Below are 72,089 nucleotides of genomic sequence, written 5' to 3' on the forward strand. Positions count from 1 at the left end.
AATTCAACCCAAAAAAAACTGTGGTCCAGTCCAAAAAGGGTAGATTGGTTAGGGGGCCCACAGGCGCAGTGCTTGGTGTTCTGTTCAGCCACCTCTTCGTTTTCACGCTTTAATGAAGCTTTGCAGCCCAGACATGGCAAACCCAACTAGACGTGCAAAACTAATTCGGGATGTGCCTCTCTGGGCAGAGAAAGATACTCATCAAATAATTTACCATTTGATTATAAGGGTTTTTTTTTTTTTTTTTGGCAATGTTTGTGGATTTCACACTAGTTTTTGTTTCAGCTTTATTTCAAATAATTTAAGTTTCAGCCTTTTGAAAATAAGCTAGTTTTTGGCTTTTTTATATTGTGCAAATAAGCTATATAAATAAAATAAGCAATTCTCAATTGAACACATAGGTGTGTTTGGGATTAATTTATAAGTTTTTTTTTTTTTAAGCTTTTATATACTGTTTTTTAAAACTTTTTTTTTCTTACGTTTTTAAAACACATTATACTTTAACATACTTTCAACAAAATATTTCTAATAAAAATCTAAATAAATTGTCCTGAAATTGATGAACAGAAGTGAAATTACTGTGGTATCCTTTGTATTTTGAAAGTTATTTTGGCATTTTTCTATTGGAGCTATTACCATTTTTTCATTGGGAAAGTTATTTTGGCATGTCCTACTGGAGCTATTACCATATTTTCCTAGGTAACACCGGAGGTCTGAGAGAATAGCACATTTGACCCCAACACCATATCCCAATCACATGTATCTATCTGCTCAGTGCTCACCTACACTCAGCATAAATAATTTATTTCCTCATGTTTCCTTAACGTCGCAACTTCTTAAAAAACTATCCTAGCTAGAGAGAGAGAGAGAGAGAGGATAGTGAAACTGTGAAAGTGAAAGAGCTTAGAAACAAAACCTGGTTAGGCTTGAGATGGGTTGGTGGTGGTGGAGACTGTATTGGGGGCTTGTGGTGGTCATAATGATGGATTGTGGTGGCCATGCTGAAGGAGGAGAAGTCACATACGATGGAAGGTCTCTCATCATTGATGGGCAGAGAAAAATGCTCTTTTCGGGTTCAATTCACTATCCTCGTAGCACTCCTCAGGTAATAAAATAAATGACATTCTTCACAATTATTTTGCCTATTCTTCTTGTAGCATTTTCGTTTTGCTTCTAGAGTCCTATTAACAGATATTTTTAGAACATTTGTTAACCCATTATTTTGTCGAAAAAATCAAAAAAAAAAATTTCTAAAAATGTTTAAAATATTTCCTAAATTTAGACATATATTTACTTTCCATTGTATATTTTGTAACTTTTTGTCTTTAGTCTGAGTTTCCGAGACCTTTATGCATCTGTTAATGGCCTTTATCAGGACGTAGCTGGCTAGCTAGAGCCCAGAAGTCCAAGTTCCAGCTGTTTGTTCAGAACCCATTAGCTAACGGACAAAGTTTAGCTACAAAATTAGTTGTAGCCTTAGGTTACAAACTTACTTAATATCTTTTTATTGGATTTGAATTTTGACAAATCCACCATTAGATTACATCTTCTTCTTATATCATTCATGCTTGCAAAATTTCAAGAAAATTAAAGATCAATAGCTATGTCATCAATAAATTTTTTAAATTGCAAGTTTTTATAATTTAAAATTATGAACAAAATATAAACTTATAGATCATGTAGTAAATGATATCCGATTGACACAAAATTTAATATGTGTATTAAGAGTGTAAAGAACATGTAATTCAACGGTTAGATTTTCAAAATATGTTGTAATATTTATTTTATTGAGTGAGTTTGTACCCTTAAACTACAACCAATTTTGTAGCTAAACTTTGTCCTTAACTAACCCAGTTCTACAGCTATTTTTCCTAATAAATAAATGACATTCAACACAATTACACATGCATTCGAGTGCTCATGCTGCGTGCATGAGTAAAATGGTTGACCAAAATACGTTCTTGTCTTTTTAATAAGGAGTATCTAGATTTTGAATCTCCTTCCCTATAAAATATGACTAGGGTAGGTGATATATAATTTTTATTTATATTTAAATTTTAAATTATGGCATGAATATTATAAATCCTAATTATATTATATGTAATGTATACAAAAATATATCAATAAAATAACATTTCAATAATCTTAAAACCATTAAGATAATTGATATGTCAAAAGTTTTATAGGTTAACTAGTGGGTACTATGGGTACTTTTCAATATTTCTAAGCTTAACTGGGTAATATTTCTCTTCTTCTTTTTTTGAGGAAGAACTGGGTAATATTTCTTGATATTATTAATTGAGTATCTTCTTACTTCCAACTATTGAATTTAAAAAATAAAAAAAAGAAAGAAGTGTGACCGTGTATTAAATGAAATCCTATTTAGATTCTATGTAATGCATACAATAATATATTGCTAAAAGAGGATAGTGTGGAGCTTAATTTGTTTCTTACGGAAAAATGGGATCAAGCGATTTTCTTCTTCTCTTTTTCGGTTAAATGATGAGGCCAGCATGAAAAATATGACATGATTTTTTTTGGCCTATATATTTTTTTTTCTTTTAATATTTTCCATTTAAGTTTCCTCGTGCTTGCCACCCAAAAAAAAAAAAACTCTTCCTATAACCAACTTTTTCCCTCTTTCCTAACACTTATTTTTTTCTTGACCAAGCAAAGCTGCTTGGGAAGTGGGAACCATTTTCTCTGTAAAGCACAAAAGATTTTAACCTTATATAGCCCAGCTCAAGAATCACATCATTTAATTTGTTTCCTAGTGGGTATTGCATCACGGGTAGCAGGAGTACTGTCAAATATTTCGATGATATTTCATCTTCCTTTCCACATGTTTGTCCTGTTTATTGAAGTACATCATGTACTCATGTCCGGTAAAAACAAAAACCAGGAGTCATATGCACAGGGGGAGCAGTGTAATCTTTTTATTTTATTATTATTTTTTTTTTAAAAAGGACCACTGTTGGGGAGTGTGAACTTTAAAATAAGATTAAATTGTAAATTACTTTCCTAAAATTTAGGATTATTTTTATTTTTCTCCTTACAGTTTCAAACTTTTGATCTACTCCCATATTGTTTGATTTTGCTCCTATTGTCACTTAATCATGTCTAGCTATCTGTTAAGTGCCAGAGTAAAACACACACACACATATATGTATCTCCAAATTTGAGGGTGCAAAATCAAAACAATCGCAAACATACAGTACATAGGTAAAATCAAAACAAATACAAACATGTATAGGTAAAATCAAAACAAATACAAACATGTATAGGTAAAATCAAAACAAATACAAATGTGGGGCCAGAGAACTTGTGACCCCGGTCCACTTTGCTTTAGGGCCCAAGGCCTGAGCCGAGGAGGGATATTGTCGAGGACATACAGTGAAAGTCCAAATGGCCTATAGATATAGCCGAGGATGATTATGTCCTCGGCATCCCAACATGCTCCTGAAAGAAAGGACAAGTACGGTATATGAACAGTTTAAGAAAAAGTTGAACACCTCCACATTGATGGAGAAAGGACCTCTGGACAATATGGCGACAAAGGACAAAGGAAAGGCTGCCATTACTGCAATTAAATACTCTGCGCTAGACAGAGCAATACTTTTCAACTTTTACAACCACTCCCAACCACTTTGGGTATGGGCTGATGGGACAAGTATTAGTCCTGGAAAGCTGAACTTACATGTGGACGTTGGAGGAAGGGTAAAAGCTAATATAAAAAGAGAAGTAAGCAATCCAGAAAGAGGGCTGGGAAAAAAGGTCAAGAACCAGAGCCTCCCAGGCCATGCCGAGGAGAAAGACTTCTTGAGCAAACATGGTTCACCTCTGTATGAGTACCCTGACCATCCACTGTCCGGTGACTAAGGCCTAGCTTTTCAGCTCACGCTCTACAAATTTTATTATTTGGGCCTTAAACGTGCGAACCCAATACCAGTTTGGGGTCATTACAAATTGAGTCCTTACAACAAAAATGTATCATTGGCATTGATGGAGTTCAAAATAACGTGATTTTGAATGAAAAACAATGCTCTTTTGACCTTAATTGACACTTAATGAATATCTCATCATGGTGTATGATGGAAAAACTTAAGCGCATGAGCATGATGGAAACTTTTAATTCCAAAAATTACGTAACATTAAGGATGTTAATTAAGGGTATGAAATCCAAACTTTACAACTTTAATAGAAAAAATTAAAATACCATAAATGTTAAGGGTGCAAATTGTAATTTAGTCCTAAAATAATAATAAAAACTTTGTCTAATAAATGAAGTCCATGAGGAAATATATATGTGACATCAATGTTAGCCTTACTAATTATGAATTTACAACATACACAAATGCTTTTTAAGAAAAAAAAAATTATGATGACAAACACATATGAGATTGCATCTAAGAAGGGAAATTGTAATTTGGAGTAGATGTGGCCATCTTTGATAGCTAAAGCTAAGGAAGGAGGATTGGACGTCATTCAAACTTATGTGTTTTGGAACCTTCATGAGCCACAACCTGGTCAAGTTAGTCAAACCCCCTTCTCTCTCTCTCTCTCTCTCTCTCTCTCTCTCTCTCTCTCTCTCTCTCTCTCTCTCTCTCTCTCTCATGTGAGGATTTTGTGTTGCGCAGTATGATTTCAATGGAAGATATAATCTAGTGCAATTCATCAAGGAAATCCAAGCACAGGGGTTATATGCTTGCCTTAGGATTGGACCTTTCATTGAGAGTGAATGGAATTATGGATACGTACCTAGATTAATTTTCATTTGTTTCTTTCAAGTTTCAATCCAAGAAAAATATCCTACCGGCATTGGCGCATTGCAAAGATTGTTAGATTATATTATGAAAAATTATTATTTTTCTTTGCTAATTAGATTGTTATTATCATTAACGGTTGCTATTATTAGGACAAAATTTGGCTACAAACTAGTTTGTAATAAATGGTTACAACTATAAAATTTAATATTAATGAACTATAAAAAAAAAAAAAAAAAAAAAAAAAAAAAAAAAAAACCAATCACATGTATTCAATAAAAATCACCGCATGTTCTATATTATTAAAAATTAGAAAAAAAAAATGATCATAAGTAGTATTAAATTTAGGTAATAATTTTAATATGTGACTAATTATAATTACTTTAAAAAAAATCATTAATACTAAGAATTTAATATTAATGAACTATAAAATTTAAAAAAAAAAAAAACCAATCACATATATTCAATAAAAATTGCTATATAACAAAAATCACCGCATGTTCTATCTTATTAAAAATTATAAGAAAAAAAATGATCATAAGTAGTATTAAATTTAGGTAAGAATTTTAATATGTGATTAATTATAATTACTTTAAAAAAAATCATTTGACTAATTATTTATATTTCTATAATATATATATAAATATATATATTAATAGGTAAAACTTAGAGAAAGTTTAATTAGAATTTGAAATTAGAATCCAATTTTGTTCTATGTGTCTAAATTTATGTGGAGATTACACTATAATTATCCACTTAAGTTTGTGCCATGTGTCCACTTAAGTTTTTTAATCTTTGTGCCAAGTGAGTTAATGAGTGTAAAATACTAGGAATATAATATTAATGAATTATAAATTCTATTAAAAAAAAAAAAAAAACCAATCACATGCACTCAATAAAAATCACTACATGTTTTATCTTATTAAAAAAAAAAATCATAAGTAGTATTAAATTTAGGTAAGAATTTTAATATGTGACTAATTATGTATACTTTAAAAATAATAATTTGACTAATTATTTATATTTTTATGATAAAAATTGTGTTTAATTTTAAATGTATCTATATGTATGCATTAATACATGTGTTACATTTTTTTTTAATAATTTGACTAATTATTTATATTTTTACAATAAAAATTATGTTTAATTTTAAATGCATCCATGCATTTGCATGAGTTACATTATAGTTAAGTATAAAAATTGGATTCCAATTAGAGTTTAACTTTGCGCCATGTGTCCTATCTAATCTAAGTTTTTTAATTTTTATACTAAATTAATTAATTTAGTATAAAAAACAAGGAGTCCAATATAAATAAACCATAAAAAATGTAATCATATATTTAACTCTATATATAAAATTAGAGGAATAGAGAGTTTGAATGATTTTATATTGGTGAGCCTTTTTTTTTTGTTTTTGTTATAAGTAAAAACAATTCAAATTTATAAGTCATTTATGTAATATACCATAACTATGTATGGTCCATTACTAATTGGGTAATATATATATATATATAACCAAAGTTTAGAGAAATTTCAATTAGAATCAAAATTGGATTTTTCCTTTGTTGGCTTTCTATACAAATTAAATTGTTTAGATTTTGCTCTAATGAGCATATTTTTTTATACTATTTCTATTCAGATATTTTGTATACAAAAATATTGAATGTAATAAACTATAATTGAGCTGAACGTTCTCATGCACTTATTTTCGTTCAATTTAGGAGATACTATTTAACTAATTTATTATTTAATTTTGTGTTGTATTTAGTAAAATTTCATAGACAATAATGGTGAATTGATGTTGTATGTGTACTATCCAATATTGATTTTCAAAATTATATATGTAATAGCAATATTAATGTAATGAGAAACTTGGTGGAACTAAAATCATGAAAATTGCAAAGAAAAACTATTTTAGTACATCCAAAAGTCCTAGTTGAACTATGTCCTATATGTTTAATAACCCAAACTAATATCAATAGTACCACTATAATTTATCATTCATGTGCGTAAGCACGGGTTACATACTAGTTATAGTTAAAGAGTAAATTTATATTCTTATAGTTTAACTTTAATTTTTTGAAAAGTTGTAGTTTATCGTAAGAGATTAAATTCAATAAGAATGTAGTGTACAATGTCACATTTACACTCTCCAATGTCATTACACCACATCAGATATTAACAAATAAAAGATTAGGCCCAACCACATAGAACTTAGAGGAGGCAAAATTAACTCAAACCCATTTACCCATCCAAACCCGCCCACTTAAATAAGACTCAAACCCACCCAACTATTAATTGGTTTAAATGGGTATTAACCCAATTATACCCAATTAACATTAATGTTAATTGGGTTTTAACTAGGTACCTAATTAGACCCAATTATGACCCAAGTATCATTTCTATAAATCACCCAACTCCAACTCTAAAATACCCCAGAACCACTAAAAAGACCAAAATACTCCCTAAATCTAAAAAATGACATAAATACCCCCCTAAACCTAAAAAAAGACTGAATTACGAAACCTAAAAAATGACCAAAATACCCCCAAAATCTAAAAATGACTGAAATACCCCTGAAACCTAAAAAATGAGTGAAATACCCTGAAACTTAGAAAATGACTGAAATACTCCTGAAACCTAAAATAATGACCGAAATACCTCCGAAACCTACAAAATGACCTAAAATTACCGAAAATAACCTGAAACCTCTAAAATGATCAAAATAGCTCTAAACCTCTAAACTGGCAAAAATACCCCTTAAAATATCTAAAATGACCCAAATACCACTAAACCTATAAGATGAACAAAATACACCCAAAGCCTTTAAAATTAAAAAAAAAAAAAAAAGGTTTGGGGTCTTTTGGATGTTTCAAGGGTATTTTTGTCAAATTAAAGGTTCTAAGAGTATTTCGGTCATTTTGTAGGTTTCGAGGGAATGTTGGTAATTTTTTAGGTTTTAGGGGTATTTTGTTAATTTTTATATTTTTGGGCTATTCCGGTTATTTTCTAGGTTTTGAAGGTATTTCAATCATTTTTTAGATTTCGGGAATATTTTGGTCATTTTCTAGATTTCAGGGTATTTTGGTAATTTTTTAAATTTTGGAGGTATTTCGGTCATTTTTAGGCTTAGGGTGTATTTTTATCATCCTATAGGTTTATGGGGCATTTTTGTTATTTTTTAGGTTTCAAGGGTATTTCGGTCATTTTCTAGGTTTTAGGGGGTATTTCGGTCATTTTTTTAGGTTTATGTGGTATATTGGTTAATTTTTAGGTTTCATAGGTATTTCCATCATTTTTTAGGTTTCAAAGATCAATTTTTAGATTTAGGGGGTATTTTGATCAATTTTTAGGTTTCAGAGGTTTTTTTGGTAATTTTATAGGTTTTGGGGGTATTTTGGTCTTTTTAAAGTTTAAGGGGTATCTTGGTCATTTTCTTTTAGTTTTGGGGGTATTTCAATCATTTTTCAGGTTTTGGGATATTTTGGTCAATTTTTAGGTTTTGGGTATATTTCGGTTATTTTTTAGGTTTCAGTGGTATTTTGGTATTTTTAGTGGTTTTTGAGCATATTTGGTCTTTTTTAGGTTTAAGGGGTACTTTGGTAATTTTAAAGAACTTTAGGAATACTTTGGTCATTTTCAAGTTTTAGGGGCATTTAGGTAATTTTGATTATTAGGTAATTGGGTGGGTTGGGGTTTGCCCATAATAATTAGGTTGGATTTGGGTTAAAAGTAATTAGTTAAATGGATAGTAAATGGGTAAATAAGTTTTATATACCCAACCCAATTATCTATACTCCAAACTCACCAATTTGACATCCCTACATAGAACCAATGAACCATTCTCCCTTTTAACACTATTACACAGAAAATTAAAAGGACTTGGTTTAGGTCCAGTGCATTAGTGTATTAAACCTGGTCAGATGATAACACATGTCCGAAAATAAATACATGTCATCATCTCAACAAGTCCAGTATTACTGGACACTGGATCTAAGTATGACCTAAAATTAAAAACCCAAACATCTTCTCCCTTTTAACACTATTACACAGAAAATTAAAAGCCCAAACTTCTTCTAATACACGCCGTTGAGCCAAGAAGCTACCACCGGAGATGTCGTGCCAAGAAGCATCCAACAACGCCACCAGTGACTGTAAAAGACTCAAAAGGCCTTTACATCAACCTTGAAGATATTTCACAAGAACCTAAAAACATTCTGTGTAGGAAACTACTAGATAATATTGTAACCATGACTAAACACGTTTTTTTATTTTATTTTATTTTATTTTATTTTAATTCCATCAATTTTATAGAAATAATTTTACTTTAACAAGGCCCAGAAATTTGTACCCATTAAATTTAAAGGTGTCAACAGTGTAGAAAAAATGAACTCAAAGTAAGAGAACATCAATATTAGCTCATAGCGTTGACAGTAATGGGGCTGGAGTCATCGCGTCTTCTTTGGCAGAATCTCATTTTAATCAGTATTACTTTTAGTTCCTCATAATGTTGAGGGTGTGATCGTGTGTGCTAGTACTTAACCTTTTATTTGCAAAAGTCTAACATGGCACACTGTTATTAGAGGGTGTAAAACTAACATTTTACTCCACATTCTTATTAAATTTAATCTCTTTTTTCTTCTTCTTCTTCTTCTTCTTCTTCTTCTTGTGTGATTTGAACAAGTGGCATTGAGTTTGAACCCTCCCTCCACTTTGTCTTATAAGAAATATTTACATGAAATTTACTAATAATATGTACCAGTACCAATCCCTTTTGTTTTTTAAATTCTAAATTACCTTTGTTTACCCAATAAGTTTCTAAGATACTCTCAATTTAATTTCTAAAACATTTGTTATTGTTATTGTTATCATCGTCTTGAAATGGATTATATTGTAGGGGGTTTCCGTTTTGGTTGCATGATGTCCCTGGTATTGTTTATAGATCAGACAATGAGCCATTCAAGGTACTGAGCATACCTCTCTCTGTCCTTGAATTTTTTTATTTTTTAAATCTAATGTTTAACATGATAATTTTGAAATCATAAGAAGTCCCACTTTCTATAGTTTTGTAATCGTTTAATTTTACAAAAACTTTTGCGGATGCAACTGTAGGAAATTTTTTTTTGAAAGTTTTACTTTAGATCCCTTATGTCAATTATGCGAATTAATTAACAATTAAAACTCAATACAGTTATTATAGTTTGAATGAAACAACCACGGCCACAATATAAACCAAATCTGAAACATAGATTTTTTTTTTTTTTTTGGATACGATGAATAGACGGATTTGGTAATGAAGAAAAAAGTTAATGGAGAACCAACAATAGAGGAAAAAAAACACTACAATGCAGCTAGGGTGGCTACCTCTACCCTAAAAAGGAAATCCACTGTATTAAGAGAGTTTTACAATCAAAGTCATAACCGTGATCTTAGAGTACTATAGTTGGAAGATAAGCTTATTGTTATGACCCTACACCAGTTCCAGACATTCTAAACTCTTCTATATGAATCTCTTATCATGAACCTAGTTTGTGATCATAATCAGACCCTTTAACGGTCTCTAAGGAGCGCTTTTGAAACTTTGATCTCTAGAGCAGCAACACTGGGATTATAGAGTAAGCGACTTCAACTCTTGTTCACCAAAATAGTAACTTTCTTGTGAATTTGGAATTTTGAACTTATAGGGTTTATCCATTCTAGGTTTAGGATTAATTTGTTATAGTGCACATCAGTAGTCCCTCTAAAGCATCTTTTTTAAGTCGTGCTTAAAACAGGTCTTTTTATATCTTTGTATGTAGGCACAAAAACCTAGGCAATACAAAATTTAATAAAACATGCTAGATTCTCTTTTCATGATTCTCTATCTATCAAGTTTCAATTAAAACTTAATCAAAATTCTTCTTTCAATAGATCCAGCAATAGTCGAATTGTTGTCAGAATCACATGTTTGATCGATGCTCTCAATCTAATGGCATTCAAAAGTCTGAATAACTACCTTCTTTTGAGTTTCATCTTTAACCTTTTAAACTTGAACTTTGATACACATTACAAACTTGATCTAGATTACCATTTTATGGAATTTTCCAACCTAACTCAACCAAAAAAAAAAAAAAAAAAAATCAATCTCTTGATTATATATATAGTACACACATTTGTGGACAATTTCCCCCACTTTAATACTCTGCTTGTGTCCATCCCTAGATTTGACATTGTGACACCATTTGAACTAATAGATTGACAAGATGTTACTCTTCACTTACAAATGGAAAGGTTGTAAGGCACTCCATAATTAGGCCTGTGCGGAGTTAAATAACGTGCTAGGAAGATGGGCCCGATAATCTTGGGCCAAGGAAGTGAACCCTCTGAGCCCAAGAAGGGCCACCAATCTTGTGCTTCCCTTTCCTCATAACTACGGCCCAAGGTGCATCACACTCCTACCGTCCTGGTCAGAGTCTAGGAACAGAACAAAAAAGGGTTAGGATCAAGCAATGTAAGAAGCCACGGGTCACTACAACATTTAAGGTCCGTTTGGTTGGGGAGATGCAAAAGTAGAAGAATAGAAAATTGTGGGATGATGGAAAAGTGGATAGAGAGAATAGATTTAGATTTCCCTCATTTGTGTTTGGTTGGAGAGATGGAAAAGTGGAGGGAAAGAAACATTTTTTGTTTGGTTGAGATGATAAATAAGAGATTTGAAAATGAAGTTGGTATAAATTTACCATTATGTCTTTGCTAAATATATAAACAAAAAGTAACACATTTTTTAATTAAAAAATTTTGTATGGACACTTCAAAATTTTTTATTTATTTATAAAATAAGCAAATTCCTAAAGGATTAAAAAAAAAAAAAAAGAAGAAGAAGAAGAAGAAGAAAGAAAGATAAAAAAAAAAAGGACAAAAATGTGAGATTAGCACCCAAAAAAAAAACAAAGAAGACAACCAAAACCAAGTACTGTGCATACGAAATGGAAGAACTTTATCCAAAAAAAAAAGAAACAAAAAAGCAAAAAGACAGAAAGTTGGCTGATGGCACTTTTTTTCATTCATCAATAATACATGTTTTCAAACTATCACACACCCTTGGTGTGATGATCACTCTACAAGTATAAATGTTTGTAGAGTGTGAGGAGTAAGGATTGGGGTTCAAGTCTCCAAGAGAGAGTTTTACACACATATACACTTAAATTATGTTAGAGTAGAATTCTATCTTGTATCAAAAAATAATACACGTTTTCACGCCTGTTTTCTCTTCATTTCGAAGAGGCAAGTGGGCTTGGGTGGAAAATGCCTAGGCCCCACCCAAAAGATTTTCTCTCCTTCCCTTCTTACCAAACAAACACTCATTCATATTTTTCCTTATATAAATTAGAGTGCCACTAACATTAAGAAAATGACATGTGTCTTTGCATTGCACATGACTTGTTAAACCACAATTAAATAATACAATCATTTTAAGTGAGTCATGTGTATAAGTGCATTGTACATAGCATGGATACAATTAAGTTTGTAGTCAAATCTTGTCCTTTCTCATATTGGTACTTAAACAATTAAAATGATTTCGTTTTGTTTTGTTTTGTTTTTTTGTTTTTTTTGGTGACTCCATTTTGTAGTTCTGCATGCAAAATTTTACCACAAAAATAGTGAACTTGATGAAGTCAGAGGGTTTATATGCCTCACAAGGAGGTCCCATCATACTGTCACAGGTTCTGTACCTTCTCTTACTAGTTAATATTGAATCAGTTCTTTACTTCATATAATCTCACTTGAAATATGCTAACGCTGGTATATAGATTGAGAATGAATATCAAAACATTGAACGTGCATTCCTTGAAAAAGGGCCTTCTTATGTTCGTTGGGCAGCTAAAATGGCAGTTGATCTCCAAACAGGAGTACCATGGGTCATGTGCAAGCAAACTGATGCTCCTGATCCAGTGGTTAGTTTTGCTTCTCAACTAAGACTACTACTTGTACTTAGAAACTAAACTGCTAATTACAAACTGTTCTCTTTGCTATATTGTAAGATTCAACTGATTGCATAATGGACCATGTTTTGCTTGTTCATTTAACAAATTAAACATGCAGATTAATACATGCAATGGGATGAGATGTGGAGAAACTTTTGGAGGACCCAACTCACCAAATAAGCCATCATTGTGGATAGAGAATTGGACTTCTTAGTATGGTCAAATTTCTGCGTTGTTCCCTTTTCTAAGGGCAGGGGTTTAAGCAAATATTACATTCCATTCAATTATCTAGAGGAGTGAAAAGGAGCATTAATTCAGCTAGTGGAAACATTCTTGGGTTCAAATTTCACTTATAAGAATCAACAAAAATCATGTTTGATACAAAAATAAAGTATGTGAAGGTTTTAGCAATTGTATTAGTAAGTCTTTATAGAATAGTATCTCATAAGAAACTAATTTCTAGCTTCAAAAGTTTGGTAGGGAGATAATGAAAGTTAAAATAATTGCTTAGGAGTGATGATATCAATCTGAACCAGCCTTAGAGGAGGGTATTGGAGCATCCTAAAGGCTGTAAGATGAATCCAAGTCAATGATTTCGCAAAATCTTTTTATCGTAATAGAAAACTTGTACTAGATTAATTGCATTAGTCATTAACAATGTTTCAATGAATGCGAACAAAATGACTATTAATCATTCTAAGAGTAAACTAACTGTACTTAATTTTCTCTTGAAGTTATCAAGTATACGGAGGGAAGACATACATAAGGTCTGCTGAAGACATTGCATTTCAAGTAGCACTTTTTATTGCAAGAAATGGAAGCTATGTAAATTATTACATGGTATGGTATTTTAGTTATAATTCTCATCAACTACTGCCATCATATTTCTATCTGAATATATTTTCTTTTAAATTTTAGTGTTGGAAATTACATAAGCCTTTTAGTTATCTTAAACTAATCATGTCAATGTCTAAAATTACATTCCCTATCTTAGTACCATGGTGGAACAAATTTTGGGAGAACAAGCTCTGCATATATCATAACAGCTTATTATGATCAGGCTCCTCTTGATGAATATGGTGAGTAGCATAAGTTCCTATGCTTCTAAAATTAGATGAATAAAGTAGTAATTAATAATCCACAACTTTTAATAATTTTAGGACTATTAAGGCAGCCTAAGTGGGGACATCTTAAGGAGTTGCATGCTGCAATTAAATTGTGCTCTACAACTTTGCTGCAAGGAGCACGAACCAACTTTTCTTTAGGTCAACAACAAGAGGTAATGTGTCAAAAGTCTTATGTTTTCTCATATATCACTAATTAACACTTACTTCTTTCTTTCTTTAAACTTAGGCCATTGTTTTCCAAGAAGAAAATGGAGGCTGTGCGGCATTTCTTACTAACTATGCTAAACAGAATGTTACTGTACAATTTCAAAATATACCACTTGAATTGCTTCCGAAGTCGATCAGTATTCTATCAGACTGTAAAAATATAACTTTCAATTCAGCAAAGGTAATGTATAACTTACAATGTAAAAATGTTTTTTTTTTTTGGTAGTTTTATAGATGTTTGTAATCCTACATTCTAATAGTTAGAACAAGAAATACTAAATTGTCTACTTATTAGGTAGAGCAATAACTATAGTTTTGAGCTCATAACATTTTATTGATTAATTACAAACTGTACAAGCTTAATTATATATATATATATATATATATATATAAATTTATATCAAATTTCTAGCAAATATTGTTTGAGTTTTGAAAATATCATTTATATTCTAATATGCCTTGATTCCCTTGTTTTGAAAAGACCCATATTTGTCAAATTTATTGTGGGAAATTTGATTTTTAGAATTCAATTGATATCTTGAGAGTTTACAATCATTCGGCTTATATAAAGTCTTCCCCCCCACCCCCACCCCCCGAACTATTTTTTTCTTTTGATGGCAGGCTAAAAGTTCTACTTTCTCTTATCTCTAAATAGGTTAATACGGTGTATAATGAAAGAATCATAAAATCAACACAAACTTTTGATTCAATTAGTAGCTGGGAAGAATTCAAAGATGTCATCATGAATTTCGAAGATGCATCATTAAAATCAAATGAATTACTTGAGCACACAAATACAACCAAAGACAAATCTGATTATCTTTGGTATACTCTTAGGTAAATTCGTTTCTCATTGAATTTTACTAGCATATATGAACAATATGTGTGCCTTCTCTTCATTGCATCAACTTAATGATATTTGTAAGAATTGATGGAGTTTTTTTTTTTTTTTTTGATAGAAACACAGGTTTGAACACACTTTGTCTTGCACTAAACCAGTACTTCATGCTCAATCTTTTGCGCATGTTGCGCATGCTTTTTTGAACGACATATATATAGGTAAGTTACTTATTCAATTCAAACATCTTGGAAAAGAGACAATTTCTGTTTTTTTTTTTTTTTTTGGGTGTAAATCACAAACGTTTCTGTAAATAATGGCCAAATTCTATATATATATATATATATATATATATATATATATATTATGACTAACCCAATCTAACCTGACTCACGTGAGTCGGGTTGAGTTGGTTTCTACACATGTAATGAGTTAGGAATTTCTCAACCCGACATGCTCAGGTTGAGTTGGAAAAAACCCTTGAATCCAACCTAACTCAACCTATGCACACCTCTACTTTTGATAATAAGAAGTCTCCAAATATAAGGCTTTAAGATTGTTGGATTATATCATATTTGTTTATGCTAGGTTAAAATAAAAGAATTGAAGCCTTTGATTTAACATTCAAGAATTTTTGTGTTTCAACTAGTAACCCTCACCTATTATGCTTGGTCGTATTCATGCAGGTGTTGCAAATGGAAGTTCTAATGTGAAGTACTTCATGATGGACATTCCAATTGAGTTAAATGATGGGATGAATAATATTTCTTTACTCAGCGTTATGGTTGGGTTACCGGTAATAATTTTATATAATTACTTTCTTTCTTTTAAATTTTTCATTCAGAAACTGAAATTTCTTTGGTGCTTGTGTAAAGGATTCAGGATCTTTCCTTGAAAGAAGAGTGACTGGCTTAACAACGGTGGCAATTCAATGCAACGGAAATGAGTTTTATAATTTTACAAACTTTGAATGGGGATATAAGGTTTGCTCTTTTATCTTGATTAATCTATATACCACTATTAATTTTAAAGAAAAAATAATAATTTTATATATATTTTTACCATATTTAATTGTAAAAAGATATTTATATTGAACATGACTGTGCAATATTATTGCTAAAAAATAATGTACTAAGAATAACTAATAGATACCATTAATTAAATTATAATCTTTAATCATTACAGGTTGGACTGCTAGGAGAAGAGTTGCGAATATATAGAGAAGAAAACTTGGGAGATGTAGAGTGGGGTAAAAATGGAATCTCCACCAATCAAACACTTACTTGGTACAAGGTATGTAACTGTACACTTCATGCATATGTAATGACAAAATTCTCATGTAAGATATTAAAAAAATAATGTTGAAGTATCAAATAATATCAAATAATGGATTTACAAATAAAGGAAAAAACAAATCAAGGAAAATTAGGGTAACATTAATTAAGACTTAAATTCATTCAAATATAAAATTTATGGATAAAGTATTGAATGAACTTAATAATCAGTTTATTTGTTTGTATTTTTTACTCTATAGTCTTAAATATGCTACATAGTTTATTAGTGTAATATTGTGAATTGATAATTTTGCAGATAATTTTCGATGCACCTTTGGGAAATGACCCTGTAGCCTTTAACCTTAGTTCGATGGGGAAAGGTGAAGCTTGGGTTAATGGACAAAGCATTGGTCGCTATTGGATTTCTTTTCATGACTACCAAGGCAACCCATCACAAATAATGTATGTAGCCTATAGCTATCCACAGTAATTTTTATTTATTTATCTGAGAATAATTAATTAACACCAAATGGAGAAAGGAAATAAAAATAATACTAATAATGTACATTCACGCACAAGAAATGAATTCCCCCCCAAAAAAAGTAGAATTTCAGGACTTCAAAACTATAGTCTAGCAAATTTCGAAGTTGAAGTTTAGGTTACATAACCATGATCTTATGGTCACAGACAATTTAGAAAGAGGAAAAATACAAGAATTGTTTTCATATATAGTAAATTATGTACGTAAATTGTAGTCTCTAAGATAGATATAGGTGATATTTTGACCATGCTTCCTTCAAGATCACTGTCGTCATCCAATTATATAGTCCATTTCAATTGCAATTAGGGATATGCATTGGTTGTAGGGGTGTACATGGGTTGGGTTGGGTTGTGTCAGGTTGAAGGGGATTTTTTTACCCAACCCACCATGGTGGGTCAAAAAAAATTCAACCCAACCCAACCCACATGGGTCGGGTTGGGTCAGGTTGAACCCATGGGTTTGACAAATTTTATTATTATTATTATTAAATTGAGTAGAAAAAAAAATATTAATATATTAAAAAAACCTAAAGATTAGTATCAATGTAACTCCTTAAAGGCAAACAACACTAATGACTAAACAACAATAGTAATTTATTAGGATTTGTGTGAACTAATTGGCTTTTATATAGGATAGGAAGAACTGGCTATTTAAAAAATTTTATTAATTATATAATATATATATATATATATATATTATAAATTAGTATTAGTAGGAGGAACTGAGAAAATGCTGCTCTATAGCTGGTTTTTTTTTTTTTAATTATTAAATATAATATATATATATATATATATATATATATATATATATATAAGTGCCCTACAATTGATTTAAAAAAAATTATTAAATATAAAATATATTTTAAATATATATTAAATATGGGTGGGTCAAGTCGGGTTTGGCGGGTTTGTAATTTTATGACCCAAACCCAACCCGACCCGCTATAAATTTTTTTTTTGTAACCCAACCCAACCCACCAAACCTTAAAAACCGACCCAACCCGGCTAGTTGGGTTGGGTTGGGTCGGGTTTGGCAGGTCGGTGGGTTTCCTGCACACCCCTAATTAGTTGAGTTGAGTTGGGTTGGAGGAGTTTTTCCAACCTAACTCGAGCATGTCGAGTTGATAAATTCCCAACCAATTACCTATGTAAAAACCAACTAAACCCAACCCACATGGGTCATGATGTCGTGGAAGCCTAAAGAAAGCACACATGACGCTCTCTTGATGGAACAAAAACTAAACTATTAGCTTCTGATAGTAAACCTCAAATCCATGAGGGGTTTTCTAAAATCCACAATGAGATAAATTGGAATCCACCAAAGAAAGAATTTGACAAAAGTTTGTATTTATTGATAATAGTTTAATTTGCCTCTGAAGGCTACAAAACATATAAATACTGAGAAAAACATTTGAAATCCTAATTCGCACTAATTACACAATTAGGTAACAAAATACCGAAATTTACCAAAAAAGGAAAAATTAAGTTAAATGTAGAATCATAAACTATTGACCTTAAGGGCCATCCCAAAACAAGTAGGGTCTTATTCTGACTTTTGAGCAAAAAGTTATTAAGGAAACAAAAATTACTATAAACAATAAAATTGCAGTTTTCGGTGCCTAAATGAAGGAATTTGCCATTTTCAGAGGGTACCTCATGGCAAAGCCTACCAAACTACAAAACTATTACTCAAAAGGCTGTTTCGTTTCAGCCTACCAAATTTCATTCGATTCCAACTTCAAGGCCCTTGCGAGTTGATTTCAGGCATGCGTGAGAGTCTAGGAAGGCCATGGCGGTCTGTTCTATACAAGTCTCCACTACTTGAAAAGAACTCAACCTCGAGTTTCCACTATCTAGCGCATAAGGAGGATAGTACTCATATAAGTCGGCAACATTGAAGGTGGAAGAGATATTCATGTTTGGTGGAAGAGTTATTCATGATTGGTGGAAGAGCAACCACATAAGTATCGTTGTTGATCTTCTTTGTAATTTGGAATGGCCCATATTTCTTGTCCTTCAACTTCTTGTAGGTACCAATGGGAAACCTCTCCTTTCTAAGGTAGACTAGCACTAAATCCCCAACATTGAAAATCTTTTCACGTCTCTTCTTATTAGCTACTTCCTTGTACTTGGCATTAGTAGCTTCCAGTTTCTGTCTCACTTCCTCTTGCATTGCCTGAATACGATTAGTCATATTCTCTACAACTTGACTCATTCCTGGAAGCTTAAGTAAGGGTACCAAGTCCAAAGCATGTTTAGGGGGCATGTAGTAGACAATGGCAAATGGAAATTTACTAGTGCTTCTACTGACTGAGCTATTGTAAGCAAACACTGCTTGAGACAATGCAAGATCCCATTGCTTGGGCTTCTCTCTTGAGATACACCAAACTAAATTCCCCAAAGTGCGATTAACCACTTCTATCTGACCATCAGTCTAAGGATGACTAGTGTTTCTGTAATTCAAGGAAGTGTCAAAACACTTCCACAAGGTCTGCCAGAAATGACTAATGAACTTGGTATCTCAGTCAGAGGTGATGGACTTTGGCACTCCATGCAAGCGCACAACTTCTTTAAAGAACAGATTGGACACTTGAGTGCATTTGAATTCTTCTTGCATGCTATAAAATCGGATATCTTCGAGTACCTATCAAACACAACAAAAGCAGAATCCATACCTCGTTGGGTTCGAGGAAGACCCAGTATAAAATCCATAGATAGATCCTCCTATAGTGCTTGTGGAACTAGTACTGGCATGTATAAACCAGTATTTTGAGATTGTACCTTGGCAATTTGGCAAACTAGAAACTTTCTCACATAATTGCCAACATCCCTCTTCAGTTGTGGCCAATAATACCTCTCCTCCTCAAGGGCTATCATCTTGTCTCTGCCCATATGTCCACCCAAACCTCCACCATGCAGCTGCCTAATAATTTGTTCCCTTAATGAACTCTTAAGGATGCATAATTGATTACCCCAAAAAGGAAACCATCCTGGATGTACATACTATTAACAATAGTATGAGTTTATTTACACTTACCCAAAATATCACCAAAATCCTTATCATTCTCATACAGCTCTTTGAGGCAATCAAACCCTACAACTTTAGTATGTAGTATGGTCAACAAAGATGCTCGCCTACTGAGTGCATCTGCCACCTTATTAGTGACACCAAACTTGTGCTTCAATGTGAAATGGAAGCGGTGTATATAAGCTACCCACCTAGCATGCATCCGATTAATGTTAGCTTGACTGTTAATGTGCTTCAATGCCTAATGATCTATATATGACACAAACTCCCTCTGAATCAAGTAATGCTCCCAATGCTTAAGAGTTCGTACCATAGTAAAGAACTCTAGCTCATAGGCCGACCAATTACTCTGAGCTTCACAAACTTTCGCATTGAAGAATGCTACTGGCTTATTGTCTTGGGAAAGAACAGCACCTATCCCAACCATAGATGCATCACACTCCACTTGAAACACCTTCTCAAAGTTGGGCAATGCCAAAACTGGAGCGGTGCTCAACTTCTCCTTTATTAAGGCAAAACTCAGTTTTGCCTTCTTTCCCCATGAGAACCTCCTTTTCATCAAACACTCAGTAATGAGGGCTACGATGCTACTAAAATCTTGAACAAACCTCCGATAGAAAGTTGTCAGGCCATGGTAGCTTCGCATAGCACTCACTGTCTTTAGGGTTAGCCAGTCTCTGACTGCACGGACCTTGTCCTCAACAACATGAATCCCATCCACACTAATCACATACCCTAAGAATAGCAACTTATCAGCCAAGAAGCTGCACTTCTTCAAGTTGATATACAACACATTAGCCTGCATTACTGTCAGTACTTCTTACACATGATTATAGTGAACTGCTTCTGTCTTATTATAAAACAAGATGTCATCAAAATAAACTACCACAAGCTTCCTAATAAATGGTTTCAATACCTGATTCATAAGCCTTATGAAAGTGCTGGGAGGATTGGACAGTCCAAAAGGTATCACCATCCACTCATACAACCTCTCATTTGTCTTGAAAGCTGTCTTCCACTCATCTCCAAGTCAGATCCGAATCTAATGATATCCACTCTTGAGATCCAGCTTGGTGTAACACTTGGACCCACTCAACATATCAAACATTTCATCTAATTAGGGAATAGGAAATCGATACCTAATTGTGATCTTGTTGATGGCTCGACTATCCACACACATATGCCAGTTCCTATCCTACTTCGATGTTAATAATACTGGTACTACACATGGACTCATACTCTCCATGATCTGTCCCTTGTTTAGAAGCCCATCCACCTGCCCCTATAGAATCTAGCCCTCCTAAGGATTCATCCTGTAATGTGGCATATTTGGTAGACTAGCTCTAGGAGCTAAATCAATGCAATATTAGATGTCGCGCATTGGTAGTAAACTTGTAGGCAACTCCTTCGGGAAAAACTCTTCAAACTCCTTGATTAATGGTTGAATTGCCTTAAGTATCTCTACAACCTTCTTTGGCTCTCCATCTGTCACCACTACTGTATAAACCTACTTCAACCCCTTACACTCCCCATTAAACTCATCCTCATTGTTAACTATAAGAAGTGACGATTTTCCCTCCATTTTAAAAGCTTTAGGTACACTGCCTTCCTTAATTGGACCAAGGACAATTTTTTTGCCATTCTTAAAGAACGCATACACATTATCCTTACACCTATGAGTAACATCTACATCATATTGCCAAGGTCTACCCAATATTAAATAACATGCATCCATTTCAACAACATTACGAACTACTTCATCTACATAAAATTTACCCATAGAAAAAGTAACACGATATAGTTGAGTAATAAGAGTTTTCGTACCTTTCTTGATCCAACCTATTTTGTACGAAGAAGGGTGTTTCTCTGTCTTCAACCCCAGTTTGGAAACCAAACTCTTTGACACGATATTCTCTACACTGCCACTGTCAATGATCAAATCACAGACCCTCTTACTAATGGTGCAATGTGCTAGAAAGATCTCGTTCCGCTAATCATTGTAATCCACCCTTGGTGCGAGCAACAACCTCTGAATCACTAAAGACCTCCCTAATGGCTTGCCTTCCTTATCTCCTTGAATCTCATTAGGATAATAGGTATATGGATCAACATCATTATACATCTTGTCACCCTCTTGTACACCTTCTACCCCGCCCTTTTCTACCACCACCAGATTTACTGCGGCTCGCTTAGGGCAAGTACTAGATTGATGTCCTAGTTTTTTGCACCTGTAGCACTTATTCTCAGTTGGCCTAGCATAGGGGTTGGCGTTTGCTATTAGCTAGGCTACGAAACCTACTATTGCCACTGTGGATTGGCTAACACTACTATTCTTGCTAACCACGGGTTTTGATTATGGTGTATGATAGGCCAAGAATGTATTGACCCCTTGTGATGAATTAACCAATTAATTAGCCAAGTTAATTAATTAATTCAATTAGTATGTAATAAGCGTGGTAACATAAACAAATCACCAACTAAGTTAAAATGTGGTGGAAAATAAATTGACACGGTGATTTGTTTATGAATGGGGAAAACCTACGCGGCAAAAATCCCACCGGGTGATTTTAAGGTCACCACTCTTGAGAATCCACTATTATCACAACAAGCAATTACAAGTAAAAGAATCCCAGTACCTTATACCAACCTATAATTGAACCCTTACCCCAATACCTAATTGGACTTGTTCTGTAGTGACAATCTCTCATTTTCAATGCATGACTCCCAATATATGACTAACCAGTTCAATGCGTGGATCCCAATACGCAGCTTACTCACCAACTTAAGAAGGATGTTAGCTGCAAAGTTCTTCAATTTATCAACACGATGAAGATCACGAAACTCCTTGGTTTCAAAACCCTACGGTGTACAAACATAGCAGCTTCTTGAATAAAAAGATGAACTAGGGTAAATGTCTCCTGTTCACAATATGCTTGTGAAAAACTTTTGCATTAAGTTGCATCATCTGTGATGGCCCTTAAAACAATCCTTATATATGTTTAGGGTTGTGAGAAAAGAAAGCTCAAATATCTACTCACGGATTGGAGTGAAATCAGCTCTGAAAAACTAATTTTCATAAACCTCAATAAATACCTTATCTGTCAAGCAGCTGTCGAGCATCGGGCTAAAACAACTTTTTAAACCTCGATAAATACTAGTTGTCGAACTTTAAAATCTAGCACTTCTTCACTTGATTCTTGGACAGATTTGCATGGTTTTAATACTTGAACTTGAAACCTTATTCCTTGAAGCATTAAACACATCCTAGATCTATTCAATTACAAGTAAAGTACGTTTTGTCAAAAGATTAGCCAATTCTATATTGACATATGTTCCTAACAGTGATTCACATATGTCCTAACAGTGTAAACATGGGTTGTTTTCCTTTGTTGGCAGCGGAACTAGATGACCCCGAACTACAGTTGGAAAACTTTGAACCTACCTTGAGATGCTGATATTCTATTTTCTTGGAAAAGGTTTTAGCCTCATTTAAAGTATATAGGGTTAGTAAGAATACCTGATCTCAAATGGAAACTCACAACCCGTGTACAAATCTGGATATCTGTTGATCTTCAATTTCCTCCAAATCATTACAATTTGCCAACCTGTCAAACTCCTCCATGTACTTATTAACTATCCGTTACCCTACCTATAATCTTGGTACTGTCTGAACAACTCCTGCTGGTAATCTGGTGGTAAGAATCAATCTGCCATTAATCTTTTCATCCTTCTCCATGATTGTATCGGAAAATTTCTATCATGGGTACGGTTTAACTGAACATGATCTCACTTGGCAGATGCTCTTCACTTTAATTTGTATGCCACCAAACACACCTATTTGTCATCCAAAGCACCCATATAGTCAAAAAACCTCTCCACCTCACTGACCCAATCTAGATACTATTCAATGGAGACATTACCATTAAAGGATGGTAATTCTACTTTCATCTGATAGTCCCTCTACTCCTGATAATCTCAACCATTATCCCTCGCAGGATCATGATGATTCCTAAGGACTCCTTCTGCATACTCTTCGTCCTCACTGTTCTCTTCATTGTAGTCTTGTTGCCTATTCCGATTTGGACCGTGATGGGGAGGGCCACGTATTTGATTATCATGTCACTCTTCGTCATCACGATTAGGGTTTCGGTTGAGCAGGGCAGCAAGCGCTTCTTGAATTCGGTCCAAATTCTGTTAGGTTGAATCACGAAACTATTGATTTTCATCAAGAAAATCAAGGAACTCAGCCCTAGTAAGGATTAGGTTGTTAACGTCATCATCGCCGTCATTGTTGTGGTGGTCATCGTCTCGCCGGTTAACCATCAGACCAGGGTATGTCAAAGCTCTGATACCAACTAATGTCGCAGAATCTTGAAGAAATCACAGATGATGCTCTCTTAATAGAACATAAACTAAACTATTAGCTTTCGGTAGTAAACCTCGAATTTATGAGAGGTTTCCTTGAATCCACAAGGAGATAAATTGGAATCCACCAGAGAAAGAATTTGACAAAAGTATGTGTTTATTGATAATAGTCTAATTTGCCTTTTACAGCTACAAAACATATAAATATTGGGAAAAAAAATGTCTGAAACCCTAATTCGCACTAATTATGCGATTAGGTGACAAAATACCGAAATTTACAAAAAATGGAAAAATTGAGTTAAATGTAGAATCATAAACTATTAACCTTAAGGGTTGTTCTAAAACAGGCAGGACCTTATTCTGACTTTTGAGTAAAAAGTTATTAAGGAAACAAAAATTACTATAAACGGCAAAATTGCAGTTTTCGGAGCTTAAATGAAGGAATTTGCCATTTTCAAAGGGTATCTCGTGGCAAAGTGACGACTTTGCTCAGAAGACCGTTTCGCTTCAGCTTGTCAAATTTCATGCGATTCTAGCTCCAAGGCCTATGATTTCTATTAGTGCCTTTTTGCCTTGCGCGTTGATTTCAGGCGCGTGTGAGAGTTCAGGAAGGCCATGGCAATTTGTTCTACATTAGATTAGGTTAGGTAAAGTTATAAGTGGGTTGTGCCTACACGTTTCAATAAATGTAAATAATTGAATTTTCATTAATTATTTAATCAAAATTTTCAATAAATTATTACAATTCACATAATAGACTAAATAATGTAGTAAGTTTGCTAATTCATATAAAATACTTCTCAAAATATCAAAATAAATCTAACTAAAATATTAAAATAAATGTATTAAAATAAACTTGTACATGTGATGGGTTGGGTTGGGTTAAATAGGTTGAAAAACTATGAACCCAAACCTAACCCACCAACCCACTAAAATCAACTTGAGGCATTGAGTTGGGTAGGGTTGGCTTAGGTTGGTTTGCTCTGGTCAGTGAGTTAGATGCACACCCCCAATTTTAACCAAGGCAATGAATATATATTACAAGTTCTTCACGACTTCCCATTTAATTATATTTCTAAAAGATGTGAATTTTAGAGTGATGTAAGGAATAATAAAAATTTTAGTGTGTATATCATATTCAAACTAATGCATCATCAATCATAATGAGTAATTTAAATTAATATTCATTTGTTATCTTTTTGCAATGACACTAATCACATTTATTACTACATTAGTTTTTAAGTGTTTTTTAGTTAAATTTATAATAACTTTAGCATTATTTGTGAATCTTAATTTTTATCGTTTTTTAAACGAGGTCATATACGATTGAACTTCTTTTTTTTTTTTTTTTTGAGAAATACGATTGAACTTCTTGTTATGATGACATACACAATTTCAATATGTTATAAATTTATAAATCAAGTTTAGCAGAGATCATTCTCTTTCAGCTAGTACATATAGGACTAGATTATAAGGTGGACAGACAACTATACATGCAAAAATTAGACCAATATAAATCTACATATGTAATATCCTATTTATGCCTTTTATGTTTTGCTAGGTATCATGTGCCCCGATCGTTCCTGAAAACTTCTGGAAATCTTTTGGTTTTGCTTGAAGAAGCCGGTGGCAACCCTCTTCAAATTTCCTTGAACACCGTGACAATCATCAACACATAAGAACATACATCTTACAATCACTTCCCTCAATGATTTCATAGAGGAAAGATAGATATAGATATTATCAGGGATTAAACGAATTACAAGTCCCTTTTTACAAAGTGATAATATCATAGGCTAACAAATCTTTGTCCTAATAATCTGGAATTAGCATTTTGAGTAGAATTCATGATGTAAATCCTTTCAAATACTTTCATTTAAACAATAAGAAAAGGTCGAACAGTTATTGCGTTCAGAATTTTGTTACTTATATATCTTATAAAGTGTAACATGTCACTCAAGCAAAAGTTTTTAAATTTTCACAATTTTCATTTTTTATTTGAAAGCCAAGTAGATACAAATATCAACATTTAGAAAGAAAAAATAATGTGGGTAGTTAGCTCAATTGGTAAAGTCTCTGGTGTCTTGGTTAGATAATGATTGATTTTAATATACTAGTGCATGTTTATAAATTCATTATTATGATTTTTTTTTCCATAATTTCATAATCATCCATCGTTCACTTTTTCTTATATTCCCATGCTTGTTTGTCTCCTTTTATAATACTTCCTATATGACATTGTTAAACAAAGATTACAATCCAAATTAGATTAGAATTTAGGGTAAATTGAAAAGTACAATCCTAAAATTTAGAGTTGTTTAGATTTTACATCCTAAAATTTAATTTTACACTCTAAAATTTGGTTCCATTAGCAAAAACACACCCGCGGTTAGTCTTGGCTGTCAAGTAACACATCATCGTGCTGACATTTTATTTTTTTTCCCAAACCAGTCCCAAAAACGTCGCTCTTTTGCCCAAAAATGAAAGCATAAATTCAACATATTTACACAACACTGTTTCACAGATGCAAATAAAAACAACAGACAAACCCAAAATCCACAAACCCATGCCAAATTTGCCAAATAGCACAATTTTAGCAAAAATACGTCATGACAAAGTTATTTAGTTATGTACGTAGCACACTTTTGTAACTCGAGTTTGTCAAACTCGAGTTCCAAATAGCTCACAAGCAGTGGAGCTCATATTACTTGGAACTCGAGTTTACCAAACTTGAGTTTGAATTGGAACTCGAGTTTTTCAAACTCAAGTTCCAAAAATGTGCTACTTAACTAAATAACTTTGTCAATATGTTTTTTTCCTAAAAGTTTGCTACAAAATTGTGATATTTGGCAAATTTGGCGCACAAACCCAACTCAATGAACCTAAAACCGAGTAGCTTATCATGAACATTCACCCATCAACTCAAAAAAATTAGGTCCACTGTAGCGGTGACACCGATGGTGAGTTCTCTTTCTTTTCTCTTTCTCTTCTATTTCACTCCAGTTGACTTCCTGGAGTCCTCACTCATACACAGACACATCGAGACTTAAATAGATAGATAGAGCTGCATTTTTGGGCTTTGACAACGGAGGTGCCTTCATTTGCTTCTAAAAGCTCAAATTTGTGCTAAAAACACACGAGCTTGTTTAGACCCCAAATTTTAAATTACAGTTAGATTGCTTTTACTCTTACTTAATCAAAGTGCGGAACAAGTGTAAATGTGCGCAATGAACCGATACTACTCTAGTGCATAAACATGACCAACAAAAAATAAATGTAAAGCACAAGAGAAAGGAAAGAGAGATGCAAATACAAGATAACACCAAGACGTGTTATCGAAGAGAAAATCGAAGAGCTCGGCGAAAAACCTCTCCGCGACTCTCCAAGTCAAAATTGATCCACTAAAGAATAAAGTTAGAGTACACGAATAACAAAAGACCTTCCAAGCCTAGTTTATCCAATGTACTTGAGCCCTCCAAGCTCCTACTACCAACGGACTTCTCGAAGTCATGTCTTCTCTAGCTTTCCGAATCCCGCAATATGCTTGATTGCATCTGCTAAGTCTCATCGGCTTCTTTTGGCAAATCCTCAAAACTTCTCAAGCTCCAAAATACTCTCTACACTTTGAAAATGTGTGGGTTGTGGTTGGGTACAAATCTCCTCTCAAGGTATGACAATGGGAGAGGGAAGGAAAAGAGGCTACAAGGATTTCTCGCTAAGGATGAATCTCTCTTTCTAAAAGATGGGTGTGTTATGTTGTAAAAAACCTATCTAGGGTTTTTCTCTCTAGATAGTCTCTTCTACTTTTGTGGGTAATAACGGTATATATAGTATGGGTGAAAGGTAAAAAAGTCACACTTAAAATCCTCCAAGCAGAATGTGTAAGGTTGAATTTATTCAACCATCTAATTGGCTTTATTCCGTGCCAAATTCGCTTGTATTTCAGCATTTAGTAATCTTGTATTTAGGTGGGCTTGTTGTAAGGTTAGTGAGTGAGATAGAGTGAAGTTTGCTCAAGAGTGTGCAAGAAAACAGAGACTCGCAGCTTGGCCTCGCGAGTGACTTGCGGCTGCAAGCCGCCAGACGCAGCACATGTACCAAGCATGCCGGAAGGTGAACAGTCATGCTAGCTGGAGCACTATAGGACAAAACAGGACAACTGGCCATATGGTTATCTCGCGACTGGATCTCACGACTTAGTCAAGTCGCGAGCCACCTCTGTTTTGTAAATCTTGACGTTTCACATCCCACTCTCACTCCAGTATAAATACCCCTTTTACCCACAAATGTAAGAGAGTTTCAAGAGAGAATTTTGAGAGAGAAACCCTAAAGAAAAACAAGATTGATTCACCCACAATCTATACATTAGAGTCTCTTCAAATTCCTCAACTCTCTTCCTCTCCATTGTCAAATCCTTGAGAGGCATTTTACCAAACCTTGTTCTCACCATATTCATCACTGTGAGAGGGCTGTTTGGATTTCTGGGAAGTAATTAGGAAGGAACCAATCTTCATTGGTTGATGCTACGGTCTAGTAGCGGAATCTGGGAAGCTAGAAAAGAAAAAGGTTCGGCGTAACCTCGTTGGAGCAAGAAGCTTGGAGGGCTTAGGTGCACTGGGTAGATTAGGCTTGGAAGGTCTATTGTTGTCCATGTATCCCAACTATATTTTCTAGTGGATTGTTTACCGCTTGGAGGGCGGCGGAGAGGTTTTACGTCGAGGGCTTCGGTTTCCTCTTCGATAACACATCACATGTTGTCTTTGTGTTTGCATCTTCCTTCCCTTTTATCTTTGCCTTTTATTATCTGCTGTGGGTTGTGATTTTAATTTGGCTTAGATAGTTTTTCCAATTCCATATTATAGCTTATATTAATTTTCCGCACACTAGTTGTTTGACATAATGCTTGAATTGGTTAAGTTGTAATTTAGGGGTCTAAACGTTCAAGGGTGTTTATACACATATTTGAATTTTCAATTGGTATCAGAGCGGGTACACTTGTTGTGGTTTATTACCTAAGTGTGATCCTAGACCCCTGTGCTGTGGTAGCTGTTATGGAAAATACCATGCTGAATTGTAGCTTAAGTGTTTGTGAAAATGACTCTATGCATATGTCTGAAGAGTGTTTTACTAATGATCTTGTAGAGTTGTTAAAAACTAAGAAACATGCTAGGATATTTGTTCACGTGCTGGAATATTTTGAAAATCAGAATCATGTCTTACACAGTAGCACATCTGAATCTAAATCATTGATTAAGAGATATAAAAGAAAGAATAGAATATTGTGTGAGATGATTGAGAGTCTGAAAATAAAAAGTCAATCTGAAAGAAGCATGAAAACTGATAATGAGTTTTTGTTTGAAGGTCAAGAATGTTTGTCTCATGTGAGCTTATTTGTGCATACCTCATTGAAGGTGTTTAATGCATGTTTGTGGTATCTTGACAGTGGGTGTTCTCGCCATATGACAGGGGATAAGTCACTGTTTAAGACACTCAAAGAAAAGGTTGGTGACTATGTGACCTTTGGTGATGGAAGTCATGCTCAAGTCCTAGGCAAAGGAACCATTGAGATACCTGGTTACCGCTGTTGAAAGATGTGTTGTACATAAAAGGGCTGAAGGCAAATCTGCTGAGCATCACTCAAATTTGTGATGATGATTTCCTGGTACAATTCTCTAAGAAGGGATGCTTGATCATCAATGAAGATGGGATTCAGGTTTTGGAGGGAAATCGGACTACAGATAACTGTTATGGAATAGTTCCCACGGCACCCATATCGTGTAGAAGTGCTCGTGTGGATATGTTGGAGCTGTGGCATCACAGATTTGGGCATGCCAACTTCAAACAAGTAGCAAAAGTGTCCAAACTTGAAGCAGTTGAGGGACTTCCTAAGTTTGGAAAGGTGAAGAAGACCGTTTGTGGTGCATGCCAAATGGGAAAGCAAACAAAGGCAAGTCATCACAAGGTGAATGTGATTGCTACTTCTCGGTGTTTGGAGTTACTTCATGTTGATCTAATGGGGCCTACCAGAACTGAAAGCCTAGGGGGAAAGAGATACATTATGGTCATTGTGGATGATTACTCAAGATACACTTGGGTTGAATTCCTTAGAGAAAAATCAGAAGCATGTGAGAGGTTGGAGATTCTATGCAAGAAACTACAAAACGAAAAAGGGGTCCCTATTGCCAAAATTAGAAGTGATCATGGGAGGGAATTTGAGAATGCAAGATTTGAGTCTTTCTGTGAAAAGAATGGAATCAAAAGAGAATTTTCAGCCCCCAAAACTCCACAACAAAATGGAGTGGTAGAGAGGAAAAATCGGGTGATTCAGGAAATGGCAAGAGTCATGTTGCTTAACAAGCAAATACCTCAAAAATTTTGGGGAGAAGCTGTCAACACCTCGTGTCACATTGGCAATAGAATATTTTTCCGAGTAGGAACAAAGAAGACCGCCTATGAGATTTGGAATGGAAAGAAGCCTAGAGTGAAGTATTTCCGGGTGTTTGGAAGTAAATGCTATATCCTAAATGATCGGGAGAATCTTGGGAAGTTTGATGCGAGAAGTGATGAGGGTATTTTTCTTGGGTACTTTACTACGAGTCGAGCGTATAGAGTTTTTAACAAGAGAACTAAGATAGTGATGGAGTCCATCAATGTCAAGATTGATGATGCCTTATCTAAGGTGGAGATGATTGATGATAGAGAAGGGCCGAGCACCAAAGAGCCCGATGTTGAGGTCGAAGCTCTTGATATAGAAGGTGAAGAACCTACACCAGAAGAAGAATTGGCTCCCATCAACCCAAGAATGGAAACGAGATCGATGTCTAGAACATCAAGTCCTCTTACTCCTCCGAAAGTTCATCCTCCTATCTCTCGAAGTGATGAAGTCTCCACATCAAAGAAGCCATCTTCAAGAGTAATTAAGAACCATCCGGAAAGCAACATCATAGGGTCTCTAGATGAAGGTCTTCGCCTCAGAAAAGGAAACATCCTGTTAGCCAATCATGTAACATATCACTGCTATCTTGCGCAGTTTGAACCAAAAAGGGTTGAAGAGGCCCTTCAAGATGAGAATTGGGTTGAGTCAATGCATGAAGAGCTGAATCAGTTTGTGAGGAATGATGTGTGGGAACTTGCTCCAAGGCCTGAAAACGTTCATGTTATAGGCACAAAATGGATTTTCAAAAACAAAACTGATGAAGATGGAGAGATAATTCGAAACAAATCTCGGTTAGTAGCTCAAGGATACACTCAAGTAGAAGGAGTAGACTTTGATGAATCTTTCGCTCCTGTGGCAAGACTCGAATCCATTCGAATTCTCATGTCCATTGCATGCACTTTGAATTTCAAACTCTATCAAATGGATGTAAAGTGTGCATTTCTGAATGGATATCTAAATGAAGAAGTGTTTGTTGAGCAACCAAAAGGATTTGAGGATCCGCACTTTTCAGATCATGTATTGAGATTGAAGAAAGCCCTTTATGGCTTAAAACAAGCGCTTAGAGCCTGGTATGATCGGCTTACACATTACCTTCTAGATAGAGGATTCAAAAGGGGGTATGCCGACCGAACTCTGTTTGTCAAAAATGATGAAGATTATCTCCTTGTGGCACAAGTTTATGTTGATGACATAGTGTTTGGGGCAACCATTGAAGATCGTGCTATTGAATTTTCTAAGGAGATGAAGAAGGAATTTGAGATGAGTATGGTGGGGGAACTCACATTTTTCTTAGGTCTTCAAGTCAAACAACAGAAGGAGGGTATATTTGTATCACAAGAGAAGTATGCTAGAAACATTGTCAAGAAGTTTGGACTAGACTCCAAAAAACATGCCTCCACTCCCATGAGCTCATCCACTAAACTGAATGTTGATTCTTTTGGAGTAGAAGTAAGTCCTACCTTATATAGGAGCATCATTGGGAGTTTACTCTATCTTACAGCCAGTAGACCGGACATTGCATTCAGTGTTGGCGTTTGTGCCAGATACCAAGCTAATCCGAAGGAATCTCACCTGACTGCTGCTAAGCGAATCATTCGATATGTGAATGGTACTTCAAACTATGGTTTGTGGTATTCAAAAGACTCAAATGCTTGTCTTGCCGGGTATTCAAATGCTGACTGGGCTGGCAGTGTAGACGATCGAAAAAGTACTTCAGGCGACTGTTTCTACCTTGGTAACAATCTTGTCTCGTGGATGAGCAAGAAACAAAATTCCGTGTCTCTATCTACTGCTGAAGCAGAATACATCGCCGCTGGAAGTTGCTGCACTCAGCTTCTTTGGATGAAGAAATTACTTCATGACTATGGAATTCCTCAAGAGACGATGTGTGTCTTCTGTGACAACACCAGTGCCATCAATCTTTCCAAGAATCCTGTCCAGCATTCAAAATCTAAACACATAGAGATATGTTACCATTTCATTCGGGATCTGGTAGAGGAAAGAGTTGTGTGTCTTGAGTTCATACACACCGACAATCAAAATGCGGACATCTTCACCAAGCCTCTCGATGGTCTACGGTTTGAATAACTCCATAAGACCATTGGTGTTGGTACAATTTCTTGACTCTCTTGTGTGATGCGTGCTTCACATATTTATAATATGATAAGCTTGTTTGTGTTGGGGCACACACTACTTTGTTAGCTCTTTGTGCAGCATGATTATTGTTTGTTTGTTTATTTATGAATACTGTTGCTCCCTCTTATGTTTGTTCAATCTTTTTCTTCTTTTATGTCAAAAATTCAAAAATCACATAAAAATTAGAAAATCAAAAGGTTTGATTGACATTGTTGAGTTTTTGTCTCAAAACCTGTTTTGCCTTGTACCTTTGTGCTAATGGCTTTGTGCATTATCGAGCATTGCTTGTTTCTTTGCACTCATATCACTGTGGGAGAAATCTTGAAATCTATGTGATTGTTGTAAATAGATCTTCAAACTTGTCATGAATGATTAGTAAATGGTTATAATGATCTTGAGACTTGCATAGACTTGTGTCTATATATCTTCCCACTCTTTATTTTTGTTTTTGCTAAGAAGAGCTCACCAAATGTAAATCTCCAAATGAAAAGAGATATTGAGCTGCAAAAGCCAGTCGCACATTCTAGTATTCGACTAGGAAAAAGGGTAAGCGACCTTATATTAAAGTGAACTTTATTCAAAAAGCCAAAGGCTAGTTCTTTAAAGTGAAATATCAAATATCACTCTCACAATGAGAGGAGATTGTCTCAAAAGATCAAAATGATCAAATGTTATGTTTGAAAGTGGAGTCAAATGTAAAGCTCCAAGATATGTTATCAAGTTTTGTGGGAGGTCATATATACATATTTCTATAATTGAGATGGATCACATGATCTAGTGCTAATTGTGTATGCCTTGGTTGAATTGATCATTGAAACTTCACATTAGACTAAGGACTATCTCATTGTTGATATCCACACACAACACACAAGTTTATGTTCAATAAATGCCATATTCATTTGTGTGATTGTACTTGATGAAATGTGTTTTCACATGCTCAATCTTTGTTAATTCAAGCACAAAAATATTTTTGAATGTTTTAAGTGTTTTTGGAAAGTATTTTGTTTAAAAAATCTGAAAATTTCAAAAATCCATTTTTCCCCTGTTTTGGCGACTCAGTCGCGAGTAGGTCAAGTCACGAGCCTCAGTCGCGTCTTCACGGGTCATTTTTGGCGACTTGTTCACGAGTGGAAGGTCCAGTCGCGAGGGTTACTCAGAGATTTTCGCGGCTCAGCTCGCGACTCCCTCGCGGGTAGACCTTCCAGTCGCGAAAAACACTTAGAAAAATTTTTCAATCTTTTGTCCTTGAGTGTTTTAGCGGCTTGAACTGGCGACTTTTTGGCGACTCACTTTAGTCGCAAAAAACGCGTGTTTGGCAAAAATAGGGGCAGTTTTTAAATTTTTTTAGTTTTCCCTCGATCTTTTTGTGACTGTTCATTGTCTCTCTCAACTGCTCTTACCCATTCACACCGTGCCTCCATTTTCGATCTCCATTGTTGCTTCTTTTCAGCTCAAAATCCTCAAGTAACAGGTATGGGTTTTCTGTCTTGAACTCTATTTTACTTGTTTTTGTGTTTTTCCCTCTGGATTATTCGCATTTGTTTGTAATTTTGAGTTGGGTTTTTAGCTTGGCTATTACTCTTTGTCCATGCTTAGCCTGTGGAAGCTTTTGTTTCAGTTTTGAGCTTTATTAAATTGTTGATTTTGTTCTTCATCATGTGCTTAGCTAGGGTTTGTTATTTGTTGGTTTCTTATCTTGCCTGATCCGTTGTTGATGTGTTGATTCAAAATGTTCCTGTGTTGACTGTGTGTTTTCTAAGCTGATTGTGTGGTTTTAATCTGACCCTATCTACTGTGTAGCTACATTTGGGCCATTTTTGTCCCTCATTGCTATTTTCTGGTCATTTTCATCTAGCTATTAGGGTTTCTTCATTATTCCTAAATTACCACTAACCCACTGCTAATAATGTCTGTTGGATTGTGTTCTGTCATTTCTTCTATTCATGATTCAGACTAGACATGTCACCATTCAAGAAAGTAGCTGTGAAAGGAGGCAGTTCCAAAGGGAAGGAACACGTCATTGATGTTGATGATTACCCACCTCAAACAAAAGAGACTCGTTCTTCATCAAAGAGATTCGATCCTAACAAGTTCAGATCCTATGCAGCCTATTAGTCTCATGAGAATTATTTTCAAAATGCTACACCATTACTAGAAAGAACTGTGGATCAATCATCACTTCATGACACTGACATTCCGAAATGGTTTGCTCACAAGGACTGGAATTACCTTCTCTCTGATCTAGATGACGCGTATGAAGATTTGGTAAAAGAATTTTATGCCAACGCAATTGTGGAAGAAGATGAACTTAAGTGCTAGGTTAGGAAAAAGAGCTTTTCAGTCTCTCTTGCATATCTGGCAGAAATCCTTCACATCAACAGACCAATATTCCGACACTCACCGGTTTATGATGATCTGTGTCCTGATAAGGAGCTTCTCAAAGAAAGTCTTGGACAAGACTTAGAGTTCTCACCTAATGGAAAATCCATTAGTGTTTCCTCTCTTCCTCCAAAACTGAGAGTGCTTACAATTGTGATGTCTCACAATTTGTACCCTTTATCAAGCACTGGGTATATGAACCTCGGACGTGCCTTGTTTCTTCATGATCTAATCTCTGATGTAGAAATTGACATCTGTGCTCATATCTTTCATGTTCTGCGTAAAACGGTTCTACGAACTGAGTCCCGAACATGCATTCCTTTCTACTGTCTCATTTCAAGGATCTTGAAGCTCAAGGGAATTTATCCAACGGCAGATGAATGTCCTCTCTCGAAACCGAGTCCAATCAACATGCATACATTCAATGCAAGCATTGGACATAGTCGGAAGAGAGCCAAACCAGAAACTTCCGCATCTCACAGTGGCTCTCATTTCAGCACTCTCTCCCTTGATGAAAAACTTGATCACATTGTATCCTCTGTACACGAGTTGAATACAAAGATGTCCGGACTCACATCTACTCTACACCATCACAGCACTCGATGGGATATGAAGTTTACCTCACTTCAAACTCAATTGGATCAAATTCAGAGAAAGCTGGAAGAGGATGTATAGCCTATTCCATGACAAAAAGGGGGAGTGATAGGCCTGATCAGAGGGGGAGGATATTACCTAAGGGGGAGTGTCTTTGCATTCTTCTTCAATTTAAGTTGATATATTGTGTTTTGTAAACTGATATATTGTGTTTTGTACCCATGTGCTTATGTAAGCTTTTAGGGTTAATGTTTTTATGCATATTATGTAGGCTTTATGGTTTGTACCTTACTTAATGCAGCCTTTTATGCTATGTTGAAATCATTACTTATATCTAAATGTCTTGCATTTTGATTTATGTACTGTCACTCTTGTGCCCTTGTAGGATTGTTTCCTAGATGCATGTACTTAGTGTATTATGCATTCGTTGAGTGTTGAGCATACAAGTATCTTGCTTTGCTCTTGTTAACTTGTATGTTCATGTGTTCATTCCAAGTGAGAATGAGCACTGTGATCACTACCTTGTGGTGTTCACTTGGTTGATCAAGCCATGATTTGATTCTTCACTTCATCTTTGCTTGATCACCTTTAGCTTGTTTCATATGCATTTCATGCTTTTCTGCATACAATGATCATGGTGTATTGTTGTGTTTCAGGAGTTTCATGTTCTTATGATTCAAGTGCTTCACAGCTTCTAGAGTTAGGTGTGAGTGAGTTTTGTTCAACTGTTCCCAACTCACATGTTAAGTCTAGAGTCTGTTTTAGGGTTTTGTCACGGAATAGCCAAAGGGGGAGATTGTAAGGTTGAATTTATTCAACCATCTAATTGGTTTTATTCCGTGCCAAATTTGCTTGTATTTCAGCATTTAGTAACCCTGTATTTAGGTGGGCTTGTTATAAGGGTAGTGAGTAAGATAGAGTGAAGTTTGCTCAAGAGTGTGCAAGAAAACAGAGACTCGCGGCTTGGCCTCGCGGGTGACTCCCGGCTGCAAGCCGCCAGACGCAGCACACGTGCCAAGCATGCCGGAAGGTGAACAGTCATGCTAGCTGGAGTACTGTAGGACAAAACAAGACAACTGGCCATATGGTTATCTCGCGACTGGATCTCGCGACTTAGTCAAGTCGCGAGGTCAAGCCACGAGCCACCCTTGTTTTGTAAATCCTGACGTTTCATATTCCACTCTCACTCCAGTATAAATACCCCTTTTACCCACAAATGTAAGAGAGCTTCCAGAGAGAATTTTGAGAGAGAAACCCTAAAGAAAAACAAGATTGATTCACCCACAATCTATACATTAGAGTCTCTTCAAATTCCTCAACTCTCTTCCTCTCTATTGTCAAATCCTTAAGAGGCATTTTACCAAACCTTGTTCTCATCATATTCATCACTGTGAGAGGGCTGTTTGGATTTCTGGGAAGTAGTTAGGAAGGAACCAATCTTCATTGGTTGATGCTACGGTCTAGTAGCGGAATCCGGGAAGCTAGAAAAGAAAAAGGTTCGACGCAACCTCGTTGGAGCAAGAAGTTTGGAGGGCTTAGGTGCACTAGGTAGATTAGACTTGGAGGGTCTATTGCTGTCCATGTATCCCAACTATATTTTCTAGTGGATTGTTTACCGCTTGGAGGGCGGCGGAGAGCTTTTACGCCAAGGGCTTCGGTTTCCTCTTCGATAACACATCGCGTGTTGTCTTTGTATTTGCATCTTCCTTCCCTTTTATCTTTACCTTTTATTATCTGCTGTGGATTATGATTTTAATTTGGCTTAGATAGTTTTTCCAATTCCATATTATAGCTTATGTTAATTTTCCGCACACTAGTTGTTTGACATAATGCTTGAATTGGTTAGGTTGTAATTTGGGGGTCTAAACATTCAAGGGTGTTTATACACATATTTGAATTTTCAGAATGTTTCGTGGGTACTTCGCGAAATGGCCTGTCTCGCGAATTACTCGCAAAATGCAGTTTGGCACTTGACTCTTTAGCTTCCATCATGTGCTTCTCACATGCCCTTTTCACGAGTTACTCGTGAACTTCTTGCGAGCTAGTTGTGAAACTGCACTGATTCTTCATTTCATGCTTGATTCTTCACCAACTTAATACTAAAATCAATACAATAAAATTCTACAAAATACAACAAAATTAATGCAATTACAACACTTTTTGTCATGGAATAAAGCCAACATAAAACATAGTTGTAAATCACAACTTTACAATCTCTCCTTTTGGCTATTATTCCATGACAAAAACACCCTAAAATAAACTCTAGACTTAAACGTGAGTTTGGGAGTAATGGCAAAACTCACTCACACCTAAATCTAAAACATGTGATGAACTTGGAACATATATACCTGTAACCTGAATCACTTGCACAAAACGCATTAGACCCTCAAGGTAAAGCAAATAATAAAAGGACAAGAATAATGTAACAAGTAAAGTGCGATCAAGTAAACATGATGTGACATATATGAGCAACTTGATCAAACACATGACAGTCATATAGAAATGATTGCAATGATCATATAGCAAAACAAATGATCGTCTGAACATGCAATGAGAACAACAAAACATGGAAACTAAACATAACTTAAAGCACCATAAAGCAAAACAAGAAAACAAACAAAGAATAAAACAAACAAAGCAAGGTTTTCTTGAAAAGAAAAGACTTCCCCCCCTTGGTATATGCATCTCCCCTATGGCTTTCTACCCCTACAAATGTGCATGATATAGAATAACTTCCCCTGAGAATGTGCTCATGAGTCATATAGAAATGACGATACATTCCAGTATACTCTCTAGTATACTCTCCCCCTTTTTGTCATAAATAGACAAATGAATCAAGAGGAAGAAGGGAAAGAAAAGAAGATATGAACAAGGATAAGATGCATGTGGGGTGCAAGATGAATGAGAAAATGAAGCTCAAAACAAAGAATAAAACATATGTGCATTCTTTTTTTGGATAGTACCTAGGCCCAAGTAGAAACAAGGATCCTGGGCTTTATACTTGTTGTTTGGTGAACTGGGCTTGGTTTACCACAGCTATATTAGGTTGATTACGAACCAAGTTGTACACAAAACATGGATCCTACAATACATACACACTTATACATACAAAATATATACATATTGCACAGTGGGGAACAATAAAGAATGATATAAGTAAAAGGAAAAGTGAATAAAACGTAAAGGGTCCTCAGAATAATAAATAATGCTTCATTATTTCTTGAGTTTCTAATACATTATGTCATTTTTGCACTGGGATATGTTACAAAGTCCAAATAAGTTCAAAAGTTACAGATTTAGACAACTCTTTTAGGCTTCTAAGACTTGTAAGGTTTGAATCCCTTTGAATCCCTTTGAATCCAAATGTATCATCTATTGTTTGTCTCAAGATCTTGGATGGTGTTTTCCCCTTTTTCTCCCTTTTTAAATCTTAAGGTAGTTTTTCAAAGGTTTTTTAGGCTCTGATCAGTTTTTGCTAAATGGTTTTTGCTGATGGCTTCTCCGACTTTTATAGCACATTCCTAGGGTTTTTAGTGTACCACTAATTCCCTCCATTTGCTGCCCTGGGTACTAGAACCAATGTTGTGTCAGAAACATTGGTGGCTGGTCCCTTCCTTATTTTCTCACTATTTTCCCCTTTTGAGGTTTCCCTCCAAAAAGTCATCAGCTAACCTTCCCCTTTTGGAGGTCCTAGGGATTGACTTTTAATCTCTTTTTCCAAGGTTTCTAGAGAGACTTTTCAGAACCTCCCTTTTGGCTATCTCATCATTTGTCTTTTTTCTCTAAATAGGCAGATTCCCCCCTGTCAGGCTGAAAGATCCCTAGCCACCTTCCTTAATAGTTCACCTTACTGCTCTTCCCGAGGTACTAGGCTTCCAGTCATAGGTGCTGGTTCCTAAGTCATTATCTGTTTCCAAAGCCTTTTTTTCTGGGTCGCAGGCAGCTAATGGGACATGTCTTTCTTTGTTCCTTGTGCCCATGAGCATGCTTCTTTGAGCTGTCCATCTCCCAGCTAATTCTTTCCTACACTTCCTGAAGATCCCCTCCCTGGTTTTGACAACTCCTCAGTATCATGGTCCAGTCTTTTTCTAGGCTCCTTGGAGGTTCTTCTCACAGAGGCTGGGCTAAGCTTCCTTTACTTTTTTCTTCCTTCTCTAAGGCCCAAGGCTTACCTATTCATGAACTTAGGCTTCCTTTTACCTATTTTAAATAGGCCTTGACTTATGGATTGGGACTTTCTATCCTTAAGGGCTCATTAGTTTTGGATTTCAATACTTGTAATATTTTGGACCTCAACAATATCTTAAAAACAAAATGTTACAAAGCATAAAGAAAACATAACATGCTAAGAAGGATGAAACAAGATATAGACCAAGGCATGACATAGACATAAGAATCATGTTATATGTGCTAAAATGTCTAAAATGACTTAACTAGTGTGAGTGAATGCAAAACATGTCAAGTGTTAAAGTGTGTGCGTCAAAGGTGCATCTAGTGTGCATATGAGATGCATAACCAATGCATAAGCAAGCACTTAAGGGGAAAAGTGTGTAAAACACACAACCAACAATAAAAACATGATAAACATGAATAATTATGGTGATCCCCAAAAATTGGTACTCATTAGAGTCCAAAAGAGTGAAAAAAATACCATAGAGACATTTTATCAAACACTTTAAGTGCACACACTACACATGTATGTTAAACAATGCAAGAACATATGAAAATCTTGTCTAAATACATGTTATTTTTGCCACAAGGGGCCAATATCCAAAGCAAATAAACATTTAAAATAAAACCCAATAAAAGAGATTGACAAAAATTAAGTTTTTCAACCCCCATTTGAGAAAATCTCAACTATAAACATAAAACCCCCAAAAACATAATCTAATGATTAAAATCAATTAAAAACGTGAAAGATTACCTTAGAGATGTTTATGGAATGTAAAACACTTGAAATTAGTTGGGTTTTGATGTAAAAGCTTTGAAAAAGAGGGTTTGGAGAGGATAGAGTCATAATAGAGACATAAGAGGAGTTTTGAACCAAAAACTCATGAAATATCCATAAAATAGTTGATCTGGAAATTTTCGCAAGTAGCTAGGAATTTTTGCGGGTACTTCGCAGGTAAACCCTTCTTGTGAGTTACTCGCGAAAGTCTCTGTTTGATGACCAAAAATGCTAAAAATGCATTTTCCAGCTTCACAACTCACAGCCAAGTCGCAAACTACTCGTGAAAGACTCTGATCCTTGTTTTTCAACACAAAACCAAGCTTGAAACATTGAAAAACAAAGTAGGTACAAAACCTAGAAACAAAAAGTGATGAAAAACACTTCCAAATACAAATAAAACGATCGAAAAACTTTTTAGTTTGATCCACATATGGTTGAGCACACACACATCACATTTGAACACGAACAATCACATAAATGAAATAGACATTCATTGAAAATTAGTATTGTGTGTTGTGTGTGTGAATCAAGTATAAACTATTCCATAGTCTAGTATGAAGCTTCAATGATCAATTCAATTAAGTCATACACAACTAGCACAAAGTCAGGTGACCCATCTTACTTGTAGAAATGAACATATATGACCCCCTACCAAAGTGTTTACATTTGATTGAAAGCATTTCATATGGCTTTCACTTTTCATGCTTTTGATCAATACAACTCAAATTTTTTAGAAACGATGCCATGAACTTTTGATATTTCTTTGACGAATAAGCCTTTGGCTTTGGCACCATATATTTTAATACAATTTTGCTCCACCTTTTCCTAGTCAAACTAGTTTTCGAAGTAAGGCTTTTTCAGTTCTTTTCTCTTTTTAGAGATAGATATTTGTAGAGCTCTTCGAAAAAGAAAAAAGAAATTGTGAGGAGATATATACGCACAAGTCTACGCATGTATTAAGATCAAACAAGACTATTGACTAATCATTCATGACAAGCTTGAAGATCTATTTACAATAGTCAAGCATAGATTTCTAGATATTGCGCACACTTAAAAAAATGTGCATACATAACCAGCTAAGCTTGTAAATGCACCATGCCATTAGTTCGGAGGGACTAGGCCAAACTCACATGTGAAATGTGCTCAAACATATACGATCAAACTTTTTGATTTTTCCACTTTTTATGTGTTTTCGGATTTTTTACTCACACAAAACAAAAGTATAAAAGTAAGATCAAATGCAAAAACAAATACAATGCATATAAACAAATGCATGATGCATAAATGCGAGATAATGAAGCATCTAATGCATGAAAGGTCCTACAAAGATCGAAAGAATTAGATTAAGGACCAAAAGAGTATAAGCTCAACCATAAGAACCCTTCCTCATCCAAACGGAGCGATTGTTTGGAATGACTGACTTATGAGAAGTGAGACGAGAGTTGGAAGAATGAGAACCGGAGATGCATATAGATAAGGAGGTAAGAGCGTTAACCATATGCATTAACAACTTACCACTTTCGATCAAATCTAGTTTAGCATGCAAAGCACAACTTCCAAGAAGCTCAAGTTCCTCTTTTCTTTTGATTCTTTTAAGAGTTTGAAACTTAGAGCAATGAGGTCTAAAATGACCAAAGGCACCACAATGGTGACAAACAATAGGTTTAGATGCACTAGACTTTTTAGGGAGGGATCTAGTAACATGGTTTTGTTCTCTCTTCAACATGGAACATTGTGGTCTTATGTTGTTAGGTTCTAAGGACTTAGGAACTAATGTATTAGAACTCTAATGTGTATTGTTGGCAAATCATGATCAAAATAGGTTGTTTAGTTTTGTTTAGACTTGCTCAAAGTTGTGTCTTTTATGTAAAGTTGGAATCGAGCTGTTGCAGAATTAATTGTGCATTTCGGCCTGGCTCGATCAATTGAAGCTTAGACTCAATCGATCGAATCTCGGGCAGAATGTTTTTTCTGCAAAATTTTTCTAACTCAGCCCTAGCCTATTAAAATGTGTAAGGTTTTATGTTTTGCCCTAAGTATAAAAGGCAAACCCTAACCACGTTTTTTATGTTGCTCTATTTTGCTATGTGGGTGAATCTCTTGTGAGATCTAGAAGTGATTGCCTTCACACATGCTTAGGATTACCATAAAGGAGATTTGATTAAGAGCTTAATGATCATTCAGTTGCTGCACTAAGGAGCTAAAAGAAACACAAGCAAGTGTGCTTGTACTTGCTGGACAATCTAAGAAAGAAGGAGTCCATAGTCTCGGAGTTTGCACGTGGTTGTGTCAGTAAGTTTCTACTAGTGGGTAGCAATAGGATGTTAGTGGTTTAAGTCCTATTGTAAAACTTCGATTCTTTCATAGTGAATTCAGGCTTATCTTGAAAAAGAGGAATTGGTTGTTAGATTAGATGAATCTAATAAAAAGAATAAATTTTTGAGAAATCAAATTTCCTCTCAAGATGAGAAGATGAAAAGCTTGGAACAAGAGTTAGTTGAATCTAAAGCTAAAATTGAAAATTTGACTAGTACCAAGCATGCTGTTGATAACAGAAGTGTTTATATTTCTCTTAAGCCTAAAACTGAGAAAGTTTATATCCCCCCTTTTAAGAGGAATAATAAAGAAAAGGCTTATTTTGTTAGGTTAGACAAAGGTAAAAGTTTTGATATAGACGCTGAAGTTTCTAAACCTAAGTCTAAACCTACCGTTAGAGAGCATAATAAATCTGTTTTTGTACCTACCTGTCACCTTTGTGGTGTTGTTGGTCATATTAGACCAAATTGTTCTTTGTTGAGGCAAAAACCAAAATCTGAGACTAGATTTGTTGTTAGGAATACTGATGTTCCTAAATTTGTTCCTGTTTGTCACTTTTGTGGTGTCTTCGATCACATTCGTCCTAACTGTCATAAATTGAAATTTAAGCATTCAGTGTTTCAATCTAGGATATATGATAATATTTCTCCTACCATAAGTCCACATAATTGTTTCATATTATTTTGAAAAATTTAAGCTTGTTGGCTTGTGAAAGTAATTTGTAGGATTTCAGTCTTTCTCAGAAGGTTGGTGGAATCTCTCAAATACACTCTACTTCACATGGATTTTCACCTACAAAGCTGAAGACTCGTGCTAGATGAGTGAGAAAAGATTCTCTAAAGTGAGTGTTGCTAACTTGTCCTTGATTTAATTTTTTCAATTATTTGTGGACATGTTTTGTTTCTGTTTTTGGTTGTTTTATTTTCTTGAGGATTACATGAATTATGATATTTCTCTCTTAATTTAGAACATGCTTGACATTGTGGAGAAACTTGAATAGTACGTGTTATATAAGTGCTAAGCTATTTCTGATTTTGTGTGAGTATGTATTAGTTTGTACATGTACTCATGGGTTAATTAAGAAATTGATATTTCTTGTTTGTGTACCCTCTATAGCTTAGTTAAGCACTGTCATGTATTGCATTTGCATTGTTCATTTAGTATAATGTGTGCTTTTTGTTTTTTGTCATAAATTTTTTTTCCAAAAGGATTTTTGTGTTTTGTATTTCACATCTTGGATTTATTATCAAGGATTGGCCATATTATCTTTACATAACATGTTTATGTACCTTGTTTAGCTTGGATGAGCTTCTTTTATTGCACTACTAGTTTGAGCTTTGTAGTGCATGTTGTGTGGGAGATGTTTATAGTTTTTGATCACTTTGTCTTGATCTTGAAGTCACATGTCTTTGATTGTCGGACTTGAACCTTTTGAGAAAGGCATAAATAACCATCTCACCACTGTTTACTAGTCAATCATGAACACCTTAGTGCATATCGTAAAATTTTGTGCTCAAGAAAGTGTAGCACATGCACAAAATGAATATAAGGTGTAGCCTCGGTTTAAATGTTAAAATTGGTGTGTACATTATTGGACTTAATGTTAAATCAAACAAATAAAATTGGTGTGTACATTATCCCAACTATTTTAATAAGTTTCTAATCAAATAAAAATTGGTGTGTACAATATGAGGCAAATCAAGAAACTTACATGATTGCAAGCTTATTTTCTAGGAGATGTGAGAGTTATATGATGTAACTCTTTAGGTGATAGTCTCTTTCAAATTCTACGTGATGAATTTTGTAGAATTTGTACTTGATTACTATTCACATATCACCTCACATGCATCTCAAGTTTTTGCTAGTTGCACACACTACACAAGTTACTCTTTGCTAAACTTGGTACATTATATTGTGTGTGATCTTGTTGTGGCCATCCAAGATTAAAGTTCATTGATTTTAATGCAAAATGTGTTTAAAGTTTAAGACTTGAGGTCAAATTGTTTGAAAATTTTGTTTTTGGAAGATCTGGGTTGAATTCAAGTGTTTTTGAAAAAAATTTCAACTCATACTCATGCATTTTATTCATAATACAATGTGCTTTGAGGAGTTTCTACATTAACTTGCTCTATTTTTCAAAAATTCACTTTTCCAGATTTTTGATCGATCGAACCTGTTGCTTAACCAATTGAACGATAAAAATTTTTGGTTTGAATCTGCCTAACTCGATTGGCAATCGATCGATGCTCGATCGATCGAAACTGAAAATTTTCAGTTTTTAAGTATTTGACCAAATTTTTTTTATGCATCATTTATGTTTAGGATTCACATGCCTTGAATTGTGTTCTATATCCATCATGCAGTTTTGCTGTCATATCTCTCATTGTTTCACACATAACATGCATACACTTTGCTAAATTGGGTACTCAACTTGATTTAAAAATTGATCAATTAATTTTTGAGTTATGTACTTTTTGGTATATGCTATTTTTTATGTGTGAACTTCAGGAAATTTTTTTTTTCTTAAAAGATATGATGGATAATCAATGTGCAAATATTTTCTCTCCTCATGCAACTGTTTATGGGTCACATAGTGTCATGTTTGCATTTATTGAAAGAAAGAATATTTTTCTTCATGTGTATCCTCAACTTAATTTTTTAAAGTTTGGTTTGCGTCTTTTTATTTATCCCCACCTTCTAAATTTTCCTCTAATCTGTTTTTTCCAAAACTTGTTTTGTTTTTCCTATTTTATGGGGGGAGAAGCTTGTCTTTAATCTTTGTTGTTCATAGGGAGAGTTGTTGCTCTTCATAAGGGGAGTTTGTCTCTATTTTTATAGAGTTGAATTGTTTTGTGTTCCCTTGATTGTCTATTTTCTCTTGACCTTTGTTACTCTTTGTTCGAGTTACCTTTGTCAATTCGTGACAAAAAGGGGGAGATTTAGATGAAATGTGGGAATATGTGTGGAAAATACAAGAATGTTCTATTTAGGGGGAGTTAACATTGTTTTTGATGTATCTAACTTAGGGGGAGAGTTAGTTTGCATATTTGTTGATTTACTGTTTTTGTTTTTTTGTCACACATGCGTTTATGCATTTTGTTTAGTGTTTTAGGAAATATACAGGTTAATTCAATTGAGCTGCTGCCTACACTTGCAACTAATGGATAGCAGTTATGATTGGATTTGTTATAATGGGCATTTTTTTGTAAAGGGCTTTTCTTTGTAAATTTTGAGCTTTAAATTGTGTTTTGTCACGGATTGCCAAAGGGGGAGTTTGTTAGGTTCTAAGTACTTAGGAACTAATGTATTAGAACTCTAATGTGTATTATTGGCAAATCATGATCAAAATAGGTTGTTTAGTTTTGTTTAGACTAGCTCAAAGTTGTGTCTTTTATGTAAAGTTGAAATTGAGCTGTTGCAGAATTAAGTGTGCATTTCAGCCTGGTTCGATCGATCGAAGCTTAGACTCGTTCGATTGAATCTCGGGCAAAATGTTTTTTCTGCAAAATTTTTCCAACTCAGCACTAGCCTATTAAAACGTGTAAGGTTTTATGTTTTGCCCTAAGTATAAAAGGCAAACCCTAGCCACGTTTTTGATGTTGCTCTATTTTGCTGTGTGTGTGAATCTCTTGTGACATTTAGAAATGGTTGCTTTCACACATGCTTAGGATTATCAAGAAGGAGATTTGATTGAGAGCTTGATGATCATTCAGTGGCTGCACTAAGGAGCTTATAGAAACACAAGCGGGCATGCTTGTACTTGCTCGAGAATCCAAGAAAGAAGGAGTTCGTGGTCTTGGAGCTTGCACGTGGTCGTGTCAATAAGTTTCTACTGGTGGGCAGTAATAGGATGTTAGTGGTCTAAGTCCTATTGTAAAATTTTGATTCTTTCATAGTAGATTCAGGTTTACCTTGAGGATAGCTAGGTTAAATCCTCCCCAAGTTTTTTACCGGTTTGGTTCTCCTGGGTCATCATATCATTATGTTATTTATATTTCTACTGCTATGCATGATATGATTGTTTGATTGTGATAACCTAGATCTGAAATTTGGACTAAGTAATAACTTGGCTAATTAATAAGGTTAATCCAATTGTGTTTCAAGGGGTCTAAAAATGTACATATGTGATTGATCACACTGTAATGGTGGCAAGTAGGAATAAACTTAGATCCATTCAAATCTCTAGGATGAGACTTAAACGAAGGCTTAGGTTTAGGAGCCTTTCTCTCAACTTTTTGGTTTCCTTTGTATGAAGGAATGTACATCGATTTGTCTTTAGAGGTAGAACTCACACTAGGCGCAAAATCGGGTCACACAACATGATTGTAACAAATATTTTCTTTCTTTTTAGCAATAGGTTCAACAATTAAACACTTGACATGCATCTTAAGAGATTCATTTTCACATTTACGATCACCAACAAGTTTGTTAGACAAAACAAGTTTAGCATCCAAGTCTATTTTCAAACATTCAAACTCCTTTAGTTTTTCAAGAGAATGCTCAGCAAGTTTCTTATACTTTTCAACCAATTTGTTGGATTCATTGAACTTAGCAATTAAATCATCTTTTCACAAATGAGCTTGCTCAAATTCTCATGAAAATTCTTAGCATTTTTCTTCAAGAGTTTGACATTTGGAATTTTAACAACACCTATAGATTCATGTAACATGTCATCACAAGCATGAGGATAAACACTCATAGAGGCATTTTCATAAACACATGACATGTTACAATCAACAACATCCAAAAAATCCATAGAAGCATACAAAGCACTATCCATGGCAATAAACACAAGGGGTCAAGGATCACACTTAGGTAATAAAACCAAAATAAGTGTACCCGCTCTGATACCTGAAAGCTCGGATTTGTGCTAAAAACACACAAGCTTGTTTAGACCCTAAATTTTAAATTATGGCTAGATTGCTTTTACTTTTACTTAATCAAAATGCGAAACAAGAGTAAATGTGTGCAATGATCCAATACTACTCTAGTGCATAAACATGAACAACAAACAATAAATGTAAAGCATAAGAGAAATGGAAGAGAGATGCAAACACAAAATAACACCAAGACATGTTATTGAAGAGGAAACCGAAGAACTCGATGAAAAACCTCTCTGCGACCCTCCAAGTTAAAATCGATCCACTAGAGAATAAAGTTGGAGTACACAAATAACAAAAGACCCTCCAACCCTAGTCTACCCAATGTACTTGAGCCCTCTAAGTTCCTACTACCAATGGACTTCTCGGAGTCATGTCTTCTCTAGCTTTCTAGATCCCGTAATACGCCCGATTGCATCTATCAAGCCTCATTGGCTTCTTTTGTCAAATCCCCAAAACTTCCTAAGCTCCAAAACATTCTCTACACTCTGAAAATGTAGGTTGTGTTTGGGTACAAATCTCCTCTCAAGATATGACAATGAGAGAGGTAAGGAAAAGAGGCTACAAGGATTTTTCACTAAGGATGAGTAGCTCTCTCTCTAAAAGATGGGTGTGTTATGTTGTAGAAAACCTATCTGGGGGTTTTCTCTCTGAATAGCCTCTTCTACTTTTGTGGGTAATGAGTGCATATATAATATGAGTGAAGGGTAAGAAAGTCACATTTAAAATCCTCTAGGCAGAATGTTTCGAGGGTACCTCGCGAGATGGTCTGTCTCGTGAAGCACTCATGAAATGCAGCCTAACACTTGACTCTTCAGCTTCCAGCATGTGCTTCTCACATGCCCTTTTCACGGGTTACTATTCTCGCGAACTTCTTGTGAGCTAGTCGCAAAACTGCACTGATTCTTCATTTTATGCTCGATTCTTCACCAAATTAATACTAAACCCAATACAATAAAATCCCACAAAATACAAGGAACAAAATTAATGCAATTACAACACTTTTTGTCATGGAATAAAGCCAACATAAAACATAGTTGTAAATCACAACTTTACAGCTTCTTTTCATTCTTTCGTTGCCATTATTTTCACACACTTTAACAGATCAACCATTATTATCGTCTTCATCTTCGTCTTTGTCTTTGTCTTCATCTCTCTTCTTTTGTCGCAATAGTTTTTGCAAAACTTACTATTCTACCAAATTCAAATCTCCTAGAAACCTCTCCTTCCAAGCCTTTGGGAATAGTTTGTTAAATTCAAATCGTCAGGCTGGGTTTGTGGGGTTCGTAATGAGCAGAAAGAAAATATTGGGTTTTGGGGTTTGTTTGCTATTTTGATTTGGGGATAGCTATGAATGGTGTCGTGTAAAAATGTGAAATTTTTGTTTTGATTTTTTGGTTGATTTCCCAAAAACAAAAGGAAAAAAAATAACGTCATTAAAATGGCGTGTCACTTAACAGCCAAAACTAACCGAGAGTGTATTTTTGCTAACAAAACCAAACTTCAGATTGTAAAATCAACTTGTTTGGTATGTGAATCCAAACAATAGTTTTCCATGTTTAAACACTAAAAACTATGGTTCTAAAAAAAACAACGCGTTTGGTAAGGGTGTTTTTTTTTAGGATTGTTTGAGTTACGTTGCCTATTTTAGGGTTTTTAAATACTAAATCTAGAAAACTTCTTTTACTAGTTTTCAAATTTCAAACAACGTTGCTCAATGGGACTTTTATAAATATTTTAAAAACTATAGATCCCACTAATTAGACTACATGTCATCACTTATTTTAAAACACACACACGCATACCAAACATACAATTACGGTTTTTCACTTTTGAAAAGTCATTATTAGAAATATAGTACCAAACACATTTTTTGCATTATGAATACTTTAAATACGTGTTTTCAAAACACTTTTTAAACCACAGTTTTCACATCATTTCGAACAATAATACTCAAAAACTTCTACCAAACAAGCCAATGTGTAAAATTCAAACAACCCCAAATTTCACCCTAAAATTTATTATTTCATTTTTTTTAAATTATTTTAGATACCTAATCCAGGATTTTATAGGACGTAATGCTTGAAGCCTATTCAAATTTTGGCGCCTCTTCCTTTTCACGCTTAATGAAGCTTAGAAGCCCAGATATGGCAACCCAACTTTACGTGCAAAACAAATTTGGGATGTTGCTCTTTGGAAGGTCGAACCATGTGTGTGTGTGTTTTTTCCCGATTCTCTACAATATTTTTTCTTTCATTTTAACAATAATGTTTGGAATACAAAGGTTACCATAGTAACTTCACTTCCACTTTCCCATCTAGAAATGTGTCATGTGAACCACATATCTTTCTCTATCCAAAGAGCAACATCCCAAATTTCTTTTGCACGTCAAGCTTAGAAGCCCATGTTTTTAGTGAATGACTACATCTTTGATACATAAGTAAGGATCATGTTAATGGGTGACCTTAGGGCAATTATTAATAAACTATTTTAAGAAAGTTTTTATACAATTTTTATAGGAAATTAGAAAAACTGTCAAAAAAAAAAAATTTTTCCTTAAAAACTTTCTTAAAATAATTCACTAACAAATGCCTTAAGGCAATTTTCCATATAAGGGATGTACACCTGTAGTGTCTAAAGTTAGCCTTGAAAGAGCTTTATGCAACAACTAAGCCTCTTTGGCTATTATACAAATTCAATATAAATTATTTCAAACGTTATTATGGCATATATATCATATATGTGGAAAAATTATTAGGAACTCCGGAGTACCATAAATACGTACTCCCTTCTCTCACATGAATGGTGGGTCCCACCATGAATTTAATTAATAGGACCCACCATCTATGTGAGAACATTTATGGTACTTCAAGAGTACACAATAATTTCTCATGTATGTATCCTATTGGAGCTATTACCTTGCCATGTTTTCCTCGATAACACTGAATAAAAATAGAAATACTAGAATAGCATATTTGACACCAATATCATATTCCCCTCACATGTATGATGTATCTATCTGCATCACCTACTCCCAGTATAAATAATCTTTCTTCAATTCTTCTTGAAAGTTCAATAAGTGTATAAAACACCTTGAACGTTTAGATCCCTAATATACAAGTTACCAATTCAAGCTTAATATCAAACAATTAATGTGCGGAAAATGAACTTAAGCTTAATACAGAATTGATAAACAATTTAAACCAAATAAATTCACATCCACAACAAAAATTAAATGGAAAAGATTAAAGGAAGAGAGATGCAAACACAGGGACAACACTCGATGTGTTATCGAAGAGGAAACTGAAGCCCTCGGTGTAAAACCTCTCCGCCACCTTCCAAGCGGTAAACAATCCACTAAAGAATGTAGTTGGTATACATGAACAGCAGAAGACCCTCCAAGCCTAATCTACCCAATGTACCTAAGCCCTTCAAGCTCTTACTCCAACGAGGTTACGCCAAACCTATTTCTTCTTTAGCTTGTCGGATACCGCTACATGACCATAGCATCTACCAATATGAAATTGTCCCTTCTTAACTGCTTCCCAAACACCAAATGGCCTCCTCATAGATATGGGTATGGTGAGAAAAGGTTTTGGTAATATACCTCTCAAGGATTTGACAATTGAGAGGAAGAGAGTAGAGGAATTTGAAGAGTCTCTATGTGAAGATTGTGGATGAATCAATCTTGTTTTTCTCTAGGGTTTCTCTCTCAAAATTCTCTCTAGAAGCTCTCTTAATATTGTGGGTGTAAGGGTATATATATAGTAGGGTGAGAAGGAATGTGAAAAGTCAGTTTTTCCCAAACAGGGTGTTCTAGCAACTTGACCTCGCAACTAGGTTGAGTCGCGAGTTCAAGCCGCGAGCTAACGGCAGCTAACGGCCTGGCTAGCCTGGGACTTTTGTCCTGTAGTACAACAGCTGGCACGACTCTTCAATTTCTGGCATGTTTGGCACGTGTGCACCTTTTTGGCAGCTTGCAAGTCGTGAGCCACCCGCGAGATCCAATCGCGAGTCTCTGCTTCTTTGCACAATCTTGAGCATTTCTTCACACTCTCTCACACACTACCCTTACATGATTCCCACCTAAATAAAAGGTTAGTAATTGCTAAAATACAAGCAAATTTGGCACGGAATAAAGTCAACAAGATGGTTGATAAAATTCAACCTTACACTTCTCATGTTTTCTTATATCACCATCCTAAAGAGAGAGAGAGAGAGAGAGAGAGAGAGAGAGCTTAGAAACCAAACCAGGTTGAGCTTGAGATGGAGTGGTGGTGGAGACTGTATTGGGGACTTGTGATGGTTATAATGAGGGAAGTTGGTGGCCACGCTAAAGGAGGAGAAGTCATATACGATGGAAGATCTCTCATAATTGATGGGAAGAGACAAATGCTATTTTCTGGTTCAATTCACTATCCTCGTAGCACACCTGAGGTAATATGATTTTAACACAATTATTTTTCCTATTCTTCTTATAGCATTATTTTTCGTTTCGCTACTAGATAGGTAATCTAAAATTGGTCATTGTGTTAAAACTTGGATAAGTTGGTTGCTACAAATGGTGGTTGCCAATTGATTATCTAGTATCTGCTATATCTACTTGGGATTCGATTACAAGACAACTTATTGCTCATTTTTTCTACTCTTTGTGGATTTCACATGAGCAACTTACTTATTTCATTTAACTTTTATTTTTTTTCTACAGTTCTTTTAGCAAAAAAATTTCAACAATAATAACCTGTTTATTGTTTACCAGACCTTTATGTATCTGTTAGAACGTCCAAGTCTCAGCTATTTGATCAGAACCCTGCAGCTAGCCCAACCTAATAGTCTTGTTTTTCTAAGCCCCTTTAATTTGTTCTACCCATATATTTTGCGACCAATTTACTCTATACTACTTTTATTTTATTATACGTATACAAATACTTCTATTTTAGACCTGCTTTAAGTGCTCATGAGTATAAAATCATAAATCACAAGTTTTGTAACTCAGTAACGCTACCTAATTTTCTTTATAAAGAGAATCATGATTGGACTCCCCTCATAAAATATTATTAAGGAAGGTGATCTATCTTTTCTATTTAGATTTGAATTTTGAATTATTGTGTATACTATAAATCCTAATTTTATTCTATACTATGTAATGTATAGAAAATATATCTGTAGGGATAAGAGCCCAAAATCTTATATTGGGCCTTAGGCTTTGTCCGAGGATGTTGAATGGTCCAAGGAGGGACAAACAGTTATGAGGTGTTTCGTTTTAAAGCCTCATAAGTAAGAAGTGAATGGAAGGTGGTCTGAGGAAGAACTCCTCGGATATGATGAATGCAGCTCAAGTATATATTCCAGCAACTGGAATGATCTCCCAAGAAGCTCCAATGATAGGGACGTGCCTTATGAACATACAAGAAGGAAGGAAACCTAAAAATATCTAAGGAAAAATTGTTACCACCGCATTAAATGCACTGCAGCTACTTTTCTGGCCGTATTTATGCGGAGAAAACCCCTGAACAGTATTGTCTTGGCTATCACAACTCACAGAAAGTCAAAGGGGGTGTCTGATAGGACAGACACTCAAGTAAGGGCTCATATGATCAACAAGTGTAGGATCAAGATGGTCCAAACGGACCTATATAATGTAAGAGATCCTCCATGAAAGGGAGATTAGAAATTGATCAAAGAGCATTGTAGCAATCAAAATTATATTTGTAATTGATTTGCACGACAAAATGCCTCCTCGGATAGTGAATTCATTCAACTATATTCTCCTTGTTCTTAATCACTTTTAAATCCATACTAGCCGTTGTCAAACTCATTAGGGTCTAGTTCTTCGACCCACTCTTTACAAATTTATTATACCGGACTCACTGGGTCAAGATCCCATACATTTTAGGCTTGGGCTACAAAATGTGTCCCTACAATTGGCGCCATCTATGGGGAGAACTTGTGTGATAGTGAAAACAACGGTCAACTATGGTAGGTTCAGGTCCACACCAAGCATAATCCATAGCATTCCAATATGAAAATCCTTTCGCCAACCTTGAGCGTAGGAAAGATCAAAAGGGCAGCGTGCATACTATGTATATAGGCAAAAGCCACTCTCAAGTTGGGAGTCACGTCTCTCAAGAGCAACATAGTAAAGCCATGCAAAGAGAGATCGACCATCTAAAGAGGAAGTTACGCCATGCACAGCAAAGTCGAACTCCCTCCCCATCTGATTTCTCTTCCGACAATGAGAAGGATAGTAGTTATCGACATAGGTCAAGGACTCCTCTTAGTGAATCTTTCTCATATGAAGAGGAGCACCACCATGAACGAAGATACAAGAGCCTAACTCATTGAGGGCTGGGAAATGATGCTATGAGCAAAGCTTTAAACCAGATTTCCAAGTCGCCCTTCACGCATAGGATTGAATGGGTAACTCTTCCTCAGCGTTTTCATCAGTTAACATTCACCATCTATAATGGGAAAACGAACCAAGTGGAGCCTGTGAGCCATTTCAGTCAGAGAATGGCTGTTCATTCTAAGGACGAAGCCTTGATGTGCAAGGTGTTCCCATCTAGTCTAAGACCCGTGACGATGAGATAGTTCGACAGCCTAAGGGCAGAGTCCATAGATTCCTTCAAGGAGCTCACCCGGGCATTTGGCTCTCGTTTTATTACATGTACCAGGGTCCCTCGGCCCTTAGACTCCCTACTGTCTTTGTCCATGTGAAAAGGGGAGACCTTGAAAACATACTCAGACAGATATTAGGAGATATACAATGAGATAGATAGTGACTTTGATGACGTCGCCATCAGTACTTTCAAGAGTGGCCTCCCAACTGAGCATGGTTTAAGGAAATCCCTAACAGGAAAACCTATCACCAGTCTGTGCCAACTCATGGACCGGACTGACAAGTATAAAAAGGTTAAGGAAGACTAGCAATTGGGTAAAGGAAAAGCTAATGTTATCCCTCAGGAGAGGAGGGATTTCAGGTCGGACCGGTATAACAACAACAACTGGCCTCGGAAAGATTTTGCTGGGCAATCAGAGTCTATTAATGCTGAGGTGGTTAATGCTGTGTTCCAAGAACCAGTGCATCAGGTTCTAGAGAAGATTAAGAATGAGCCGTTCTTCAAATAGCCGAACAAGATGGCTGGAAACTCCATGAGGCGTAACCAAAGCCTCTATTGCTAGTACCATCAAGACCAAGGACACATTACGAAGGACTGTAGATATTTGTGGGACCATTTGGACCATTTGGTCCAAGAAGGAAAGTTAAAGCAGTTTTTGCATCATTCAAGTGGCCAAGGGAACCAAGCAAGTTTGGAACCCTGGAGAGATGCTTCTGCAAGACCTCCTTTAGGAATGATCAATGTCATTTTTGCTACTCCAGGGAGAACCGGCTCTTGTCCCTCCAGGGTGATTTCCGTGGCTCGGCTACCGGCTGAGGGCGCTAATTCAGGGCCAAAAAGGGCTAAGTTGGATACCCCACCAACATTGAGTTTCTTGGACGAGGACAAAATTAGGGCCATCCAGCCACATGATGACGCTTTAATGATCACGCTTAGGATTGGGGGGTATGACGTGAAGAGAGTGATGGTGGACCATGGCAATGCAGCCGAGATCATGTACCCCGACTTATACAGGTGGATGAATTTAAAGCCCGACGACTTAACAGCTTACGACTCTTCGTTGGTGAGTTTCGATGGGAAGACTGTCATCCCAAGGGGTCAGATTAGGCTACCAGTGCAAGTAGGATCAGAGGTGGTGGAGATAGACTTCATCGTGGTGGATACCTATTCCCCCTACACGGCTATTGTGGCCAGACCATGGCTTCATGCCCTGGAAGCCGTCTCATCTACTCTGCACTAGAAAATGAAATACCCCTAGAAGGGTCGCATTGAATAGATTGTGAGGAGTCAATCCGTGGCTAGGCAATGCCTTGTAGCGGCCATCTCACATCAGCACGAAGTTGGCTCCACGGCCTCTGCTGAAAGGGGCTTATAGCAATCAAAAGCTCCAGATCTGCCTATCAACGAATCAATCGAGAAGGCGAAGTGCGAGGATTTAGAAAAGTTTGTTATAGGTGATGATTCGAAGAAGTTCTTTCAGGTCGGAGCTCAGCTGCCTCCTCAAGAAAAGAAAAAGCTAGTAGAATTTCTTAGAAGAAACATTGATGTATTTGCATGGGACGCTTATGAGGCCTCGGGGATAGATCCGAACTTCATCTGCCATCATTTAAATGTTAACCCATCCATCACTCCCAAAAATAAATTGCCTCGACGCCCATCTAAAGAGCATACAGATGCTATTAAGGACGAGGTGATGAAGCTTAAGTGGCCAAGGGCTATCAAGGAAATTTTTACCCTGAATGGCTGGCTACTACTGTGGTGGTGAAAAAGAAGAATAAGAAGTGGCCAGTATGCGTGGACTTCACAGATCTGAATAAGGCTTGCCCAAAAGATCCATTCCCTATGCCTTGAATATAGACCAATTGGTGGATGCAACGGCGGGCCATCCTTGGATGAGCTTCTTAGACGCCTTTCAAGGGTATTATCAGATACCACTTGCCCTAGACGATCAAGAAAAGACAACTTTTGTCACTCCCATTGGAAACTACCATTACAAGGTGATGCCATTTGGCTTAAAAAATGCAGGGCTACTTATCAAAGGATGATGACGAGAATGTTTGAACCACAGTTGAGCAAAAGTATTGAAGTTTATATAGACAACATGGTGGTAAAGAGTAAGGTGGTGTCTGAGCAGGTAGGAAACCTCGAAAACATCTTTAAAATTTTGAGGAAACACAAGTTGCGCCTAAACGCTTCCAAGTGCTCATTTGGTGTGGGATCAGACAAGTTCATGGGATACATGGTGACTCACAGGGGAATCGAGGTCAACCCCGATCAAATCAAAGCCATTAATAGTTTACAATAACCTCGAAATCCTAAAGAGGTCCAGAAGCTTACTAGAGTGACTACCGCCCTAAACCAGTTTATTTCTCAGTCAGCGAATAGGTGCAGACTCTTCTTCCTCTTGATGAAAAAGTGGAAGGGATTTGAGTGGACCGAGGAGTGTACATTGGCTTTCCAGTAACTTAAAGAATATCTATCTCGGCCACCTATCATGTCCAGTCCTGAGGTAGATGAGGTCCTGTTTGCTTATATCGCTATAACCCCTCATGCTGTAAGTTTAGTGTTGATATGAGTTGACAGTGGCATAAACGACCAGTTTACTATGTGAGCAAATCACTACATGAGGCCGAGGTTCGTTATTTACCACTAGAGAAAGCCATCTCGGCGGTGGTGCACGGTACGTGAAAGCTCCCCCATTACTTCCAAGCACATACAGTTGTCATCCTGACTCAACTTCCACTTAGGGCTATACTTCAAAGTGTTGATTACACGAGGAGGATTGTTAAATGGGGCACGGTCCTATTGGCTTTTGACTTCAAGTACATGCCTCGTACCTCTATCAAGGGCCAGGTCCTTACGAACCTGGTGACCGAGTTCGCTGAACCCTCATTAGAAGAAGTGACAGAAGCACAGCACATGGATGGAAAATCGGTTGGCACAATCTCCCTACAAGAACCTTCGTTCTAGAATGTATATGTTAATGGAGCAGCAAACCAAAGGGGATCCAAAGTGGGGCTAGTTCTGATCTCACTCGAAAAACTCACCATTGAGAAATCATTAAGATTGGGCTTCTTGGTCACAAATAATAAGGCTAAATATGAAGTTTTGCTGAAAAGAATGTCCATGGTTCAAAGAATGTGAGGAAAGGTAGTAAAGATGTTCTCGGACTCAAGACTAATCGTCAACCAGGTGAAGGGCGAACTAGAAGCAAGAGATGAGAGAATGCAAGGATACTTAAGTCAAGTTAGGCATTTGGAATCAGGATTTGAGTCCTTCAGCCTACTGCACGTCCCTAGAAGTGGAAATACACATGCTAATTCCCTAGCCATGCTTGTAACCTCCTTGGCGCAGAGCTTACCTCGAGTTATCCTTATAGAAGACTTGTGCAAACCCACAAAGGTAAAGGGAAATGTGGTCCATGTTCACCAAGTCAGAGTAAAGCCTAGCTGAATGGATCTCATAATACTATTCCTGAGAAAGGACATCTTGCCAGAAGACAAATCAAAAGCTAATAAGGTGAGGAGAAAGGCAGCTCGTTTCTAGCTATCCGAGGATAAAAAATTGTACAAGTGTTCTTTTTCTGGGCCATATCTACTCTGCATTCACCCTGAGGCGTCAGAGTTACTCCTTGAGGAGTTACATGAAGGGATTTGTGGAAACCATACAGGAGATAGATCTTTGTCTCATAAAGCCATCACTCAGGGTTACTAGTGGACAAATATGCAAAAAGAAGTGCAAGAATATGTGAAGAAGTATGATCAATGCCAAAGATTTGCACCAAATATACATCAGCCAAAAGGAGTCCCTAACCCCCTATCCAGCTCTTGGCCTTTTGCTCAATGGGGTTTGGATATAGTTGGCCCTTTCCCCAAGGCAGTAGGGAATAAGAGGTATCTTTTGGTTGGCACTAACTATTTTACTAAGTGGGTTGAAGTTAAGCCCTTGGCGAACATTAGAGATGTGGACGCCAAGAAGTTTGTCTGGAAAAACATTGTCACCATGTTCTAGGTCCTTCACACCCTCATCTCGAACAATGGCCTTCAGTTTGATAGTAAGTCCTTCAGGAGATACTGTTGTGAATTAGGAATTACGAATAAATATTCTACCCTAGCTTATCCTCAGGGGAATGGACAAGACGAGGCGGTTAACAAGGTCATCGTTAATGGACTCAAAAAGAGGTTGGATGACGTGAAGGGAAGATGGGTAGAAGAGTTGTCACATGTCCTCTGGACATATAGAACTACACCTTGCAAATCAACAGGAGAGACCCCCTTTTCAATGACATATGGAGCCGAGGTTGTCATTCCTTTAGAACTGGCTTCCCACATTAAGGACCAGCTCGTTCAATCCAAGCAGTAACAGCGAGTTGCTAGAAAAGAGCCTAGACTTTATTGAAGAAAGAAGAGAAAGTACAAAGGTTCAATTGGCATACTACAAACACAAACTCAAGCAAGGTTATGATGCCAACGTAAAGCTGAGACCATTAGTGCCTGGTGACTTGGTGTTGAGAAAAGTTCTGGGTATTGCGAAGAACCCAGCGTGGGTAAAGCTAAGGCCCAATTGCGAAGGACCCTATCGCATCACCTCAGTGGCTAGTGTAGGAACATACTTTCTTGAAGACCTAGATGAACATGCAATACCACACCCGTGGAATGTAAACAACCTGAAAATGTATTATTATTAATGAAAGTCTCTTTTGTCAATATATTCATTTATTAAAGTCATTATGCTTCCCATTATTCAATCTTTATAAGTGTTAAAAAGATCCTAAATTATGTCAGGTCTCTCAGACAACATACTTGGGTGAAATTAATACTCAATGGCATTTTTATAAGTGTTAAACAGATCCTAAGTTATGTCTGGTCTCTCAGACCACGTACTGGGTGAAATTAACACTTAATGACATCTTTATAAGTGTTTAAACAAAACCTTAATCATGCCTGGATCCTCAAACCAGTTGCTTTGGGGGAAATTAACACACTATGGCATCTTTATAAGTGTTTAAATAGAACCTTAGTTATGCCTGGGTCCTCATACTAGATGCTTTAAGGAAATTAACACACTACGATATCTATCTAAGTGTTTAAACAGATCAAAGATTATAACCAACTCCTCGAACCGGTGGCTTTGAGTAAGTTAATGACCTTGATTATTTATACAAGTGTTGGGCAGAATTGAGAATATCTCCCCCTTCCATTTTTCTTTCAAAGTCCTTTATTGCAGAAGGGTCATTTCACAGTGCAAGTATGGAGTAAATCTCTTTGTTACTGATACATAATTGTTTCCAATTTTTATTAAAATTAGAGCAGCAACAGTTCAATACTATTTATGACAGTCATAAGCTTCGAAGCACATAAAAGTAAAGGTACAAGAGATAAAAAGAAAAAAAAATTCATTAAACAAAAAAGGGAATACACTGTCTGAGGGCAAAACGCCATCACAAAAATTTATACAAAAAAAAAAAAAAAAAAAAACCTACAAAAGAAAACCCTATATTTGGGGTTCTAGGCCTTGGCTTGGGGAGGGTCTTTCTTGGGATCAACAACCTCGAAGTGGACATCACCAGTTTTAGACTTAGCCTCTGCATCCTTGGCCCAGGAAACCACATCCCTGATAGTGAGGGCATTCTTGGAGGGCTTGGCCTTCATCGGTGACTGACTCTAGCTCCTTTAAAAACTTCAGCATTAGGAAAAGGAGCTTGGCTGGTAAGTAGATGCTCGGGAGGAGAGTCCGACTCTGGAATTTCTCGAATATCCTCCGGGAAGAAGATATTCTTGGTCCTTCTTAGCTTAGAGTCTATAGGGACTCCCGCTCGATCCATTGCTACTCCCCACGACTCAATGCAGTAGACCCTACATACTACAACCACCTCCACTACCAACCGAGTCTCCATGTCCCGCACCCCACGTTTGTAGGATGCCTTCATCGCAGCCTTAACTGCTTCACTAGCCACCCGAGCTGCATCCTTGGCTTTTTGTAGCTCCGCCTTAAGATCCAAAACAGATTGTTTTTAGGTGGCTAGGTTTATCTTTGTTATGTACAGTTTTTGGTGCATGTCCTCGGCTTGTCTTTCTATGGTCTTTAGACCCACCTCAGCACTCTGGAGAGCCTGGATAGCTTCTTTAAGCTTCTCAGACAACTTCTATTCTTGTTTAAGGGCTCCAAGAGCTTTCTCAGCTTCAAGACGGGAGTGGGCCTTAACCTTAACCTTGTCACGGGCGTTCCTGACCCACTCCTTGGCTAAATAAATTTGTTGGGCAACCTGCATAAAAGTGGCAAAGGGGTTATAAAAATAAATACATATATGAATGAATATAAACCTTAGTATTTAGCGAAAAGAGATGTTGGTTGGCTTACCATTGCAAGGTCCCTCTTCATTGACATGAAGAGGTTCGGTTGCCTAGTACGCCTAAGACCCTCCATGTCTCGGGGGAGAAGGAGAGGTTGCTCCAAAGCCTCAGTGAGGTAGGTGGCGTGCCCCCTTTAAGACTCCCAAATCGTGGCATCCCAAGGGATGGGAGCACCCTCCATCTCCAGCCGAGGGGCCCAGGTGCTCGGCCCTCGGCACACTTTGGCCTCGTCACGGCTCTCCACAGACTTGGCTATTTTGTCCTGGGGGTACTTAGCCTTCTTCTATTGTTTAGCCCCCTTTTTAGGGGCAACCTCGCCTTCCTCTAGGTCTTCAACTGGCCTCTTCTTCCTTAGATTCGGGTTGGCATGCAATTCAAGGTCAGTAAGGAGCGGGGGAGGAGGGGGGAGATAGGGAGGAACTTGGGTCTTAGGGACTTCTTTTGAAGTTGATCCCTTGTTCATGTTCACCATTAAACTGGTCCTCTGCTTCAAGTCCATGCCTTTTTCTTCTTCCCCTGAGCTAGTGGTGACTTGGGCAACAATTATTTTCGGAGGATGAGCTGTAGAAAATCTGTCGGACTCAGTTTCAGAATCCGAGAGCTGTATAGGCCTTTCCTACGCTCCTCCTTCCTCTTTGAAACAAAATTTGTTTATCTCTTCTTCAAGAGATAAACGGGAGGATGCTATCTCTTCTTCTACTACAGTTGCTTGGGGCGGAACCTATTGGAGTGGTATTGCGAACGGTGGAGGATTCTGCCGGATCAGTAGTACGACTGGGGGAAGGTCATCTCGAGCAAGGAAATCCGGCTTTGATACGTCGATCCTAGCCAATCGTGGGTCACCTGCTCTAATGGCGTGTTCAATCTCTTGGAATATCTTCGATATGGGCTCAAACTCCAGAATCAGGTGGACGACTCACAGCTGTCCATTCTCGCTTATAAATATTTCTGATCTGAGTAGGTAGTTGAGAGCCGCAATGTTGATAAATCTAAGCCTAGGAGTAACTTGATTCTTATCTGCAAACATAGTCGAAAAGCAAAACACAGTTAGAAAATCAAATTCTTTCATCAAAAGACAGCAGAATGACAGAGAGATAATGATATGGTTAGGGTTAGAGAATCTAAGTCTCTTGCTAGGAAACCTAACTCTAAGGTATCCCACCTGGCACTCCTTCGCGGACTGGGTAATGAAGACCATCATGCCACACCCCTGAAGCGATGAGGTAATCATCCTTCATCCCCTTGTTAGATTTGGGGAGGTGCGAGAAGCCTAATGATGGGCGACCTGGACTTGAGGTAAAACCCTTCGTCGGCTTGTGAGTGGCATTCATATAGGTGGACCACATCATGCCAGGTAAGTCCGAATTGGAGATGCTCGTTAAGAGCATTGACACAGCCTAGGATCCTTAACATATTTGGTGCACATTGGTGGGGGCATAACCTATGGTTGAGGAGGTAGTCCCATGTTATCCTACCCATGGGAAGAGTCATCCCACCCTCTATGAAAGCTATAATGGGCATAATGACCTCCCCTTCCCTTCTGTGTGACATGATTTGTTTTAGGGAACAATATCATAGGCTAACTTCCTGGGGTATATGGTACTTATCTTTAAAGGCTTCTATTTTGGCAAGGGAGTCTACTAGGCTTGCAAATCTACCTATTTGGACAAACTAAGAAAAAGCGACTGGAATTTGTAAGTGAAGAAATAAGAACTGGAAGGCCAAGGAGAATGGTCGAGGAGAAAAAGAAATGTTTAAAAGAATATAAACTTACAGGAACTAAAGCGTGTGCTTATCCCTGATACCTTTAGAGAGATTTTCAAAAGATTTCTTGAGGAACGGGTGAAAAAGGTCTGGTGACTTGGAAAGTTTTGAGAATTTGAGTGTTAGATATCTCTGGAAAGCTTGAAGATTTGTGAAATGGGGAAATGATTTCCCCATACGCATTATATAGGAGGTGAGGATGGGTGAGAGTTATCCCGATCAAAATTCCAAAAATAAAGCTCGGCCATTGGATCTGTGCTTCACCATTAGATCTAGGGAACAAAGCGCCATCTAGGGCAATTAATGATGCTTTGTGGGCTTTGAAACATCAAAAGCAATTATGGGGCACGTAAAATGGTATTCTCACACGTGTGTGAATCAGAGAATCAAGTAAAATTAATTTGTAATAAATCAAAACCCCACTTTTTCTCCTTAGATGAAAGGGAAAAAACCAGAGTTTTGAGGGGCTATTGTAGGGATAAGAGCCCAAAATCTTATATTGGGCCTTAGGTTTTGTCCGAGGACGTTGAATGGTCCAAGGAGGGACAAACAGTTATGAGGTGTTCCGGTTTAAAGTCTCATAAGTAAGGAATGAATGGAAGGTGGTCCGAAGAAGAACTCCTCCTCGGATATGATGAATACAACTCAAGCATATATTCTAGCAATTGGAATGATCCCCTAAGAAGCTCCGGTGATAGGGACGTGTCTCATGAACATACGAGAAGGAAGGAAACCTAAAAATATCTAAGGAAAAGCTGCAACCACTGCATTAAATGCACTGCAGCTACTTTTTTGGCCGCATTTATGTGGAGAAGACCCCTAAACAGTGTTGTATTGGCTATCACAACTCAAAAAAAGCCAAAGGAGGTGTCTGATGGGACAGACACTCAAGTAAGGGCTCAAATGATCAACAAGTGTAGGATCAAGGTGGTCCAAAGGGAGCTATATAATGTAAGAGACCCTCCATAAGAAGGAGATCGAAAATTGATCATAGAGCATTGTAATAATCAAAATTATATTTGTAATTGATTTGTATGACAAAATACCTCATCGGACAGTAAATTCATTCAACTTTAATCTCCTTGTTCTTTCATGATCACTTTTAAATCCATACTGGCCGTTGTCAAACTTATCAGGGCCTAGTTCTTCAACCCACTCTCTACAAATTTATTGTACCAGGTTCACTGAGTCAAGATCTCATACATCTTGGACTTGGACTATAAAACGTGTCCCTACAATATCAATAAAATTTGTCTTTCATCTAATAGAGGAGGCCAGCATGAAGAATATGTCATAATTTTTTTTTTTTTTTTTTGCCTTTAATTTTTTTTTTCTTTTAATCATTTTCTTATAAGAGTCCTCCTGCTGACCAAAAAAGAAAGGAATAAAAACCTCTTCCTAACCAACTTGTTCCCTCATTCCTAACTATTTTCTCCTTTTCAACAAATAAAGCTGCCCGGCAACCATTTTCTTTGTAAGGAACAAAAGATTTAACCTTACATATAGCTCAGCTCAAGAAGCACATCATTTCATTTGTTTCCTATTGGCAATAATTGCATCACGGGTAGCAGGAGTACCGTCAAACTTTTCGGTGATATTTCATTTTCCTTGCCGCATGTTTGTCCTGTAAAGTCTGTGACTCTTGTCTATTGAAGACTTGGAGTTGGAAGTACCTCATGTACTCACATCACATGCCCCACAGAAACAAAACCCATATAGAGTCATATGCAAAGGGGTAGTGTAATGTTTTGTTTTATTAATTGTTAATACTAGGGACATGATGAAATGTTCAATAATTTTATAATATTCTTAAATTAGCATGCTAACTCACAAATGAACCAACTGCAATTCCTGATTTAAATTTTTCGGTATGTTAATTTGGGAGTTTTTTGAATTTTTGTTGTATTTATAGCATTACTCCTATTAATTTTAGCTAAAAGGAGAACTTGTGGGGAATGTGAACTCTAAAATAAGACTAAATTGCAAATTACTCCAAAAGTTTAGGATAATTTTGATTTTGTCCCTTAAAGGTTCAAAATTTTGATTAACTCCCCTAACATTAGGTATCGTTTGAAATTACTCCCTTCTGTCAATGCATCATGCCTAGATGTTTGTTAAGTGTTCAACTAATCAAAACAACTCTGAATACAGACGGTGCAAAATCAAAATCATCCCAAACATAAAGGGTGTAAAAATTAAAACAAATACAATCCTAGAGGGTGTCATTGGTTTTGATAAGGTTCAAAATGACATAGTTTTGAATGAGAACGTCATTTGGATCTCACTTGATACTTAATGGACGCTTCAGCACAGTGCATGATGGAAGGATTTAAATCCATGTAACGTAAGAGTTAAGAATCCAAACTTTAAAAATTTTGGGAGAAAAAATCAAAGCTACTAAATAATTTACAAATTATAATTTAGTCCTAAAATAATAATAAAAATTTTGGTTAAATGATGTTGTCCACAGGGAAATACATATGTGACAACAATCTTAGCAATACTAATTACAATATATACAAATATTTTTTTGATTCAAACAAAATATTATCTAAAAAAGGAAATTATATAATTTTGGAGCAGATGTGGCCATCTTTGATAGCTAAAGCCAAGGAAGGAGGATTGGATGTTATTCAAACCTATGTGTTTTGGAATCTTCATGAGCCTCAACCTCGTCAAGTTAGTCAACCCTTCTCTCTCTCTCTCTCTCTCTCTCTCTCTCTCTCTCTCTCTCTCTCTCTCTCTCTCTCTCTCTCTCTCTCTCTCTCATGTGGGGATTTCGTGTCGCACAGTATGATTTTAGTGGAAGATATGATCTGGTGCTATTCATCAAAGAAATCCAAGCACAAGGGTTGTATGATTGCCTTAGGATTGGACCTTTCATTGAGAGTGAATGGAATTATGGGTACATACATAGGTTAATTCTCATTCCACTTCCTACGATCCACGAAAAATATCCCTACTAGTGTTAAGAACATTATTAGATTTAGAACAAATTATAGTTATTTTTCTTTGCAAACTAAATTTTTATTATCATTAACAGTTGCTATAGTTAGAATAGATTGATTACAAGACCACAAATATGTACTTCTAAATATTTCTTTCCAAACAAGTAAATCACCTCATAATAAATAGTTTTACACCATATTGTCTTTATTTTAAATATATCATGATTCTTTGTAAAGTCTGAATTTAGTAAAGATGAGGTGTAAAACTCATGTTTTACACAATCTAATAAGATATTGTTACATCAATATACTTAAAATCAATATATCCTACCACACCTAATTACATCTCAATAAACTTTTAATTTGGTAAGATTTATATATGGGTATTAGAATTGATTAGGTGTGGTTGTGCTTATATACAGGTATTAGAATTGATTGGAGGGATAAAACGTGAGTTTTACACCACATCCTTACCGAATTTAATTTCTACTTAATAATATATATACATCATAAGTTAGGGAATAGATATTCAAACCTAGACACTCTTATTGGAAGCATCAGAAAATTCCATTAACCTAAAGTCAATGCATTAATAAAAAATAAAAATAAAAACTTTGGCCCACCAATGGGTCAACTTTATTTTTCAAAATATTTAACAATTGATATTAATTTAAAAATTAAAATATTTAAAGAGGAGCATAAATGTGGTATAAGATAATTATTCCTCAATGTGCGGCTGAACTTATTTAAGAAGAAAACAAAAAGTAGGTCTTATTGGCATTGTAAAAATGTTTTAGATTATACTAGTCTTTTTATAGAGAAATGTTATAGTCTTATAATAATAGATAAATAATTAAATTCACTATTCCCCGATCATTTATTCTTTTAGGCAAGTAATAGTTTGTCATTATGATTGGATTAGAAAAAAGGGTCCAGAGTTCAAACTCTTTCTCTACTATATGTGTGTGTGTGGGTGGGTGGGTGGGTTAGGTTCAAATTATACCCAATATAACTTTAAGCAATATTATACAACTAAATGTCTTTTTATTGTATGCGAATTTTGAGAAATCCATAAATGGATTACATATTTTTCTTATACTCTCCATGCGTGCAATGCTTCAAGGCAATTTGAGATCAATAACTATCTCATCTATAAAATGTTTAAATTTCAAGTTTTTATGTTTTAAAATTATGCATGAAATGTGAGTTTACGGATTAATTAGTAAATAATATGTGATTAGTACGAAACTTGGCATGCATGTTAAGAACAAAGAGATGATGTAATCCAACCGTGGCATGTTCAAAATATTAATTAAATAAAAAGCTATTAAGAGGTGTAATATTGCTTAAAGTTGCACCATGTGTTATTTAAAATTTACTAATATGTATTTTTTTTTTTTTAGATTCAAAATTTTCTATTTATACCCAATAATATATTTCTAAGATACTATCAATTTAATTTCTCAAACACTTATCGTTATTCTTATCATTATCTTAAAATGGATTATATTTGACTCCCACAAGTGTTGCACCCATTTCTTGGCATGATGTCCCTGGCATTGTTTATTGATCAAACAATGAGCCATTTAAGGTACTAAGCATCTCTCTCTCTCTCTCTCTCTCTCTCTCTCTCTCTCTCTCTCATACACAAGTATTTATTTATTTATTTTTAAATCTAATGTTTACCATGAAATCATTTGATTTTACCAAAAAACAATTGCGGATGTAATTATTTAAAAAAAATATATATATTTACTTTAGACCTCTTGAGTTAATTATGCGGATTAATTGAAAAGTGAATTACTGAATCATATGGTGATTATAGTTCGGATTAAATACCTAAAAGCACAACATAAACCAAATTTGAAAATAATTCAATCAACAGAATAACACACAAATTTGGTAGCAAAGTGAAAACAAATCGAGAATTGACTCAAGTGGGAAAAACATTCCGAGTGTATCTTCACCCTAATAAGGAAATCCACTATATGAAAAGAAGTTTTACAATCCAGTTCATACCTATGACCTTAGACTCTATTCTATATATAAACATACTGATGTGCCCTTACACCAACTCTAGACCATCTTAACTATTTTATATGAATCCCTTCTCAAGAACCTCATCCATGATCACAATCGAACCCTTTAACCTACTCTAAGGACCCTCCTTGAAGGTTTGATCTCTAGATAAGTAGCACTAGGATTTAGACTCTAAGGTTTCAGTTCTTGATCACCAAAAACAACAATTTCATTATGAATATGGAATTCTGAACACACGAGGTTTATCAATTATGGGTTTAGGTTTACTTCATTGTAGTTCATGGCGGTAGCCTCTTTAAAAAGGGGAAAAAAATGTTTATAGTAGTGTTTATGATATGACTTTATATCATTGCATGTAGAACATGAAAACCAATGCAACATAGACTTTAATGAAACAAGTCACATTTTCTTTTCATAATTCTCAATTGATTGTGCAACAATCAAATTGTTGTCAAAATTCTTCTTTTGATCAATTGAGCGACAATCGAATTGTTGTCAAAATCACACGTTCGATTGATTGAGCATTGATCGAATGGCAATCAAAACTCAGAATAACTATCTTCTTTTAAGCTACATCTTAGACCTTTTGAACTTGTACTTTGACACACATTATAGATTTGATCTTCATTACAATGTCATTGAATTTGCCCCAGCAGGGACAATTTCCCCCACTTAATATAGCATAGCTCTACCTATGCCCATCCTTAGTTTTGATAATGTGACACCATTTGAGCTAATCAATTGATAAGATATTACTTTTTTCTTTCAAATAGCAAGGTTTGGAAAGTCTATGTTTATTGGCTTTATTCAATGACAAATTTGTATGTATTTTGTTTAACCATTTTAATGTATCTTTTCGGTGCTTAATTGTATTTGGGGTAGATTGTAATTGAGCCTCATTTGCATTTTTGAAAGCTGCATTCAAAGTCATCTAGTGACTTCAGGCAACCTACTCTATCTACGAGTGACACATGGCAAAAAGCCAAGATCAAAGTATTGTCTAGGCAAGTCGCGACCAGCCAAGCTTGGACAAGGTTGCAAGTTGCAAGATTGGTGTACTTTGTTCTTTGAACTTTTTATGTCCATTGTGTATCTGCCAACACACACTTTTTGAGCTAGTGTGCGTGGCTTGGTATTCAAATAAGAGTGTGACTGAGAAATTATTTATTATCAAATTTGAAGCCAAAATTCTTATGTATGAAAAGAGAAAGCTTTAGTTTTGAGCAAAAACACTCTACCTTCTCTTTTCCATCTCATTCATCCTTGATTGAGATTTGTATTTCATTCATCTCACGTCCTTACACAGTACCTCGTGAGTTGTGAGTGAATCCATAAAAACTTAGGAAACCATATTAAAAATCCAATCTTTTGGTGGTTTTCCATTGGTGCTTCAATGGGGTGTCTCCAATAAGCTAGAAGAAGAAAGGGCCTAGCTAGAACTTGAAGGTTTCAAGTACATTAGTCTTGTGGGCTCGGAGGGTTCATAGTGTCCCATGTATTGCAACTATCTTGTTTAGTGGAGATTTCCGACGGGGGAGAGGTTTTTCCGCCCCGGTTTCGGGTTTTCCTCTTTCTAAACACTTCTTAGTGTTTAGCTTTGGTTTAAATGCTTCTACCTTATGTCCATATTACTATTTATACATTATGCCTAGTGTAGCTTAGTTCTTGTTATATGGAAATTGGTTAATCATTTATATGTTAACTAGTTTGTTAGTTTAGCTTAAAAGTGATTAAGCCGTAAAAGGCATGGTTTAGGGTTCTAAAGTTGTAATAGGATTGCTTTAGCATCTTTCAAGGTTGTAAGCCACTCCATGCTTACGCTACTTTGATAGAAAATTTTCCACATTTTTGTATTTTGATGCTATGCTAAAATCCGTACATAAATCAAAGTGCAATAATTTGATATATCGGTACTTAGATAATTAAAATGATTTCATTAGTTTGTTGGTTTAATTTTGTAGTTCTACATGCAAAATTTTACTACAAAAATAGTGAACTTGATGAAGTCAGAGAGTTTATATGCCTCACAAGAAGGTCCCATCGTACTGTCACAGGTACTATACCGTATCTTACTAGTCAATTTGTAATAAATTCTTTACTGAATACAATTTCTCACCGGACATATGCTAATTAATGCTGGTATAGATTGAGAATGAATATCAAAACGTTGAAGCAGCATTCCACGAAAAAGGACCCCCTTATGTTCATTGGGCAACTAAAATGGCGGTTGGTCTCCAAACTGGCGTACCATGGATCATGTGCAAGCAAACCGATGCTCCTGATGCAGTGGTTAGTTTACTAATCAACTAAGACTACTAGTTTTAGTACTAGTTTTACTTAGGAACTAACCTGCTAATTTTAAAATGTTCTCTTTGCTATTTTGTAAGATTCAACTGATTGCATAATGGACCATGTATTGTATGTCCTTTTAATAAATTAAACATGCCGATTAATACATGCAACGGGATGAGATGTGGAGAAACTTTTGGAGGACCCAACTCACCAAATAAACCATCATTGTGGACAGAGAATTGGACTTCTTTGTATGATCAAATCTCTGCATATATTGTTCCATTTTTAAGGGGAGGAAGTTTTAAGTAAAATGTTACATTCCATTCCATTCTCTAGAGGAGTCAAAAGGAACAATAATTCAGCTAGTGGGTACATTCTTGGGTTCAATTTTCACTGATAAGAATCAACAAGTCATGTTTGATACAAAAATAAAGTATGTGAAGGTCTTAGCTGTTGTACTAGTTAGTAAGTCTATAAAGAATAGTACCATAAGAAACTAATGATTAGCTTCAAAAGTTCGGTACTACGGAGTTAATGATAGTTTTTATTTGGAGAGATAATGATGGTTGAAATTTTTGCTTAGTGATGATGAGATCAATGTGGATCAATCTTGGAGGGAACTAGAGAATGCTTATTGCTGTAAGATGAATCTAAGACAATGGTTTCCTAGATATTTTTGTTCAGTACTGAATTTGTCAATAACAATTGATGTTTGAATGAATGAGGAAAATGTGATTATTAATCATTTTAAGAGTCAACTAACTGTACTTAATTTTCTCTTAAAGCTATCAAGTATATGGCCAGAAGCCATACATAAGATCTGCTAAAGACATTGCATTTCATGTAGCACTTTTTATTGCAAGAAATGGAAGCTATGTAAATTATTACATGGTACGGTATTTAAGTTATAAATCTCATAATTAATGCTATTATTTTTCAATCTGGTTGAGTATATTTTCTTTTAAATTTCACTGGTGCATATTACATAATCCATTTAGTTATCTCAACCTAATCATGTCAATGTCCCTAATACTACATTCCTTATGTAGTACCATGGTGGAAAACATTTTGGGAGAACAAGCTTTGCATATATCATAACAGCTTATTATGATCAAGCTCCTCTTGATGAATATGGTGAGTAGCATATGCTTCTTAATTAGATGAATAATTCAATTAATAATCCACTACTTCTGATAATTTTTGGACTAAAAAGGCAACCTAAGTGGGGGCATCTTAAGGATTTGCACACTGCAATTAAATTATGCTTTACAACTATGCTGAAGGAGTACGAACAAACTATTCTTTAGGCCAACATCAAGAGGTAATGTGCCAAAAGTCATCTCATATATCACTGAATGTTATGTACTCAAAGATGAAACTTTCAAGATTATGATAACAAGTATTTCATTCTTTCTTTTAACTTAGGCCATTGTTTTCCAAGAAGAGACTGGAGGCTAAGTAGCATTTCTTACAAACTATGATGGATATAACATTACTGTACAATTTCAAAATATATCACTTAAATTGCTTCCAAAGTCGATCAGCATTCTACCAGACTGTAAAAATATAGTCTTCAATTCAGCAAAGATAAGTTATAATGTAACAAGTTGTTTTCTTTTAGTTGACCATTATTCATGTTTGTAATCCTGCATTATAACTACAGTTTTGAGCTCATGACATTTTCTAGAAAAATTTTGGTTTGAAATTATTTTTAAAAATCATTTATATTCTAATATACCTCGAATTTTTGTTTTGACAAGACCATTATGTGCATAATTTAATATAGGAAATTTGTTGTTTAGAACTTAATCGATATCTTGTGAGTTTACAATCATTGGCAAATCTAAAGTATATATATCTTTTCTCTTTCTTTTGATGGCAGGCTAAAGTTCTAGTTTATCTTATCTTGTATAGGTGAATACAGAGTATAATGACCAAATCATAACAATAACACAAACTTTTGATTCAATTGATAGTTGGGAAGAATTCAAAGATGTGATTGTGAACTTCGAAGATACATCACTAAAATCAAATGGCTTACTTGAGCACACGAGTACAACCAAAGACAAATTTGATTATCTTTGGTATACTCTTAGGTAAATTCATTTCTCTTTGAATTTTACTAGCATGAACCATATGCATGCCTTCTCTTCTTTGCATCAACTTAATGATATTATTAATGGAGTTTTCTGTTGAAATACAGGCTTGAACACAATTTTTCTTCCACCGAAGTAATACTTCATGTTCAATCTCTTGCACATGTTGAGCATGCTT

The 72,089-nt window shown here is 35.7% G+C and overlaps 1 protein-coding gene and 1 pseudogene across 3 annotated transcripts; both read left to right on the forward strand.

Annotated features, from left to right (window-relative positions):
• Window positions 1–591: 591 nt before the first annotated feature.
• LOC115963781 (beta-galactosidase 6-like) lies at window positions 592–26,009 on the forward strand. Of its 3 annotated transcripts, none has more exons than XM_031082947.1 (18): window positions 592–1,105; window positions 4,436–4,531; window positions 4,638–4,750; window positions 9,661–9,727; window positions 12,374–12,466; window positions 12,554–12,697; window positions 12,846–12,940; window positions 13,462–13,567; window positions 13,722–13,806; window positions 13,888–14,006; window positions 14,081–14,242; window positions 14,717–14,898; window positions 15,029–15,120; window positions 15,586–15,695; window positions 15,775–15,882; window positions 16,085–16,192; window positions 16,490–16,635; window positions 25,668–26,009. In XM_031082947.1, the coding sequence occupies exons 1-18, from the start codon at window positions 932–934 to the stop codon at window positions 25,783–25,785; spliced, it is 2,118 nt and encodes a 705-aa protein (XP_030938807.1). In that variant the 5' UTR covers window positions 592–931; the 3' UTR covers window positions 25,786–26,009. The 3 variants fall into 3 exon arrangements, with proteins under 3 accessions (XP_030938807.1, XP_030938808.1, XP_030938809.1); XM_031082948.1 differs by lacking the exon at window positions 25,668–26,009 and adding an exon at window positions 23,138–23,316; XM_031082949.1 differs by lacking the exons at window positions 4,436–4,531; window positions 4,638–4,750 and having other exon boundaries at window positions 1,028–1,105.
• Window positions 26,010–52,064: 26,055 nt separating this feature from the next.
• LOC115964749 overlaps window positions 52,065–72,089 on the forward strand; it is a 24,855-nt pseudogene continuing 4,830 nt past the window's right edge.

The sequence above is a fragment of the Quercus lobata genome, chromosome 10 (genome assembly GCF_001633185.2).
Source record: "Quercus lobata isolate SW786 chromosome 10, ValleyOak3.0 Primary Assembly, whole genome shotgun sequence".
In the NCBI taxonomy this organism is placed as follows: Eukaryota; Viridiplantae; Streptophyta; class Magnoliopsida; order Fagales; family Fagaceae; genus Quercus; species Quercus lobata.

Excerpts from the sequence above, each read along its gene's own strand:
- LOC115963781 (XM_031082947.1), top strand. The coding sequence starts at position 932 with ATGGGTTGGTGGTGGTGGAGACTGTATTGGGGGCTTGTGGTGGTCATA. Across the intron at positions 1,106-4,435 it reads ATCCTCGTAGCACTCCTCAG|ATGTGGCCATCTTTGATAGC; the intron begins GTAATAAAATAA and ends AATTTGGAGTAG. Across the intron at positions 12,941-13,461 it reads ATAGAGAATTGGACTTCTTA|TTATCAAGTATACGGAGGGA; the intron begins GTATGGTCAAAT and ends TTTCTCTTGAAG.